The following is a 64,604-nucleotide window of genomic DNA, read 5'->3' on the forward strand; positions in this document are numbered from 1 at the left end:
GAGCAGGCTCCAAGTTCCTTTTGGGGTGGCCAGGGAGGCTCCGAGTGCCTTTCGGGGCAGCCGGGGAGGCTCCGAGTGCCTTTGGGTGCGGCCGGGCCGCCTCCAAGTGCCTTTGTGGGAGGCCGGGGAGGCTCTGAGTGCCTTTCGGGGCTACCGGGGAGGCTCCGAGTGCCTTTCGGTGCGGCCGGGCCGCCTCCGAGTGGCTTTCGGGGCGGCTGGGGAGGCTCCGAGTGCGTTTCGGGGTGGCCGGGGAGGCTCCGAGTGCCTTTTGGGGCAGCCGGGGAGGCTCCGAGTGCCTTTCGGGGCGGCCGGGCCGGCTCCACGTGCCTTTCGGGGCAGCCGGCGAGGCTCTGAGTGCCTTTCGGGGTGGCCGGGGAGCCTCCGAGTGCCTTTCGGGGTGGCCAGGCAGGCTCCCAGTGCCTTTGTGGGTGGCCGGGGATGCTCCGAGTGCCTTTTGGGGCGGCCGGGGAGGCTCCGAGTGCCTTTCGGGGCAGACGGGCCACCTCCGAGTGCCTTTCGGGGTGGCCGGGGAGGCTCCGAGTGCCTTTCAGGGTGGCCGGGGAGGCTCCGAGTGCCTTTCGGGGTGGCCGGGGAGGCTCTGAGTGCCTTTCGGGGCAGCCGGGGAGGCTCCGAGTGCCTTTGGATGCGGCCGGGGAGACTACGAGTGCCTTTCGGGGCGGACGGGGAGGCTCTGAGTGCCTTTCGGGGAGGCTGGGCGGCCTCCAAGTGCCTTTGTGGGCGGTCGCGGAGGCTCCGAGTGCCTTTTGGGGCGGACGGGGAGGCTCTGAGTGCCTTTCGGGGAGGCTTGGTGGCCTCCGAGTGCCTTTGTGGGCGGCCGGGCCGGCTCCGAGTGCCTTTCGAGGTGGCTGGGGAGTCTCCGAGTGCCTTTCGGGGTGGTCGGGGAGGCTCTGAGTGCCTTTCGGTGCGACTGGGAAGTCTCCAAGTGCCTTTTGGGATGGCCGGGCCATCTCCGAGTACCTTTCGGGGAGGCCGAGGAGGCTTCGAGTTCCTTTTGGGGTGGCCGGGGAGGCTCTGAGTGCCTTTCGGGGAGGCCGGGCTGCCTCCGAGTGCCTTTGTGGGTGGCCGGTGAGGCTCCGAGTGCCTTTCGGGGCGGCCGGGCCATCTCCGAGTGCCTTTGGGTGCGGCCGGGGAGGCTCCGAGTGCCTTTGTGGGTGGCTGGGGAGGCTCCGAGTGCCTTTGTGGGCGGTCGCGGAGGCTCTGAGTGCCTTTCGGGGAGGCTGAGCAGGCTCCAAGTTCCTTTTGGGGTGGCCAGGGAGGCTCCGAGTGCCTTTCGGGGCAGCCGGGGAGGCTCCGAGTGCCTTTGGGTGCAGCCGGGCCACCTCCGAGTGCCTTTGTGGGCGGCCGGGGAGGCTCTGAGTGCCTTTCGGGGCGGCCGGGGAGGCTCCAAGTGCCTTTCGGGGCTACCGGGGAGGCTCCGAGTGCCTTTTGGGGTGGCCGGGCCGCCTCCGAGTGGCTTTCGGGGCGGCCGGGGAGGCTCCGAGTGCCTTTGGGGGTGGCCGGGGAGGCTCCGAGTGCCTTTTGGGGCAGCCGGGGAGGCTCCGAGTGCCTTTCGGGGTGGCCAGGGAGGCTCCCAGTGCCTTTGTGGGTGGCCGGGGATGCTCCGAGTGCCTTTTGGGGCGGCCGGGGAGGCTCCGAGTGCCTTTCGGGGCAGCCGGGGAGGCTCTGAGTGCCTTTCAGGGTGGCCGGGGAGGCTCCGAGTGCCTTTCGGGGAGGCCGGTCACGCTCCGAGTGCCTTTCGGGGAGGCCGGTCACGCTCCGAGTGCCCTTTGGGGCAGCCGGGCCACCTCCGAGTGCCTTTCGGGGTGGCCGGGGAGGCTCCGAGTGCCTTTCGGGGAGGCTGGGGAGGCTCCGAGTGCCTTTCGGGGCAGCCGGGCAGCCTCCGAGTGCCATTTGGGGCGGCCGGGCCCACTCCGAGTGCCTTTGTGGGCGGCCGGGGGGACTCCGAGTGCTTTTCAGGGCGGCCGGGCCCACTCCGAGTACCTTTTGGGGAGACCGGGCCGCCTCCGAGTGCCTTTCGGGGCGGCCAGCGAGGCTCCGAGTGCCTTTCGGGGCAGCCGGGCAGCCTCCGAGTGCCATTTGGGGCGGCCGGGCCCACTCCGAGTGCCTTTGTGGGCGGCCGGGGGGACTCCGAGTGCTTTTCAGGGCGGCCGGGCCCACTCCGAGTACCTTTTGGGGAGACCGGGCCGCCTCCGAGTGCCTTTCGGGGCGGCTGTGGAGGCTCCGAGTGCCTTTGTGGGCGGCCGGGGAGGCTCTGAGTGCCTTTCAGGGAGGCCCCGCAAGCTCCAAGTGCCTTTCGGGGAGTCCGGGCCACCTCCGAGTGCCTTTCGGGGCGGCCAGGGAGGCTCCGAGTGCCTCTCGGGGCGGCTGGGCCGCCTCCGAGTGCCTTTGTGAGAGAACGGGAAGGCTCCGAGTGCCTTTCGTGGCGGCCGGGGATGCTCCGAGTGCCTTTCGGGGTGGCCGGGGAGGCTCCGAGTGCCTTTGTGGGCGGCCGGGGAGGCTCCGAGTGCCTTTGGGGGCGGCCGGGGAGGCTCCGAGTGCCTTTTGGGGAGGCCGGGGAGGCTCCGAGTGCCTTTTGGGGTAGCCGGGCTGCCTCCGACTGCCTCTGGGGGCGGCAGGGCCGCCTCCGAGTGCCTTTGTCGGCGGCCGGGCAGGCTCCGAGTGCCTTTGGCGTCGACTGGGCAAGCTCCGAGTGCCTTTGGGTGCGGTCGGGGAGGCTCCGAGTGCCTTTGGGGGCGGCCGGGCCGCCTCCGAGTGCCTTTCGGGGCGGCCGGCGAGGCACCGAGTGCCTTTCGGGGCGTCCGGGTAGGCTCCGAGTGCCTTTGTGGGCAGCCGGGCCGCCTCCGAGTGCCTTTCGGGGCGGCCGGGGAGGCTCCGAGAGCCTTTCAGGGAGGCTGGGGAGGCTTCGAGTGCCTTTCGTGGAGGCCGGGCCGCTTCCGAGTGCCTTTTGGGGCGGCCGTGGAGGCTTCGAGTGCCTTTCGGGGTGGCCGGGCCAGCTCCGAGTGCCTTTCGGGTCGGCCAGCCCGCTTCCGAGGGCCTTTCGGGGTGGCCGGGCCGCCTCCGAGTGCCTTTCGGGGGGGCCGGGCCGCCTCCGAGTGCCTTTCTGGGGGGCCGGCGAGGCTCCGAGTGCCTTTCGGGGGCCCAGGCCGGCTACGAGTGCCTTTGGGGGCGGCCGGACCGCCTCTGAGTGCCTTTCGGGGTGGCCGGGCAGGCTACGAGTGCCTTTTGGGGCGGCCGGGCCGCCTCCGAGTGCCTTTGTGGGTGCCCGGGCCGGCTCTGAGTGCCTTTTGGAGAGGCCGAGGAGGCTCCGAGTGCCTTTTGGGGGGGGCCGGGGAGGCTCCGAGTGCCTTTCGGGGCGGCCGGGCAGGCTCTGAGTGCCTTTCGCGGTGGCCGGTGAGGCTCCGAGTGCCTTTGTGGGCGGTCGGGACGCCTCCGAGTGCCTTTTGGAGCTCCGGTGAGGCTCCGAGTGCCTTGTGGGGCGGCCGGGCCGCCTCCAAGTGCCTTTCGGGGCAGACGGGGAGGCTCCGAGTGCCTTTCGGGGTTGCCGGGGAGGCTCAGAGTGCCTTTCGGGGTGCCCGGGGAGGCTCCGAGTGCCTTTGGGGGCGGCCGGGCAGGCTCCGAGTGCCTTTGTGGGCGGCCGGGGAGGCTCTGATTGCCTTTCGGGGTGCCCGGGGAGGCTCCGAGTGCCTTTGTGGGAGGCTGGGCCGGCTCCGAGTGCCTGTCGGGGCAGTCGGGGAGGTTCCGAGTGCCTTTCGGGGTGGCCGGGAGGCTCTGAGTGCCTTTTGGGGTGCCCGGGGAGGCTCCGAGTGCCTTTCGGGGAGGCCGGGGAGGCTCCGAGTGCCTTTTTTGGGCGGCCGGAGAGGCTCCGAGTGCCTTTTGGGGTGGCCGGGGAGGCTCCGAGTGCCTTTGTGGGCGGCCGGGGGGACTCTGAGTGCCTTTCGGGGGGGCCGGGTCGCCTATGAGTGCCTTTCGGGGCGTCCGATCCGGCTCCGAGTGCCTTTCGGGGAGCCGGGGAGGCTCCAAGTGCCTTTGGGGGCAGCCTGGGAGGCTCCGAGTGCCTTTGTGGGCGGCCGGGGAGGCTCCGAGTGCCTTTTGGGGCAGCCAGGCTAGCTCCGAATGCCTTTCAGGGAGGCCGGGCCGGCTCCGAGTGCCTTTCAGGGTGGCCGGGTCACCTCCGAGTGCCTTTCGGGGTGGCCGGGGAGGCTCTGAGTGCCTTTGTGTGCGGCCGGGGAGGCTCCGAGTGCCTTTGTGGGTGGCCGGGGAGATTCCGAGTGCCTTTCGGGGCGGACGGGGAGGCTCTGAGTGCCTTTCGGGGAGGCTGGGTGGCCTCCGAGTGCCTTTGTGGGCGGCCGGGCCCGCTCCGAGTGCCTTTCGAGGTGGCTGGGGAGTCTCCGAGTGCCTTTCGGGGTGGTCGGGGAGGCTCTGAGTGCCTTTCGGTGCGACTGGGAGGTCTCCAAGTGCCTTTTGGGATGGCCGGTCCGTCTCCGAGTACCTTTCGGGGAGGCCGAGCAGGCTTCGAGTTCCTTTTGGGGTGGCCGGGGAGGCTCCGAGTGCCTTTCGGGGCAGCCGGTGAGGCTCCGAGTGCCTTTCGGGGTGGCCGAGCCGGCTCCGAGTGCCTTTCGGGGCGGCCGGGGAGGCTCCGAGTGCCTTTCGGGGCGGCCGGGCCTCCTCCGAGTGCCTTTCGGGGCGGCCGGGGAGGCTCCGAGTGCCTTTTGGGGCGGCCGGGGAGGCTCCGAGTGCCTTTCGGGGCGGCCGGGGAGCCTCCGAGTGCCTTTGGGGGAGGCCGGGCCGGCTCGAAGTGCCTTTCGGGGCGGCCGGCGAGGCTCTGAGTGCCTTTCGGGGAGGCCGGGGAGGCTCCGAGTGCCTTTCGGGGTGGCCAGGCAGGCTTCGAGTGCCTTTTGGGGAGGCCGGGCCGCGTCCGAGTGCCTTTGTGGGCGGTCGCGGAGTCTCCGAGTGCCTTTTGGGGAGGCTGAGCAGGCTCCAAGTTCCTTTTGGGGTGGCCAGGGAGGCTCCGAGTGCCTTTCGGGGTGGCCGGGGAGGCTCCGAGTGCCTTTCGGGATGGCCAGACTACCTCTGAGTGCCTTTCGGGGCGGCCGGGGAGGCTCCGAGTGCCTTTGGGTGCGGCCGGGCCGCCTCCGAGTGCCTTTGTGGGAGGCCGGGGAGGCTCTGAGTGCCTTTCGGGGTGCCCGGGGAGGCTCCAAGTGCCTTTCGGGGAGGACGGGGAGGCTCCGAGTGCCTTTCGGTGCGGCCGGGCCGCCTCCGAGTGGCTTTCGGGGCGGCTGGGGAGGCTCCGAGTGCGTTTCGGGGTGGCCGGGGAGGCTCCGAGTGCCTTTTGGGGCAGCCGGGGAGGCTCCGAGTGCCTTTCGGGGCGGCCGGGCCGCCTCCGAGTGCCTTTCGGGGCAGCCGGCGAAGCTCTGAGTGCCTTTCGGGGAGGCCGGGGAGGCTCCAAGTGCCTTTCGGGGTGGCCAGGCAGGCTCCGAGTGCCTTTGTGGGTGGCCGGGGATGCTCCGAGTGCCTTTCGGGGCGGCCGGGGAGGCTCCGAGTGCCTTTCGGGGCAGCCGGGGAGGCTCTGAGTGCCTTTCGGGGCGGACGGGGAGGCTCCGAGTGCCTTTCGGGGTGGCCGGGCCACCTCTGAGTGCCTTTCGGGGCGACCGGGGAGGCTCCGAGTGCCTTTCGGGGCGTCTGCGGAGGCTCCGAGTGCCTTTCGGGGAGTCCGGGCCACCTCCAAGTGCCTGTCGGGGCGGCCTGGAAGGCTCCGAGTGCCTTTCGGGGTGGCCGGGGAGGCTCCGAGTGCCTTTCGGGGCGGCCGGGCCGCCTCCGAGTGCCTTTGGGTGCGGCCGGGGAGGCTCCGAGTGCCTTTCGGGGCGGACGGGGAGGCTCTGAGTGCCTTTCGGGGAGGCTGGGCGGCCTCCGAGTGCCTTTGTGGGCGGTCGCGGAGGCTCCGAGTGCCTTTCGGGGCAGACGGGGAGGCTCTGAGTGCCTTTCGGGGAGGCTGGGCGGCCTCCAAGTGCCTTTGTGGGTGGCCGGGGAGACTCCGAGTACCTTTTGGGGCGGACGGGGAGGCTCTGAGTGCCTTTCGGGGAGGCTGGGTGGCCTCCGAGTGCCTTTGTGGGCGGCCGGGCCCGCTCCGAGTGCCTTTCGAGGTGGCTGGGGAGTCTCCGAGTGCCTTTCGGGGTGGTCGGGGAGGCTCTGAGTGCCTTTCGGTGCGACTGGGAAGTCTCCAAGTGCCTTTTGGGATGGCCGGGCCGTCTCCGAGTACCTTTCGGGGAGGCCGAGCAGGCTTCGAGTTCCTTTTGGGGTGGCCGGGGAGGCTCCGAGTGCCTTTCGGGGAGGCCGGGCTGCCTCCGAGTGCCTTTGTGGGTGGCCGGGGAGGCTCCGAGTGCCTTTCGGGGTGGCCGGGCCGTCTCCGAGTGCCTTTGGGTGCGGCCGGGCCGCCTCCGAGTGCCTTTGTGTGCGGCCGGGGAGGCTCCGAGTGCCTTTCGGTGCGGCCGGGCCACCTCCGAGTGCCTTTCGGGGAGGCTGGACAGGTTCCGAGTGCGTTTCGGGGTGGCCGGGGAGGCTCCGAGTGCCTTTCAGGGTGGCCGGGGAGGCTCTGAGTGCCTTTGTGTGCGGCCGGGGAGGCTCCGAGTGCCTTTGTGGGTGGCCGGGCCGTCTCCGAGTGCCTTTGGGTGCGGCTGGGCCGCCTCCGAGTGCCTTTGTGTGCGACCGGGGAGGCTCCGAGTGTCTTTCGGGGAGTCCGGGCTGCCTCTGAGTGCCTTTCGGGGCGGCCGGGGAGCCTCCGAGTGCCTTTCGGGGTGGCCGGGGAGGCTCCGAGTGCCTTTGTGGGCGGCCCGGCCCACTCTGAGTGCCCTTCGGGGCAGACGGGGAGGCTCCGAGTGCCTTTTGGGGCGGCCGTGGAGGCTCCGAGTGCCTTTCGGGGCGGCCCAGTCGCCTCCGAGTGCCTTTCGGGGCGGCCAGGGAGGCTCCGAGTGCCTTTGTGGGCGTCCGGCGAGGCTCCGAGTGCCTTTCGGGGCGGCCAGGGAGGCTCCGAGTGCCTTTCGGGATGGCCGGGCCGCCTCCGAGTGCCTTTGTGGGTGGCTGGGGAGGCTCCGAGTGCCTTTGTGGGCGGTCGCGGAGGCTCTGAGTGCCTTTCGGGGAGGCTGAGCAGGCTCCAAGTTCCTTTTGGGGTGGCCAGGGAGGCTCCGAGTGCCTTTCGGGGCAGCCGGGGAGGCTCCGAGTGCCTTTGGGTGCGGCCGGGCCGCCTCCAAGTGCCTTTGTGGGAGGCCGGGGAGGCTCTGAGTGCCTTTCGGGGCTACCGGGGAGGCTCCGAGTGCCTTTCGGTGCGGCCGGGCCGCCTCCGAGTGGCTTTCGGGGCGGCTGGGGAGGCTCCGAGTGCGTTTCGGGGTGGCCGGGGAGGCTCCGAGTGCCTTTTGGGGCAGCCGGGGAGGCTCCGAGTGCCTTTCGGGGCGGCCGGGCCGGCTCCACGTGCCTTTCGGGGCAGCCGGCGAGGCTCTGAGTGCCTTTCGGGGTGGCCGGGGAGCCTCCGAGTGCCTTTCGGGGTGGCCAGGCAGGCTCCCAGTGCCTTTGTGGGTGGCCGGGGATGCTCCGAGTGCCTTTTGGGGCGGCCGGGGAGGCTCCGAGTGCCTTTTGGGGCAGCCGGGGAGGCTCTGAGTGCCTTTTGGGGCGACCGGGGCACTCCGAGTGCCTTTCGGGGTGGCCGGGCCACCTCTGAGTGCCTTTCGGGGCGACCGGGGAGGCTCCGAGTGCCTTTCGGGGCGTCTGCGGAGGCTCCGAGTGCCTTTCGGGGAGTCCGGGCCACCTCCAAGTGCCTTTCGGGGCGGCCGGGCCGGATCCGAGTGCCTTTCGGGGTGGCCGGGGAGGCTCCGAGTGCCTTTCGGGGTGGCCGGGCCGCCTCCGAGTGCCTTTGTGTGCGGCCGGGGAGGCTCCGAGTGCCTTTCGGTGCGGCCGGGCCACCTCCGAGTGCCTTTCGGGGTGGCCGGGGAGGCTCCGAGTGCCTTTCAGGGTGGCCGGGGAGGCTCCGAGTGCCTTTCGGGGTGGCCGGGGAGGCTCTGAGTGCCTTTCGGGGCAGCCGGGGAGGCTCCGAGTGCCTTTGGATGCGGCCGGGGAGACTACGAGTGCCTTTCGGGGCGGACGGGGAGGCTCTGAGTGCCTTTCGGGGAGGCTGGGCGGCCTCCAAGTGCCTTTGTGGGCGGTCGCGGAGGCTCCGAGTGCCTTTTGGGGCGGACGGGGAGGCTCTGAGTGCCTTTCGGGGAGGCTTGGTGGCCTCCGAGTGCCTTTGTGGGCGGCCGGGCCGGCTCCGAGTGCCTTTCGAGGTGGCTGGGGAGTCTCCGAGTGCCTTTCGGGGTGGTCGGGGAGGCTCTGAGTGCCTTTCGGTGCGACTGGGAAGTCTCCAAGTGCCTTTTGGGATGGCCGGGCCATCTCCGAGTACCTTTCGGGGAGGCCGAGGAGGCTTCGAGTTCCTTTTGGGGTGGCCGGGGAGGCTCTGAGTGCCTTTCGGGGAGGCCGGGCTGCCTCCGAGTGCCTTTGTGGGTGGCCGGTGAGGCTCCGAGTGCCTTTCGGGGCGGCCGGGCCATCTCCGAGTGCCTTTGGGTGCGGCCGGGGAGGCTCCGAGTGCCTTTGTGGGTGGCTGGGGAGGCTCCGAGTGCCTTTGTGGGCGGTCGCGGAGGCTCTGAGTGCCTTTCGGGGAGGCTGAGCAGGCTCCAAGTTCCTTTTGGGGTGGCCAGGGAGGCTCCGAGTGCCTTTCGGGGCAGCCGGGGAGGCTCCGAGTGCCTTTGGGTGCAGCCGGGCCACCTCCGAGTGCCTTTGTGGGCGGCCGGGGAGGCTCTGAGTGCCTTTCGGGGCGGCCGGGGAGGCTCCAAGTGCCTTTCGGGGCTACCGGGGAGGCTCCGAGTGCCTTTTGGGGTGGCCGGGCCGCCTCCGAGTGGCTTTCGGGGCGGCCGGGGAGGCTCCGAGTGCCTTTGGGGGTGGCCGGGGAGGCTCCGAGTGCCTTTTGGGGCAGCCGGGGAGGCTCCGAGTGCCTTTGGGGGCGGCCGGGCCGGCTCCAAGTGGCTTTCGGGGCAGCCGGCGAGGCTCTGAGTGCCTTTCGGGGCGGCCGGGGAGGCTCCAAGTGCCTTTCGGGGTGGCCAGGGAGGCTCCCAGTGCCTTTGTGGGTGGCCGGGGATGCTCCGAGTGCCTTTCGGGGCGGCCGGGGAGGCTCCGAGTGCCTTTCGGGGCAGCCGGGGAGGCTCTGAGTGCCTTTCAGGGTGGCCGGGGAGGCTCCGAGTGCCTTTCGGGGAGGCCGGTCACGCTCCGAGTGCCTTTCGGGGAGGCCGGTCACGCTCCGAGTGCCCTTTGGGGCAGCCGGGCCACCTCCGAGTGCCTTTCGGGGTGGCCGGGGAGGCTCCGAGTGCCTTTCGGTGCGGCTGGGGAGGCTCCGAGTGCCTTTCGGGGCAGCCGGGCAGCCTCCGAGTGCCATTTGGGGCGGCCGGGCCCACTCCGAGTGCCTTTGTGGGCGGCCGGGGGGACTCCGAGTGCTTTTCAGGGCGGCCGGGCCCACTCCGAGTACCTTTTGGGGAGACCGGGCCGCCTCCGAGTGCCTTTCGGGGCGGCCAGCGAGGCTCCGAGTGCCTTTCGGGGCAGCCGGGCAGCCTCCGAGTGCCATTTGGGGCGGCCGGGCCCACTCCGAGTGCCTTTGTGGGCGGCCGGGGGGACTCCGAGTGCTTTTCAGGGCGGCCGGGCCCACTCCGAGTACCTTTTGGGGAGACCGGGCCGCCTCCGAGTGCCTTTCGGGGCGGCTGTGGAGGCTCCGAGTGCCTTTGTGGGCGGCCGGGGAGGCTCTGAGTGCCTTTCAGGGAGGCCCCGCAAGCTCCAAGTGCCTTTCGGGGAGTCCGGGCCACCTCCGAGTGCCTTTCGGGGCGGCCAGGGAGGCTCCGAGTGCCTCTCGGGGCGGCTGGGCCGCCTCCGAGTGCCTTTGTGAGAGAACGGGAAGGCTCCGAGTGCCTTTCGTGGCGGCCGGGGATGCTCCGAGTGCCTTTCGGGGTGGCCGGGGAGGCTCCGAGTGCCTTTGTGGGCGGCCGGGGAGGCTCCGAGTGCCTTTGGGGGCGGCCGGGGAGGCTCCGAGTGCCTTTTGGGGAGGCCGGGGAGGCTCCGAGTGCCTTTTGGGGTAGCCGGGCTGCCTCCGACTGCCTCTGGGGGCGGCAGGGCCGCCTCCGAGTGCCTTTGTCGGCGGCCGGGCAGGCTCCGAGTGCCTTTGGCGTCGACTGGGCAAGCTCCGAGTGCCTTTGGGTGCGGTCGGGGAGGCTCCGAGTGCCTTTGGGGGCGGCCGGGCCGCCTCCGAGTGCCTTTCGGGGCGGCCGGCGAGGCACCGAGTGCCTTTCGGGGCGTCCGGGTAGGCTCCGAGTGCCTTTGTGGGCAGCCGGGCCGCCTCCGAGTGCCTTTCGGGGCGGCCGGGGAGGCTCCGAGAGCCTTTCAGGGAGGCTGGGGAGGCTTCGAGTGCCTTTCGTGGAGGCCGGGCCGCTTCCGAGTGCCTTTTGGGGCGGCCGTGGAGGCTTCGAGTGCCTTTCGGGGTGGCCGGGCCAGCTCCGAGTGCCTTTCGGGTCGGCCAGCCCGCTTCCGAGGGCCTTTCGGGGTGGCCGGGCCGCCTCCGAGTGCCTTTCGGGGGGGCCGGGCCGCCTCCGAGTGCCTTTCTGGGGGGCCGGCGAGGCTCCGAGTGCCTTTCGGGGGCCCAGGCCGGCTACGAGTGCCTTTGGGGGCGGCCGGACCGCCTCTGAGTGCCTTTCGGGGTGGCCGGGCAGGCTACGAGTGCCTTTTGGGGCGGCCGGGCCGCCTCCGAGTGCCTTTGTGGGTGCCCGGGCCGGCTCTGAGTGCCTTTTGGAGAGGCCGAGGAGGCTCCGAGTGCCTTTTGGGGGGGGCCGGGGAGGCTCCGAGTGCCTTTCGGGGCGGCCGGGCAGGCTCTGAGTGCCTTTCGCGGTGGCCGGTGAGGCTCCGAGTGCCTTTGTGGGCGGTCGGGACGCCTCCGAGTGCCTTTTGGAGCTCCGGTGAGGCTCCGAGTGCCTTGTGGGGCGGCCGGGCCGCCTCCAAGTGCCTTTCGGGGCAGACGGGGAGGCTCCGAGTGCCTTTCGGGGTTGCCGGGGAGGCTCAGAGTGCCTTTCGGGGTGCCCGGGGAGGCTCCGAGTGCCTTTGGGGGCGGCCGGGCAGGCTCCGAGTGCCTTTGTGGGCGGCCGGGGAGGCTCTGATTGCCTTTCGGGGTGCCCGGGGAGGCTCCGAGTGCCTTTGTGGGAGGCTGGGCCGGCTCCGAGTGCCTGTCGGGGCAGTCGGGGAGGTTCCGAGTGCCTTTCGGGGTGGCCGGGAGGCTCTGAGTGCCTTTTGGGGTGCCCGGGGAGGCTCCGAGTGCCTTTCGGGGAGGCCGGGGAGGCTCCGAGTGCCTTTTTTGGGCGGCCGGAGAGGCTCCGAGTGCCTTTTGGGGTGGCCGGGGAGGCTCCGAGTGCCTTTGTGGGCGGCCGGGGGGACTCTGAGTGCCTTTCGGGGGGGCCGGGTCGCCTATGAGTGCCTTTCGGGGCGTCCGATCCGGCTCCGAGTGCCTTTCGGGGAGCCGGGGAGGCTCCAAGTGCCTTTGGGGGCAGCCTGGGAGGCTCCGAGTGCCTTTGTGGGCGGCCGGGGAGGCTCCGAGTGCCTTTTGGGGCAGCCAGGCTAGCTCCGAATGCCTTTCAGGGAGGCCGGGCCGGCTCCGAGTGCCTTTCAGGGTGGCCGGGTCACCTCCGAGTGCCTTTCGGGGTGGCCGGGGAGGCTCCGAGTTCCTTTGTCGGTGGCCGGGGAGGCTCCGAGTGCCTTTTGGGGCGGCCAGGGACGCTCCGAGTGGCTTTCGGGGAGGCCGGGCCGCCCCCGAGTGCCTTTCGGGGTGGCCGGGCAGGCTCCGAGTGCCTTTCGGGGCGGCCGGGGAGGCTCCGAGTGCCTTTTGGGGCAGCCGGGCTAGCTCCGAGTGCCTTTTGGAGCGGCCGGGCAGGCTCTGAGTGCCATTCGGGGCGGCCGGGGAGGTTCCGAGTGCCTTTGTGGGCGGTTGGGACGCCTCCGAGTGCCTTTTGGAGCGGCCGCGGAGCGTCCGAGTGCCTTTGTGGGCGGCCGGGAAGGCTCCGAGTGCCTTTGGGGGCGTCCGGACCGCCTCTGAGTGCCTTTTGGGGCAGTCGGTGAGGCTCCGAGTGCCTTTGTGGGCGGCCGGGCCGCGTCCGAGTGCCTTTGTGGGCGGCCGGGGAGGCTCCGAGTGCCTTTCGGGGCGGCCGGGGAGGCTCCGAGTGCCTTTTGGGGTGGCCGGGGAGGCTCCGAATGTCTTTCGGGGTGGCCGGGGAGTTTCCGAGTGTCTTTCGGGGCGGCCAGGGAGGTTCCGAGTGCCTTTCGGGGCGGCCGGGCCCGCTCCGAGTGCCTTTTGGGGTGGCCGGGCCGCCTCCGAGTGCCTTTCGGGGCGGCCAGGGAGGCTCCGAGTGCCTTTCGGGGCGGCTGGGGAGGCTCCGAGTGCCTTTCGGGGTGGCCGGGGATGCTCCGAGTGCCTTTCGGGGCGGCCGGGCCGCCTCCGAGTGCCTTTCGTGGCGGGGACGCTCGGCCGCCTCCGAGTGCCTTTGGGGGCGGCCGGGGAGGCTCCGAGTGCCTTTCGGGGCGGCCGGGGAGGCTCCGAGTGCCTTTCGGGGTGGCCGGGGAGGCTCCGAGTGCCTTTCGTGGCGGGTACGCTCGGCCTCCTCCAAGTGCCTTTCGGGGTGGCCGGGGAGCCTCCGAGTGCCTTTTGGGGTGGCCGGGGAGGCTCCGAGTGCCTTTGTGGGCGGCCGGGGAGGCTCCGAGTGCCTTTCGGGGTGGCCGGGGAGGCTCCGAGTGCCTTTCGGGGAGGCCGGGCAGGCTCCGAGTGCCTTTCGGGGCGGCTGGGCCGCCTCTGAGTGTCTTTCGGGGCAGCCAGGCCGCCTCCGAGTGCCTTTCAGGGTGGCCGGGCCGCCTCTGAGTGCCTTTCGGGGCGGCCGGGGAGGCTCCGAGTGCCTTTCGGGGCATCCGGGGAGGCTCCGAGTGCCTTTGTGGGCGGCCGGGCAGGTTCCGAGTGCCTTTCGGGTTGACTGGTCCGGCTCCGAGTGCCTTTCGGGGCGGCCAGGCCGCCTCCGAGTGCCTTTCGGGGCGGCCGGGGAGGCTCCGAGTGCCTTTGTGGGCGGCTGTCGAGGCTCCGAGTGCCTGTTGGGGCGGCCGGGGAGGCTCCGATTGCCTTTCGGGGTGGCCGGGCCGCCTCCGAGTGCCTTTGTGGGGGGCCGGGCCACCTCCGAGTGCCTTTGTGGGCGGCCGGGGAGGCTCCGAGTGTCTTTCGGGGCGGCTGGGCCGCCTCCGAGTGCCTTTGTGGGCGGCCGGGGAGGCTCCGAGTGCCTTTCGGGGCGGCCGGGGAGGCTCCGAGTGCCTTTCGGCGAGTCCGGGCCACCTCCGAGTGCCTTTCGGGGCGGCCGGGCCACCTCCGAGTGCCTTTCGGGGCATCTGGGGAGGCTCCGAGTGCCTTTGTGGGCGGCCGGGGAGGCTCCAAGTGCCTTTCGGGGAGTCCGGGCCACCTCCGAGTGCTTTTCGGGGCGGCCGGGCCGCCTCCGAGTGCCTTTCGGGGCATCTGGGGAGGCTCCGAGTGCCTTTCGGGGCGTCCGGGGAGGCTCCGAGTGCCTTTCGGAGCGGCCGGGGAGGCTCCGAGTGCTTTCGGGGCGGCCGGGGAGGCTCCGAGTGCCTTTCGGGGCAGCCTGGCCACCTCCGAGTGCCTTTTTGGGCGGCCTGGAAGGCTCCGAGTGCCTTTCGGGGAGGACGGGGAGGCTCCGAGTGCCTTTCGGGGAGTCCGGGCCACCTCCGAGTGCCTTTGGGGGTGGCCGGCGAGGCTCCGAGTGCCTTTCGGGGCGGCCCAGTCGCCTCCGAGTGCCTTTGTGGGCGGCTGGGGAGGCTCCGAGTGCCTTTGTGGGCGGCCAGGGAGGCTCCGAGTGCCTTTCGGGGCGGCCCAGTCGCCTCCGAGTGCCTTTGTGGGCGGCCGGGAAGGCTCCGAGTGCCTTTTGGGGCGGCCAGGCCGGCTCCGAGTGCCTTTCGGGGCGGCCGGGCCGCCTCCGAGTGCCTTTGTGGGCATCCGGGGAGGCTCCGAGTGCCTTTGTGGGCGGCCGGGGATGCTTCGAGTGCCTTTGTGGGCGGCCGGGGATGCTTCGAGTGCCTTTGTGGGCGGCCGTGGAGGCTCCGAGTGCCTTTCGGGGTGGCCGGGGAGGCTCCGAGTGCGTTTTGGGGCGGCCTGGGAGGCTCCGAGTGCCTTTCAGGGAGGCTGGGCAGGCTCCGAGTGCCTTTCGGGGAGTCCGGGCAGGCTCCGAGTGCCTTTCGGGGCGGCCGGGGAGGCTCCGAGTGCCTTTCGGGGCGGCCGGGGAGGCTCCGAGTGCCTTTCAGGGCCACCGGGGAGGCTCCGAGTGCCTTTCGGGGCGGCCGGGGAGGCTCCGAGTGCCTTTCGGGGCAGCCTGGCCACCTCCGAGTGCCTTTGTGGGCGGCCTGGAAGGCTCCGAGTGCCTTTCAGGGCGTCCGGGGAGGCTCCGAGTGCCTTTCGGGGCGGCCGGCGAGGCCCCAAGTGCCTTTCGGGGAGGCCGGGGAGGCTCCGAGTGCCTTTCGGGGTGGCTGGGGAGGCTCCGAGAGCCTTTCGGAGCGGCCGGGCAGGCTTTGAGTGCCTTTCGGGGCGGCCCGGCCACCTCCGAGTGCCTTTCGGGGCGGCCGGGGAGGCTCCGAGTGCCTTTGTGGGTGGCCGGGGAGGCTCCGATTGCCTTTTGGGGCAGCCGGGCCGCCTCTGAGTGTCTTTCGGGGCAGCCAGGCCGGCTCCGAGTGCGTTTGTGGGTGTCCGGTCCGCCTCCGAGTGCCTTTTGGGACGGCCGGGGAGGCTCCGAGTGCCTTTGTGGCGGCCGGGGAGGCTCCGAGTGCCTGTCGGGGCGGCCGGGAAGCTCCGAATGCCTTTCTGGGCGGCCGGGCAGGCTCCGAGTGGCTTTCAGTGCGGCCGGGCTGCCTCCGAGTGCCTTTCGGGGTGGCCGGGCCACCTCCGAGTGCCTTTCGGGGAGGACGGGCCGCCTCCGAGTGCCTTTCAGGGCGGCCGGGGAGGCTCCGAGTGCCTTTCGGGACGGCCGGGGAGGCTCCGAGTGCCTTTCGGGGCGGCCGTGCCGCCTCCGAGTGCCTTTCGGGGTGGCCGGGGAGGCTCCGAGTGCCTTTTGGGGCGGCTGGGGATGCTCCGAGTGCCTTTTGGGGCGGTCGGCGAGGCTCCGAGTGCCTTTGTGGGCGGCTGGCGAGGCTCTGCCTGCCTTTCGCGGTGGCCGGGGAGGCTCCGAGTGACTTTGTGGGCGGCCGGCGAGGCTCCGAGTGCCTTTTTGGGCGGCCAGGGAGGCTCCGAGTGCCTTTCGGGGCGGACGGGGAGGCTCCGAGTGCCTTTCGGGGCGGCCGGGCCACCTCCGAGTGCATTTCGCGGTGGCCGGGCAGGCTCCGAGTGCCTTTCGGGTTGGCTGGTCCGGCTCCGAGTGCCTTTTGGGGAGTCGGGGCCGCCTCCGAGTGCCTTTCGGGGCGGCCGGGCCAGCTCCGAGTGCCTTTCGGGGCGGCCGTTCTCCCTCCAAGTGCCTTTCGGGGCTGCCGGGGAGGCTCCGAGTGCCTTTCGGTGTGGCTGGGCTGCCTCCGAGTGCCTTTCGGGGCGGCCGGGGAGGCTCCGAGTGCCTTTCTGGGTGGCCAGGCCGGCTCCGAGTGCCTTTCGGGGTGTCCGGGGAGGCTCCGAGTGCCTTTCGGGGTGGCCGGGCCGCCTCCGAGTGCCTTTCGGGGCGGCCGGGGAGGCTCCGAGTTCCTTTGTGGGTGGCCGGCGAGGCTCTGAGTGCCTTTTGGGGAGGCCAGGGAGGCTCCGAGTGCCTTTCGGGGCGGCCGGGCCGCCTCCGAGTGCCTTTGTGGGCGGCGGTGGAGGCTCCAAGTGCCTTTTAGGGCGGCCGGCCCGCTCCGAGTGCCTTTCGGGGTGGCCGGGGAGGCTCCAAGTGCCTTTCGGGGCAGCCGGGGAGGCTCCGAGTGCCTTTCGGGGCGGCCGGGGAGGCTCCGAGTGCCTTTCGGGGCTGCCGGGCCGCCTCCGAGTGCCTTTGGGGGCGGCCAGGGAGGCTCCGAGTGCCTTTGTGGCGGCCGGGGAGGCTCCGAGTGCCTTTCGGAGCGGCCGGGGAGGCTCTGAGTGCCTTTCGGGGAGTCCGGGCCACCTCCGAGTGCCTTTCGGGGCGGCCGGGCAGGCCTCCGAGTGCCTTTCGGGGTGGCCGGGGAGGCTCCGAGTGCCTTTCAGGGTGGCCGGGGAGGCTCCGAGTGCCTTTCGGGGAGGCTGGGCCACCTCCGAGTGCCTTTCGGGGTGGCCGGGGAGGCTCCGAGTGCCTTTCGGGGCGGCCGGGGAGGCTCCGAGTGCCTTTCGGGGCGGCCGGGCAGGCTCTGATTGCCTTTCGGGGTGGCCGGGGAGGCTCCGAGTGCCTTTCGTTGTGGCCGGGCCACCTCCGAGTGCATTTCGGGGCGGCCGGGGAGGCTCCGAGTGCCTTTCGGGGCTACCGGGGAGGCTCCGAGTGCCTTTCGGGGCGGCCGGGGAGGCTCCGAGTGCCTTTGTGGGCGGCCGGCGAGGCTCCGAGTGCCTTTCGGGGTGGCCGGGGAGGCTCCGAGTGCCTTTTGGGGTAGCCGGGGAGCCTCCGAGTGCCTTTCGGGCAGGACGGGCCGCCTCCGAGTGCCTTTCGGGGCGGCCGGGGAGGCTCCGAGTGCCTTTCGGGTTGACTGGTCCGCCTCCGAGTGCCTTTCGGGGCGGCCAGGCCGCCTCCGAGTGCCTTTCGGGGCGGCCAGGCCGGCTCCGAGTGCCTTTGTGGGCGGCTGGCGAGGCTCCGAGTGCCTGTTGGGGCGGCCGGGGAGGCTCCGATTGCCTTTCGGGGTGGCCGGGCCGCCTCCGAGTGCCTTTGTGGGCGGCCGGGGAGGCTCTGAGTGCCTTTCGGGGCAGCCGGGGAGGCTCCGAGTGCCTTTGGATGCGGCCGGGGAGACTACGAGTGCCTTTCGGGGCGGACGGGGAGGCTCTGAGTGCCTTTCGGGGAGGCTGGGCGGCCTCCAAGTGCCTTTGTGGGCGGTCGCGGAGGCTCCGAGTGCCTTTTGGGGCGGACGGGGAGGCTCTGAGTGCCTTTCGGGGAGGCTTGGTGGCCTCCGAGTGCCTTTGTGGGCGGCCGGGCCGGCTCCGAGTGCCTTTCGAGGTGGCTGGGGAGGCTCCGAGTGCCTTTCGGGGTGGCCGGGGATGCTCCGAGTGCCTTTCGGGGTGGCCGGGGAGGCTCCGAGTGCCTTTGTGGGCGGCCGGGGAGGCTCCGAGTGCCTTTGGGGGCGGCCGGGGAGGCTCCGAGTGCCTTTTGGGGAGGCCGGGGAGGCTCCGAGTGCCTTTTGGGGTAGCCGGGCTGCCTCCGACTGCCTCTGGGGGCGGCAGGGCCGCCTCCGAGTGCCTTTGTCGGCGGCCGGGCAGGCTCCGAGTGCCTTTGGCGTCGACTGGGCAAGCTCCGAGTGCCTTTGGGGGCGGTCGGGGAGGCTCCGAGTGCCTTTGGGGGCGGCCGGGCCGCCTCCGAGTGCCTTTCGGGGCGGCCGGCGAGGCACCGAGTGCCTTTCGGGGCGTCCGGGTAGGCTCCGAGTGCCTTTGTGGGCAGCCGGGCCGCCTCCGAGTGCCTTTCGGGGCGGCCGGGGAGGCTCCGAGAGCCTTTCAGGGAGGCTGGGGAGGCTTCGAGTGCCTTTCGTGGAGGCCGGGCCGCTTCCGAGTGCCTTTTGGGGCGGCCGTGGAGGCTTCGAGTGCCTTTCGGGGTGGCCGGGCCAGCTCCGAGTGCCTTTCGGGTCGGCCAGCCCGCTTCCGAGGGCCTTTCGGGGTGGCCGGGCCGCCTCCGAGTGCCTTTCGGGGGGGCCGGGCCGCCTCCGAGTGCCTTTCTGGGGGGCCGGCGAGGCTCCGAGTGCCTTTCGGGGGCCCAGGCCGGCTACGAGTGCCTTTGGGGGCGGCCGGACCGCCTCTGAGTGCCTTTCGGGGTGGCCGGGCAGGCTACGAGTGCCTTTTGGGGCGGCCGGGCCGCCTCCGAGTGCCTTTGTGGGTGCCCGGGCCGGCTCTGAGTGCCTTTTGGAGAGGCCGAGGAGGCTCCGAGTGCCTTTTGGGGGGGGCCGGGGAGGCTCCGAGTGCCTTTCGGGGCGGCCGGGCAGGCTCTGAGTGCCTTTCGCGGTGGCCGGTGAGGCTCCGAGTGCCTTTGTGGGCGGTCGGGACGCCTCCGAGTGCCTTTTGGAGCTCCGGTGAGGCTCCGAGTGCCTTGTGGGGCGGCCGGGCCGCCTCCAAGTGCCTTTCGGGGCAGACGGGGAGGCTCCGAGTGCCTTTCGGGGTTGCCGGGGAGGCTCAGAGTGCCTTTCGGGGTGCCCGGGGAGGCTCCGAGTGCCTTTGGGGGCGGCCGGGCAGGCTCCGAGTGCCTTTGTGGGCGGCCGGGGAGGCTCTGATTGCCTTTCGGGGTGCCCGGGGAGGCTCCGAGTGCCTTTGTGGGAGGCTGGGCCGGCTCCGAGTGCCTGTCGGGGCAGTCGGGGAGGTTCCGAGTGCCTTTCGGGGTGGCCGGGAGGCTCTGAGTGCCTTTTGGGGTGCCCGGGGAGGCTCCGAGTGCCTTTCGGGGAGGCCGGGGAGGCTCCGAGTGCCTTTTTTGGGCGGCCGGAGAGGCTCCGAGTGCCTTTTGGGGTGGCCGGGGAGGCTCCGAGTGCCTTTGTGGGCGGCCGGGGGGACTCTGAGTGCCTTTCGGGGGGGCCGGGTCGCCTATGAGTGCCTTTCGGGGCGTCCGAGCCGGCTCCGAGTGCCTTTCGGGGAGCCGGGGAGGCTCCAAGTGCCTTTGGGGGCAGCCTGGGAGGCTCCGAGTGCCTTTGTGGGCGGCCGGGGAGGCTCCGAGTGCCTTTTGGGGCAGCCAGGCTAGCTCCGAATGCCTTTCAGGGAGGCCGGGCCGGCTCCGAGTGCCTTTCAGGGTGGCCGGGTCACCTCCGAGTGCCTTTCGGGGTGGCCGGGGAGGCTCCGAGTTCCTTTGTCGGTGGCCGGGGAGGCTCCGAGTGCCTTTTGGGGCGGCCAGGGACGCTCCGAGTGGCTTTCGGGGAGGCCGGGCCGCCCCCGAGTGCCTTTCGGGGTGGCCGGGCAGGCTCCGAGTGCCTTTCGGGGCGGCCGGGGAGGCTCCGAGTGCCTTTTGGGGCAGCCGGGCTAGCTCCGAGTGCCTTTTGGAGCGGCCGGGCAGGCTCTGAGTGCCATTCGGGGCGGCCGGGGAGGTTCCGAGTGCCTTTGTGGGCGGTTGGGACGCCTCCGAGTGCCTTTTGGAGCGGCCGCGGAGCGTCCGAGTGCCTTTGTGGGCGGCCGGGAAGGCTCCGAGTGCCTTTGGGGGCGTCCGGACCGCCTCTGAGTGCCTTTTGGGGCAGTCGGTGAGGCTCCGAGTGCCTTTGTGGGCGGCCGGGCCGCGTCCGAGTGCCTTTGTGGGCGGCCGGGGAGGCTCCGAGTGCCTTTCGGGGCGGCCGGGGAGGCTCCGAGTGCCTTTTGGGGTGGCCGGGGAGGCTCCGAATGTCTTTCGGGGTGGCCGGGGAGTTTCCGAGTGTCTTTCGGGGCGGCCAGGGAGGTTCCGAGTGCCTTTCGGGGCGGCCGGGCCCGCTCCGAGTGCCTTTTGGGGTGGCCGGGCCGGCTCCGCGTGCCTTTTTGGGCGGCCAGGCAGGCTCCGAGTGCCTTTCGGGGCGGCTGGGGAGGCTCCGAGTGCCTTTCGGGGTGGCCGGGGATGCTCCGAGTGCCTTTCGGGGCGGCCGGGCCGCCTCCGAGTGCCTTTCGTGGCGGGGACGCTCGGCCGCCTCCGAGTGCCTTTGGGGGCGGCCGGGGAGGCTCCGAGTGCCTTTCGGGGCGGCCGGGGAGGCTCCGAGTGCCTTTCGGGGTGGCCGGGGAGGCTCCGAGTGCCTTTCGTGGCGGGTACGCTCGGCCTCCTCCAAGTGCCTTTCGGGGTGGCCGGGGAGCCTCCGAGTGCCTTTTGGGGTGGCCGGGGAGGCTCCGAGTGCCTTTGTGGGCGGCCGGGGAGGCTCCGAGTGCCTTTCGGGGTGGCCGGGGAGGCTCCGAGTGCCTTTCGGGGAGGCCGGGCAGGCTCCGAGTGCCTTTCGGGGCGGCTGGGCCGCCTCTGAGTGTCTTTCGGGGCAGCCAGGCCGCCTCCGAGTGCCTTTCAGGGTGGCCGGGCCGCCTCTGAGTGCCTTTCGGGGCGGCCGGGGAGGCTCCGAGTGCCTTTCGGGGCATCCGGGGAGGCTCCGAGTGCCTTTGTGGGCGGCCGGGCAGGTTCCGAGTGCCTTTCGGGTTGACTGGTCCGGCTCCGAGTGCCTTTCGGGGCGGCCAGGCCGCCTCCGAGTGCCTTTCGGGGCGGCCGGGGAGGCTCCGAGTGCCTTTGTGGGCGGCTGTCGAGGCTCCGAGTGCCTGTTGGGGCGGCCGGGGAGGCTCCGATTGCCTTTCGGGGTGGCCGGGCCGCCTCCGAGTGCCTTTGTGGGGGGCCGGGCCACCTCCGAGTGCCTTTGTGGGCGGCCGGGGAGGCTCCGAGTGTCTTTCGGGGCGGCTGGGCCGCCTCCGAGTGCCTTTGTGGGCGGCCGGGGAGGCTCCGAGTGCCTTTCGGGGCGGCCGGGCCGCCTCCGAGTGCCTTTGTGGGCGGCCGGGGAGGCTCCGAGTGCCTTTCGGGGCGGCCGGGGAGGCTCCGAGTGCCTTTCGGCGAGTCCGGGCCACCTCCGAGTGCCTTTCGGGGCGGCCGGGCCACCTCCGAGTGCCTTTCGGGGCATCTGGGGAGGCTCCGAGTGCCTTTGGGGGCGGCCGGGGAGGCTCCAAGTGCCTTTCGGGGAGTCCGGGCCACCTCCGAGTGCTTTTCGGGGCGGCCGGGCCGCCTCCGAGTGCCTTTCGGGGCATCTGGGGAGGCTCCGAGTGCCTTTCGGGGCGTCCGGGGAGGCTCCGAGTGCCTTTCGGAGCGGCCGGGGAGGCTCCGAGTGCTTTCGGGGCGGCCGGGGAGGCTCCGAGTGCCTTTCGGGGCAGCCTGGCCACCTCCGAGTGCCTTTTTGGGCGGCCTGGAAGGCTCCGAGTGCCTTTCGGGGAGGACGGGGAGGCTCCGAGTGCCTTTCGGGGAGTCCGGGCCACCTCCGAGTGCCTTTGGGGGTGGCCGGCGAGGCTCCGAGTGCCTTTCGGGGCGGCCCAGTCGCCTCCGAGTGCCTTTGTGGGCGGCTGGGGAGGCTCCGAGTGCCTTTGTGGGCGGCCAGGGAGGCTCCGAGTGCCTTTCGGGGCGGCCCAGTCGCCTCCGAGTGCCTTTGTGGGCGGCCGGGAAGGCTCCGAGTGCCTTTTGGGGCGGCCAGGCCGGCTCCGAGTGCCTTTCGGGGCGGCCGGGCCGCCTCCGAGTGCCTTTGTGGGCATCCGGGGAGGCTCCGAGTGCCTTTGTGGGCGGCCGGGGATGCTTCGAGTGCCTTTGTGGGCGGCCGGGGATGCTTCGAGTGCCTTTGTGGGCGGCCGTGGAGGCTCCGAGTGCCTTTCGGGGTGGCCAGGGAGGCTCCGAGTGCGTTTTGGGGCGGCCTGGGAGGCTCCGAGTGCCTTTCAGGGAGGCTGGGCAGGCTCCGAGTGCCTTTCGGGGAGTCCGGGCAGGCTCCGAGTGCCTTTCGGGGCGGCCGGGGAGGCTCCGAGTGCCTTTCGGGGCGGCCGGGGAGGCTCCGAGTGCCTTTCAGGGCCACCGGGGAGGCTCCGAGTGCCTTTCGGGGCGGCCGGGGAGGCTCCGAGTGCCTTTCGGGGCAGCCTGGCCACCTCCGAGTGCCTTTGTGGGCGGCCTGGAAGGCTCCGAGTGCCTTTCAGGGCGTCCGGGGAGGCTCCGAGTGCCTTTCGGGGCGGCCGGCGAGGCCCCAAGTGCCTTTCGGGGAGGCCGGGGAGGCTCCGAGTGCCTTTCGGGGTGGCTGGGGAGGCTCCGAGAGCCTTTCGGAGCGGCCGGGCAGGCTTTGAGTGCCTTTCGGGGCGGCCCGGCCACCTCCGAGTGCCTTTCGGGGCGGCCGGGGAGGCTCCGAGTGCCTTTGTGGGTGGCCGGGGAGGCTCCGATTGCCTTTTGGGGCAGCCGGGCCGCCTCTGAGTGTCTTTCGGGGCAGCCAGGCCGGCTCCGAGTGCGTTTGTGGGTGTCCGGTCCGCCTCCGAGTGCCTTTTGGGACGGCCGGGGAGGCTCCGAGTGCCTTTGTGGCGGCCGGGGAGGCTCCGAGTGCCTGTCGGGGCGGCCGGGAAGCTCCGAATGCCTTTCTGGGCGGCCGGGCAGGCTCCGAGTGGCTTTCAGTGCGGCCGGGCTGCCTCCGAGTGCCTTTCGGGGTGGCCGGGCCACCTCCGAGTGCCTTTCGGGGAGGACGGGCCGCCTCCGAGTGCCTTTCAGGGCGGCCGGGGAGGCTCCGAGTGCCTTTCGGGACGGCCGGGGAGGCTCCGAGTGCCTTTCGGGGCGGCCGTGCCGCCTCCGAGTGCCTTTCGGGGTGGCCGGGGAGGCTCCGAGTGCCTTTTGGGGCGGCTGGGGATGCTCCGAGTGCCTTTTGGGGCGGTCGGCGAGGCTCCGAGTGCCTTTGTGGGCGGCTGGCGAGGCTCTGCCTGCCTTTCGCGGTGGCCGGGGAGGCTCCGAGTGACTTTGTGGGCGGCCGGCGAGGCTCCGAGTGCCTTTTTGGGCGGCCAGGGAGGCTCCGAGTGCCTTTCGGGGCGGACGGGGAGGCTCCGAGTGCCTTTCGGGGCGGCCGGTGAGGCTCCGAGTGCCTTTCGGGGCGGCCGGGCCACCTCCGAGTGCATTTCGCGGTGGCCGGGCAGGCTCCGAGTGCCTTTCGGGTTGGCTGGTCCGGCTCCGAGTGCCTTTTGGGGAGGCCGGGCCGCCTCCGAGTGCCTTTCGGGGCGGCCGGGCCAGCTCCGAGTGCCTTTCGGGGCGGCCGTTCTCCCTCCAAGTGCCTTTCGGGGCTGCCGGGGAGGCTCCGAGTGCCTTTCGGTGTGGCTGGGCTGCCTCCGAGTGCCTTTCGGGGCGGCCGGGGAGGCTCCGAGTGCCTTTCTGGGTGGCCAGGCCGGCTCCGAGTGCCTTTCGGGGCGGCCGGGGAGGCTCCGAGTGCCTTTCGGGGTGGCCGGGCCGCCTCCGAGTGCCTTTCGGGGCGGCCGGGGAGGCTCCGAGTTCCTTTGTGGGTGGCCGGCGAGGCTCTGAGTGCCTTTTGGGGAGGCCAGGGAGGCTCCGAGTGCCTTTCGGGGCGGCCGGGCCGCCTCCGAGTGCCTTTGTGGGCGGCGGTGGAGGCTCCAAGTGCCTTTTAGGGCGGCCGGCCCGCTCCGAGTGCCTTTCGGGGTGGCCGGGGAGGCTCCAAGTGCCTTTCGGGGCAGCCGGGGAGGCTCCGAGTGCCTTTCGGGGCGGCCGGGGAGGCTCCGAGTGCCTTTCGGGGCTGCCGGGCCGCCTCCGAGTGCCTTTGGGGGCGGCCGGGGAGGCTCCGAGTGCCTTTGTGGCGGCCGGGGAGGCTCCGAGTGCCTTTGTGGGCGGCCGGGGAGGCTCTGAGTGCCTTTCGGGGAGTCCGGGCCACCTCCGAGTGCCTTTCGGGGCGGCCGGGCAGGCCTCCGAGTGCCTTTCGGGGTGGCCGGGGAGGCTCCGAGTGCCTTTCAGGGTGGCCGGGGAGGCTCCGAGTGCCTTTCGGGGAGGCTGGGCCACCTCCGAGTGCCTTTCGGGGTGGCCGGGGAGGCTCCGAGTGCCTTTCGGGGCGGCCGGGGAGGCTCCGAGTGCCTTTCGGGGCGGCCGGGCAGGCTCTGATTGCCTTTCGGGGTGGCCGGGGAGGCTCCGAGTGCCTTTCGTTGTGGCCGGGCCACCTCCGAGTGCATTTCGGGGCGGCCGGGGAGGCTCCGAGTGCCTTTCGGGGCTACCGGGGAGGCTCCGAGTGCCTTTCGGGGCGGCCGGGGAGGCTCCGAGTGCCTTTGTGGGCGGCCGGCGAGGCTCCGAGTGCCTTTCGGGGTGGCCGGGGAGGCTCCGAGTGCCTTTTGGGGTAGCCGGGGAGCCTCCGAGTGCCTTTCGGGCAGGACGGGCCGCCTCCGAGTGCCTTTCGGGGCGGCCGGGGAGGCTCCGAGTGCCTTTCGGGTTGACTGGTCCGCCTCCGAGTGCCTTTCGGGGCGGCCAGGCCGCCTCCGAGTGCCTTTCGGGGCGGCCAGGCCGGCTCCGAGTGCCTTTGTGGGCGGCTGGCGAGGCTCCGAGTGCCTGTTGGGGCGGCCGGGGAGGCTCCGATTGCCTTTCGGGGTGGCCGGGCCGCCTCCGAGTGCCTTTGTGGGCGGCCGGGGAGGCTCCGAGTGTCTTTCGGGGCGGCCGGGCCGCCTCCGAGTGCCTTTGTGGGCGGCCGGGGAGGCTCCGAGTGCCTTTCGGGGCGGCCGGGGAGGCTCCGAGTGCCTTTCGGTGTGGCTGGGCTGCCTCCGAGTGCCTTTCGGGGCGGCCGGGGAGGCTCCGAGTGCCTTTCTGGGTGGCCAGGCCGGCTCCGAGTGCCTTTCGGGGTGTCCGGGGAGGCTCCGAGTGCCTTTCGGGGTGGCCGGGCCGCCTCCGAGTGCCTTTCGGGGCGGCCGGGGAGGCTCCGAGTTCCTTTGTGGGTGGCCGGCGAGGCTCTGAGTGCCTTTTGGGGAGGCCAGGGAGGCTCCGAGTGCCTTTCGGGGCGGCCGGGCCGCCTCCGAGTGCCTTTGTGGGCGGCGGGGGAGGCTCCAAGTGCCTTTTAGGGCGGCCGGCCCGCTCCGAGTGCCTTTCGGGGTGGCCGGGGAGCCTCCGAGTGCCTTTCGGGGCGGCCGGGGAGGCTCCGAGTGCCTTTCGGGGCGGCCGGGGAGGCTCCGAGTGCCTTTCGGGGCGGCCGGGCAGGCTCCGAGTGCCTTTCGGGGCGGCCGGGGAGGCTCCGAGTGCCTTTCGTTGTGGCCGGGCCGCCTCCGAGTGCCTTTCGTTGTGGCCGGGCCACCTCCGAGTGCCTTTCGGGGAGGCCGGGCCGCCTCCGAGTGCCTTTCGGGGCGGCCGGGCCGGCTCCGAGTGCCTTTTTGAGCGGCCGGGGAGGCTCCGAGTGCCTTTCGGGGCGGCCGGGGATTCTCCGAGTGCCTTTTGGGGCAGCCGGGCAGGCTCTGAGTGCCTTTCGGAGCGGCCGGGGAGGCTCTGAGTGTCTTTGGGGGAGGCCGGGTCTCCTCCGAGTGCCTTTCGGGTCTGCCGGGCCGCCTCCGAGTGCCTTTGGGGGCGGCCGGGGAGGCTCCGAGTGCCTTTGTGGCGGCCGGGGAGGCTCCGAGTGCCTTTGTGGGCGGCCGGGGAGGCTCTGAGTGCCTTTCGGGGAGTCCAGGCCACCTCCGAGTGCCTTTCGGGGCGGCCGGGCAGGCCTCCGAGTGCCTTTCGGGGTGGCCGGGGAGGCTCCGAGTGCCTTTCAGGGTGGTCGGGGAGGCTCCGAGTGCCTTTCGGGGAGGCTGGGCCACCTCCGAGTGCCTTTCGGGGCGGTCGGGGAGGCTCCGAGTGCCTTTCGGGGCGGCCGGGGAGGCTCCGAGTGCCTTTCGGGGCGGCCGGGCAGGCTCTGATTGCCTTTCGGGGTGGCCGGGGAGGCTCCGAGTGCCTTTCGTTGTGGCCGGGCCACCTCCGAGTGCATTTCGGGGCGGCCGGGGAGGCTCCGAGTGCCTTTCGGGGCTACCGGGGAGGCTCCGAGTGCCTTTCGGGGCGGCCGGGGAGGCTCCGAGTGCCTTTGTGGGCGGCCGGCGAGGCTCCGAGTGCCTTTCGGGGTGGCCGGGGAGGCTCCGAGTGCCTTTTGGGGTAGCCGGGGAGCCTCCGAGTGCCTTTCGGGGAGGACGGGCCGCCTCCGAGTGCCTTTCGGGGCGGCCGGGGAGGCTCCGAGTGCCTTTCGGGTTGACTGGTCCGGCTCCGAGTGCCTTTCGGGGCGGCCAGGCCGCCTCCGAGTGCCTTTCGGGGCGGCCAGGCCGGCTCCGAGTGCCTTTGTGGGCGGCTGGCGAGGCTCCGAGTGCCTGTTGGGGCGGCCGGGGAGGCTCCGATTGCCTTTCGGGGTGGCCGGGCCGCCTCCGAGTGCCTTTGTGGGCGGCCGGGGAGGCTCCGAGTGTCTTTCGGGGTGGCCGGGCCGCCTCCGAGTGCCTTTGTGGGCGGCCGGGGAGGCTCCGAGTGCCTTTCGGGGCATCTGGGGAGGCTCCGAGTGCCTTTCGGGGCGTCCGGGGAGGCTCCGAGTGCCTTTGTGGGCGGCCGGGGAGGCTCCGAGTGCTTTCGGGGCCTCCGGGGAGGCTCCGAGTGCCTTTCGGGGCAGCCTGGCCACCTCCGAGTGCCTTTCGGGGAGGACGGGGAGGCTCCGAGTGCCTTTCGGGGAGTCCGGGCCACCTCCGAGTGCCTTTGGGGGTGGCCGGCGAGGCTCCGAGTGCCTTTCGGGGCGGCCCAGTCGCCTCCGAGTGCCTTTGTGGGCGGCTGGGGAGGCTCCGAGTGCCTTTGTGGGCGGCCAGGGAGGCTCCGAGTGCCTTTCGGGGCGGCCCAGTCGCCTCCGAGTGCCTTTGTGGGCGGCCGGGAAGGCTCCGAGTGCCTTTTGGGGCGGCCAGGCTGGCTCCGAGTGCCTTTCGGGGCGGCCGGGCCGCCTCCGAGTGCCTTTGTGGGCATCCGGGGAGGCTCCAAGTGCCTTTGTGGGCGGCCGGGGATGCTTCGAGTGCCTTTCGGGGCGGCCGGGGATGCTTCGAGTGCCTTTGTGGGCGGCCGTGGAGGCTCCGAGTGCCTTTCGGGGTGGCCGGGGAGGCTCCGAGTGCCTTTCGGGGAGTCCGGGCAGGCTCCGAGTGCCTTTCGGGGCGGCCGGGGAGGCTCCGAGTGCCTTTCCGGGCGGCCGGGGAGGCTCCGAGTGCCTTTCAGGGCCACCGGGGAGGCTCCGAGTGCCTTTCGGGGCGGCCGGGGAGGCTCCGAGTGCCTTTCAGGGCCACCGGGCAGGCTCTGATTGCCTTTCGGGGTGGCCGGGGAGGCTCCGAGTGCCTTTCGTTGTGGCCGGGCCACCTCCGAGTGCATTTCGGGGCGGCCGGGGAGGCTCCGAGTGCCTTTCGGGGCTACCGGGGAGGCTCCGAGTGCCTTTCGGGGCGGCCGGGGAGGCTCCGAGTGCCTTTGTGGGCGGCCGGCGAGGCTCCGAGTGCCTTTCGGGGTGGCCGGGGAGGCTCCGAGTGCCTTTTGGGGTAGCCGGGGAGCCTCCGAGTGCCTTTCGGGGAGGACGGGCCGCCTCCGAGTGCCTTTCGGGGCGGCCGGGCAGGCTCCGAGTGCCTTTCGGGTTGACTGGTCCGGCTCCGAGTGCCTTTCGGGGCGGCCAGGCCGCCTCCGAGTGCCTTTCGGGGCGGCCGGGGAGGCTCCGAGTGCCTTTGTGGGCGGCTGGCGAGGCTCCGAGTGCGTGTTGGGGCGGCCGGGGAGGCTCCGATTGCCTTTCGGGGTGGCCGGGCCGCCTCCGAGTGCCTTTCGGGGCGGCCGGGCCACCTCCGAGTGCCTTTGTGGGCGGCCGGGGAGGCTCCGAGTGTCTTTCGGGGCGGCCGGGCCGCCTCCGAGTGCCTTTGTGGGCGGCCGGGGAGGCTCCGAGTGCCTTTCGGGGCGGCCGGGGAGGCTCCGAGTGCCTTTCGGGGAGTCCGGGCCACCTCCGAGTGCCTTTCGGGGCGGCCGGGCCGCCTCCGAGTGCCTTTCGGGGCATCTGGGGAGGCTCCGAGTGCCTTTCGGGGCGTCCGGGGAGGCTCCGAGTGCCTTTCGGAGCGGCCGGGGAGGCTCCGAGTGCTTTCGGGGCCTCCGGGGAGGCTCCGAGTGCCTTTCGGGGCAGCCTGGCCACCTCCGAGTGCCTTTTTGGGCGGCCTGGAAGGCTCCGAGTGCCTTTCGGGGCGGCCGGGGAGGCTCCGAGTGCCTTTCGGGGCGGCCGGGCCGCCTCCGAGTGCCTTTCGGGGAGTCCGGGCCACCTCCGAGTGCCTTTGTGGGCGGCCGGGCAGGCTCCGAGTGCCTTTCGGGGAGGCCGGGCAGGCTCCGAGTGCCTTTCGGGGCGGCCGGGCCGCCTCTGAGTGTCTTTCAGGGCAGCCAGGCCGCCTCCGAGTGCCTTTCAGGGTGGCCGGGCCGCCTCCGAGTGCCTTTCGGGACGGCTGGGGAGGCTCCGAGTGCCTTTGTGGCGGCCAGGGAAGCTCCGAGTTGCCTGTCGGGGCGGCCGGGAAGCTCCGAATGCCTTTCAGGGTGGCCGGGCAGGCTCCGAGTGCCTTTGTGGGCGTCCGGTGGGCCTCCGAGTGCCTTTCGGGGAGGACGGGCCGCCTCCGAGTGCCTTTCAGGGCGGCCGGGGAGGCTCCGAGTGCCTTTGTGGGTGGCCGGGGATGCTTCGAGTGCCTTTCGGGGCGGCCGGGGATGCTTCGAGTGCCTTTGTGGGCGGCCGTGGAGGCTCCGAGTGCCTTTCGGGGTGGCCGGGGAGGCTCCGAGTGCGTTTTGGGGCGGCCCGGGAGGCTCCGAGTGCCTTTCAGGGAGGCTGGGCAGGCTCCGAGTGCCTTTCGGGGAGTCCGGGCAGGCTCCGAGTGCCTTTCGGGGCGGCCGGGGAGGCTCCGAGTGCCTTTCGGGGCGGCCGGGGAGGCTCCGAGTGCCTTTCAGGGCCACCGGGGAGGCTCCGAGTGCCTTTCGGGGCGGCCGGGGAGGCTCCGAGTGCCTTTCGGGGCAGCCTGGCCACCTCCGAGTGCCTTTGTGGGCGGCCTGGAAGGCTCCGAGTGCCTTTGTGGGCGTCCGGGGAGGCTCCGAGTGCCTTTCGGGGCGGCCGGCGAGGCCCCAAGTGCCTTTCGGGGAGGCCGGGGAGGCTCCGAGTGCCTTTCGGGGTGGCTGGGGAGGCTCCGAGAGCCTTTCGGAGCGGCCGGGCAGGCTTCGAGTGCCTTTCGGGGCGGCCCGGCCACCCCCGAGTGCCTTTCGGGGCGGCCGGGGAGGCTCCGAGTGCCTTTGTGGGTGGCCGGGGAGGCTCCGATTGCCTTTTGGGGCAGCCGGGCCGCCTCTGAGTGTCTTTCGGGGCAGCCAGGCCGGCTCCGAGTGCGTTTGTGGGTGTCCGGTCCGCCTCCGAGTGCCTTTTGGGACGGCCGGGGAGACTCCGAGTGCCTTTGTGGCGTCCGGGGTGGCTCCGAGTGCCTGTCGGGGCGGCCGGGAAGCTCCGAATGCCTTTCGGGGCGGCCGGGCAGGCTCCGAGTGGCTTTCAGTGCGGCCGGGCTGCCTCCGAGTGCCTTTCGGGGCGGCCGGGCCACCTCCGAGTGCCTTTCGGGGAGGACGGGCCGCCTCCGAGTGCCTTTCAGGGCGGCCGGGGAGGCTCCGAGTGCCTTTCGGGTTGACTGGTCCGGCTCCGAGTGCCTTTCGGGGCGGCCGTGCCGCCTCCGAGTGCCTTTCGGGGTGGCCGGGGAGGCTCCGAGTGCCTTTGGGGGCGGCTGGGGATGCTCCGAGTGCCTTTTGGGGCGGTCGGCGAGGCTCCGAGTGCCTTTGTGGGCGGCTGGCGAGGCTCTGCCTGCCTTTCGCGGTGGCCGGGGAGGCTCCGAGTGACTTTGTGGGCGGCCGGCGAGGCTCCGAGTGCCTTTGTGGGCGGCCAGGGAGGCTCCGAGTGCCTTTCGGGGCGGACGGGGAGGCTCCGAGTGCCTTTCGGGGCTGCCGGGGAGGCTCCGAGTGCCTTTCGGTGTGGCTGGGCTGCCTCCGAGTGCCTTTCGGGGTGGCCGGGGAGGCTCCAAGTGCCTTTCGGGGCGGCCGGGCTGCCTCCGAGTGCCTTTCGGGGCGGCCGGGGAGGGTCCGAGTGCCTTTCGGGGAGGCCGGGGAGGCTCCGAGTGCCTTTCGTTGTGGCCGGGCCGCCTCCGAGTGCCTTTCGTTGTGGCCGGGCCGCCTCCGAGTGCCTTTCGTTGTGGCCGGGCCACCTCCGAGTGCCTTTCGGGGAGGCCGGGCCGGCTCCAAGTGCCTTTCGGGGCGGCCGGGCCGGCTCCGAGTGCCTTTTTGAGCGGCCGGGGAGGCTCCGAGTGCCTTTCGGGGCGGCCGGGGATTCTCCGAGTGCCTTTTGGGGCAGCCGGGCAGGCTCTGAGTGCCTTTCGGAGCGGCCGGGGAGGCTCTGAGTGTCTTTCGGGGAGGCCGGGTCTCCTCCGAGTGCCTTTCGGGGCTGCCGGGCCGCCTCCGAGTGCCTTTGGGGGCGGCCGGGGAGGCTCCGAGTGCCTTTGTGGGCGGCCGGGGAGGCTCCGAGTGCCTTTGTGGGCGGCCGGGGAGGCTCTGAGTGCCTTTCGGGGAGTCCGGGCCACCTCCGAGTGCCTTTCGGGGCGGCCGGGCAGGCCTCCGAGTGCCTTTCGGGGTGGCCGGGGAGGCTCCGAGTGCCTTTCAGGGTGGCCGGGGAGGCTCCGAGTGCCTTTCGGGGAGGCTGGGCCACCTCCGAGTGCCTTTCGGGGTGGCCGGGGAGGCTCCGAGTGCCTTTCGGGGCGGCCGGGGAGGCTCCGAGTGCCTTTCGGGGCGGCCGGGGAGGCTCTGATTGCCTTTCGGGGTGGCCGGGGAGGCTCCGAGTGCCTTTCGTTGTGGCCGGGCCACCTCCGAGTGCATTTCGGGGCGGCCGGGGAGGCTCCGAGTGCCTTTCGGGGCTACCGGGGAGGCTCCGAGTGCCTTTCGGGGCGGCCGGGGAGGCTCCGAGTGCCTTTGTGGGCGGCCGGCGAGGCTCCGAGTGCCTTTCGGGGTGGCCGGGGAGGCTCCGAGTGCCTTTTGGGGTAGCCGGGGAGCCTCCGAGTGCCTTTCGGGGAGGACGGGCCGCCTCCGAGTGCCTTTCGGGGCGGCCGGGCAGGCTCCGAGTGCCTTTCGGGTTGACTGGTCCGGCTCCGAGTGCCTTTCGGGGCGGCAAGGCCGCCTCCGAGTGCCTTTCGGGGCGGCCAGGCCGGCTCCGAGTGCCTTTGTGGGCGGCCGGGGAGGCTCCGAGTGCCTGTTGGGGCGGCCGGGGAGGCTCCGAGTGCCTTTCGGGGTGGCCGGGCCGCCTCCGAGTGTCTTTCGGGGCGGCCGGGCCGCCTCCGACTGCCTTTCGGGGCGGCCGGGGAGGCTCCGAGTGCCTTTCGGGGCGGCCGGGGAGGCTCCGAGTGCCTTTCGGGGAGTCCAGGCCACCTCCGAGTGCCTTTCGGGGCGGCCGGGCCGCCTCCGAGTGCCTTTCGGGGCATCTGGGGAGGCTCCGAGTGCCTTTGGGGGCGGCCGGGGAGGCTCCGAGTGCCTTTCGGGGAGTCCGGGCCACCTCCGAGTGCTTTTCGGGGCGGCCGGGCCGCCTCCGAGTGCCTTTCGGGGCATCTGGGGAGGCTCCGAGTGCCTTTCGGGGCGTCCGGGGAGGCTCCGAGTGCCTTTCGGAGCGGCCGGGGAGGCTCCGAGTGCTTTCGGGGCCTCCGGGGAGGCTCCGAGTGCCTTTCGGGGCAGCCTGGCCACCTCCGAGTGCCTTTTTGGGCGGCCTGGAAGGCTCCGAGTGCCTTTCGGGGAGTCCGGGCCACCTCCGAGTGCCTTTCGGGGAGGCCGGGCCGCCTCCGAGTGCCTTTCGGGGAGGCCGGGCAGGCTCCGAGTGCCTTTCGGGGCGGCCGGGCCGCCTCTGAGTGTCTTTCAGGGCAGCCAGGCCGCCTCCGAGTGCCTTTCAGGGTGGCCGGGCCGCCTCCGAGTGCCTTTCGGGGCATCTGGGGAGGCTCCGAGTGCCTTTTGGGGTGTCCGGGGAGGATCCGAATGCCTTTCAGGGCGGCCGGGGAGGCTCCGAGTGCCTTTGTGGCGGCCGGACCGCCTCTGAGTGCCTTTCGGGGCGGCAGGGGATGCTTCGAGTGCCTTTCGGGGCGGCCGGTGAGCCTCTGAGTGCCTTTGGGGGTGGCCGGCGAGGCTCCGAGTGCCTTTCGGGGCGGCCCAGTCGCCTCCGAGTGCCTTTGTGGGCAGCTGGGGAGGCTCCGAGTGCCTTTGTGGGCGGCCAGGGAGGCTCCGAGTGCCTTTCGGGGCGGCCCAGTCGCCTCCGAGTGCCTTTGTGGGCGGCTGGGGAGGCTCCGAGTGCCTTTGTGGGCGGCCGGGAAGGCTCCGAGTGCCTTTGTGGGCGGCCAGGGAGGCTCCGAGTGCCTTTCGGGGCGGCTGGGCAGGCTCCGAGTGCCTTTCGGGGCGGCCAGGGATGCTTCGAGTGCCTTTCGGGGCATCCGGGGAGGCTCCGAGTGCCTTTGTGGGCGGCCGGGGATGCTTCGAGTGCCTTTCGGGGCAGCCGGGGATGCTTCGAGTGCCTTTGTGGGCGGCCGGGGAGGCTCCGAGTGCCTTTTGGGGCGGCCCGGGAGGCTCCGAGTGCCTTTCAGGGAGGCTGGGCAGGCTCCGAGTGCCTTTCGGGGAGTCCGGGCAGGCTCCGAGTGCCTTTCGGGGCATCTGGGGAGGCTCCGAGTGCCTTTGTGGGCGGCCGGGGAGGCTCCGAGTGCCTTTGTGGGCGGCTGGCGAGGCTCCGAGTGCCTGTTGGGGCGGTCGGGGAGGCTCCGATTGCCTTTCGGGGTGGCCGGGCCGCCTCCGAGTGCCTTTCGGGGCGGCCGGGCCACCTCCGAGTGCCTTTGTGGGCGACCGGGGAGGCTCCGAGTGTCTTTCGGGGCGGCCGGGCCGCCTCCGAGTGCCTTTGTGGGCGGCCGGGGAGGCTCCGAGTGCCTTTCGGGGCGGCCGGGGAGGCTCCGAGTGCCTTTCGGGGAGTCCGGGCCACCTCCGAGTGCCTTTCGGGGCGGCCGGGCCGCCTCCGAGTGCCTTTCGGGGCATCTGGGGAGGCTCCGAGTGCCTTTGTGGGCGGCCGGGGAGGCTCCGAGTGCCTTTCGGGGAGTCCGGGCCACCTCCGAGTGCTTTTCAGGGCGGCCGGGCCGCCTCCGAGTGCCTTTCGGGGCATCTGGGGAGGCTCCGAGTGCCTTTTGGGGCGTCCGGGGAGGCTCCGAGTGCCTTTCGGAGCGGCCGGGGAGGCTCCGAGTGCTTTCGGGGCCTCCGGGGAGGCTCCGAGTGCCTTTCGGGGCAGCCTGGCCACCTCCGAGTGCCTTTTTGGCGGCCTGGAAGGCTCCGAGTGCCTTTCAGGGAGGCCGGGGAGGCTCCGAGTGCCTTTCGGGGCGGCCGGGGAGGCTCCGAGTGCCTTTCGGGGAGTCCGGGCCACCTCCGAGTGCCTTTCGGGGAGGCCGGGCAGGCTCCGAGTGCCTTTCGGGGAGGCCGGGCAGGCTCCGAGTGCCTTTCGGGGTGGCCGGGCCGCCTCTGAGTGTCTTTCAGGGCAGCCAGGCCGCCTCCGAGTGCCTTTCAGGGTGGCCGGGCCGCCTCCGAGTGCCTTTCGGGACGGCTGGGGAGGCTCCGAGTGCCTTTGTGGCGGCCGGGGAGGCTCCGAGTTGCCTGTTGGGGCGACCGGGAAGCTCCGAATGCCTTTCAGGGTGGCCGGGCAGGCTCCGAGATCCTTTGTGGGCGTCCGGTGGGCCTCCGAGTGCCTTTCGGGGAGGACGGGCCGCCTCCGAGTGCCTTTCAGGGCGGCCGGGGAGGCTCCGAGTGCCTTTGTGGCGGCCGGACCGCCTCTGAGTGCCTTTCAGGGTGGCAGGGGATGCTTCGAGTGCCTTTCGGGGCGGCCGGTGAGCCTCCGAGTGCCTTTGGGGGTGGCCGGCGAGGCTCCGAGTGCCTTTCGGGGCGGCCCAGTCGCCTCCGAGTGCCTTTGTGGGCGGCTGGGGAGGCTCCGAGTGCCTTTGTGGGCGGCCAGGGAGGCTCCGAGTGCCTTTCGGGGCGGCCCAGTCGCCTCCGAGTGCCTTTGTGGGCGGCCGGGAAGGCTCCGAGTGCCTTTGTGGGCGGCCAGGGAGTCTCCGAGTGCCTTTCGGGGCGGCTGGGCAGGCTCCGAGTGCCTTTCGGGGCGGCCGGGCCGCCTCCGAGTGCCTTTGTGGGCATCCGGGGAGGCTCCGAGTGCCTTTGTGGGCGGCCGGGGATGCTTCGAGTGCCTTTCGGGGCGGCCGGGGATGCTTCGAGTGCCTTTGTGGGCGGCCGTGGAGGCTCCGAGTGCCTTTCGGGGTGGCCGGGGAGGCTCCGAGTGCCTTTTGGGGTGGCCCGGGAGGCTCCGAGTGCCTTTCGGGGAGTCCGGGCAGGCTCCGAGTGCCTTTCGGGGTGGCCGGGGAGGCTCCGAGTGCCTTTCGGGGCGGCCGGGGAGGCTCCGAGTGCCTTTCAGGGCCACCGGGGAGGCTCCGAGTGGCTTTCGGGGCGGCCGGGGAGGCTCCGAGTGCCTTTCGGGGCAGCCTGGCCACCTCCGAGTGCCTTTGTGGGCGGCCTGGAAGGCTCCGAGTGCCTTTCAGGGCGTCCGGGGAGGCTCCGAGTGCCTTTCGGGGCGGCCGGCGAGGCCCCAAGTGCCTTTCGGGGAGGCCGGGGAGGCTCCGAGTGCCTTTCGGGGTGGCTGGGGAGGCTCCGAGAGCCTTTCGGAGCGGCCGGGCAGGCTTCGAGTGCCTTTCGGGGCGGCCCGGCCACCTCCGAGTGCCTTTCGGGGCGGCCGGGGAGGCTCCGAGTGCCTTTGTGGGCGGCCGGGCAGGCTCCGATTGCCTTTTGGGGCAGCCGGGCCGCCTCTGAGTGTCTTTCGGGGCAGCCAGGCCGGCTCCGAGTGCGTTTGTGGGTGTCCGGTCCGCCTCCGAGTGCCTTTTGGGACGGCCGGGGAGACTCCGAGTGCCTTTGTGGCGGCCGGGGAGGCTCCGAGTGCCTGTCGGGGCGGCCGGGAAGCTCCGAATGCCTTTCGGGGCGGCCGGGCAGGCTCCGAGTGGCTTTCAGTGCGGCCGGGCTGCCTCCGAGTGCCTTTCGGGGCGGCCGGGCCACCTCCGAGTGCCTTTCGGGCAGGACGGGCCGCCTCCGAGTGCCTTTCAGGGCGGCCGGGGAGGCTCCGAGTGCCTTTCGGGTTGACTGGTCCGGCTCCGAGTGCCTTTCGGGGCGGCCGTGCCGCCTCCGAGTGCCTTTCGGGGTGGCCGGGGAGGCTCCGAGTGCCTTTTGGGGCGGCCCAGTCGCCTCCGAGTGCCTTTTGGGGCGGTCGGCGAGGCTCCGAGTGCCTTTGTGGGCGGCTGGCGAGGCTCTGCCTGCCTTTCGCGGTGGCCGGGGAGGCTCCGAGTGACTTTGTGGGCGGCTGGGGAGGCTCCGAGTGCCTTTGTGGGCGGCCGGGAAGGCTCCGAGTGCCTTTGTGGGCGGCCAGGGAGGCTCCGAGTGCCTTTCGGGGCGGCTGGGCAGGCTCCGAGTGCCTTTCGGGGCGGCCGGGCCGCCTCCGAGTGCCTTTCGGGGCATCCGGGGAGGCTCCGAGTGCCTTTGTGGGCGGCCGGGGATGCTTCGAGTGCCTTTTGGGGCGGCCGGGGATGCTCCGAGTGCCTTTTTGGGCGGCCGTGGAGGCTCCGAGTGCCTTTCGGGGCGGCCGGCGAGGCCCCAAGTGCCTTTCGGGGAGGCCGGGGAGGCTCCGAATGCCTTTCGGGGTGGCTGGGGAGGCTCCGAGAGCCTTTCGGAGCGGCCGGGCAGGCTTTGAGTGCCTTTCGGGGCGGCCCGGCCACCTCCGAGTGCCTTTCGGGGCGGCCGGGGAGGCTCCGAGTGCCTTTGTGGGTGGCCGGGGAGGCTCCGATTGCCTTTTGGGGCAGCCGGGCCGCCTCTGAGTGTCTTTCGGGGCAGCCAGGCCGGCTCCGAGTGCGTTTGTGGGTGTCCGGTCCGCCTCCGAGTGCCTTTTGGGACGGCCGGGGAGGCTCCGAGTGCCTTTGTGGCGGCCGGGGAGGCTCCGAGTGCCTGTCGGGGCGGCCGGGAAGCTCCGAATGCCTTTCTGGGCGGCCGGGCAGGCTCCGAGTGGCTTTCAGTGCGGCCGGGCTGCCTCCGAGTGCCTTTCGGGGTGGCCGGGCCACCTCCGAGTGCCTTTCGGGGAGGACGGGCCGCCTCCGAGTGCCTTTCAGGGCGGCCGGGGAGGCTCCGAGTGCCTTTCGGGACGGCCGGGGAGGCTCCGAGTGCCTTTCGGGGCGGCCGTGCCGCCTCCGAGTGCCTTTCGGGGTGGCCGGGGAGGCTCCGAGTGCCTTTTGGGGCGGCTGGGGATGCTCCGAGTGCCTTTTTGGGCGGCCAGGGAGGCTCCGAGTGCCTTTGTGGGCGGCTGGCGAGGCTCTGCCTGCCTTTCGCGGTGGCCGGGGAGGCTCCGAGTGACTTTGTGGGCGGCCGGCGAGGCTCCGAGTGCCTTTTTGGGCGGCCAGGGAGGCTCCGAGTGCCTTTCGGGGCGGACGGGGAGGCTCCGAGTGCCTTTCGGGGCGGCCGGTGAGGCTCCGAGTGCCTTTCGGGGCGGCCGGGCCACCTCCGAGTGCATTTCGCGGTGGCCGGGCAGGCTCCGAGTGCCTTTCGGGTTGGCTGGTCCGGCTCCGAGTGCCTTTTGGGGAGGCCGGGCCGCCTCCGAGTGCCTTTCGGGGCGGCCGGGCCAGCTCCGAGTGCCTTTCGGGGCGGCCGTTCTCCCTCCAAGTGCCTTTCGGGGCTGCCGGGCAGGCTCCGAGTGCCTTTCGGTGTGGCTGGGCTGCCTCCGAGTGCCTTTCGGGGCGGCCGGGGAGGCTCCGAGTGCCTTTCTGGGTGGCCAGGCCGGCTCCGAGTGCCTTTCGGGCTGTCCGGGGAGGCTCCGAGTGCCTTTCGGGGTGGCCGGGCCGCCTCCGAGTGCCTTTCGGGGCGGCCGGGGAGGCTCCGAGTTCCTTTGTGGGTGGCCGGCGAGGCTCTGAGTGCCTTTTGGGGAGGCCAGGGAGGCTCCGAGTGCCTTTCGGGGCGGCCGGGCCGCCTCCGAGTGCCTTTGTGGGCGGCGGTGGAGGCTCCAAGTGCCTTTTAGGGCGGCCGGCCCGCTCCGAGTGCCTTTCGGGGTGGCCGGGGAGGCTCCAAGTGCCTTTCGGGGCGGCCGGGGAGGCTCCGAGTGCCTTTCGGGGCGGCCGGGGAGGCTCCGAGTGCCTTTCGGGGCGGCCGGGCAGGCTCCGAGTGCCTTTCGGGGCGGCCGGGGAGGCTCCGAGTGCCTTTCGTTGTGGCCGGGACGCCTCCGAGTGCCTTTCGTTGTGGCCGGGCCACCTCCGAGTGCCTTTCGGGGAGGCCGGGCCGCCTCCGAGTGCCTTTCGGGGCTGCCGGGCCGCCTCCGAGTGCCTTTGGGGGCGGCCGGGGAGGCTCCGAGTGCCTTTGTGGCGGCCGGGGAGGCTCCGAGTGCCTTTGTGGGCGGCCGGGGAGGCTCTGAGTGCCTTTCGGGGAGTCCGGGCCACCTCCGAGTGCCTTTCGGGGCGGCCGGGCAGGCCTCCGAGTGCCTTTCGGGGTGGCCGGGGAGGCTCCGAGTGCCTTTCAGGGTGGCCGGGGAGGCTCCGAGTGCCTTTCGGGGAGGCTGGGCCACCTCCGAGTGCCTTTCGGGGTGGCCGGGGAGGCTCCGAGTGCCTTTCGGGGCGGCCGGGGAGGCTCCGAGTGCCTTTCGGGGCGGCCGGGCAGGCTCTGATTGCCTTTCGGGGTGGCCGGGGAGGCTCCGAGTGCCTTTCGTTGTGGCCGGGCCACCTCCGAGTGCATTTCGGGGCGGCCGGGGAGGCTCCGAGTGCCTTTCGGGGCTACCGGGGAGGCTCCGAGTGCCTTTCGGGGCGGCCGGGGAGGCTCCGAGTGCCTTTGTGGGCGGCCGGCGAGGCTCCGAGTGCCTTTCGGGGTGGCCGGGGAGGCTCCGAGTGCCTTTTGGGGTAGCCGGGGAGCCTCCGAGTGCCTTTCGGGCAGGACGGGCCGCCTCCGAGTGCCTTTCGGGGCGGCCGGGGAGGCTCCGAGTGCCTTTCGGGTTGACTGGTCCGCCTCCGAGTGCCTTTCGGGGCGGCCAGGCCGCCTCCGAGTGCCTTTCGGGGCGGCCAGGCCGGCTCCGAGTGCCTTTGTGGGCGGCTGGCGAGGCTCCGAGTGCCTGTTGGGGCGGCCGGGGAGGCTCCGATTGCCTTTCGGGGTGGCCGGGCCGCCTCCGAGTGCCTTTGTGGGCGGCCGGGGAGGCTCCGAGTGTCTTTCGGGGCGGCCGGGCCGCCTCCGAGTGCCTTTGTGGGCGGCCGGGGAGGCTCCGAGTGCCTTTCGGGGCGGCCGGGGAGGCTCCGAGTGCCTTTCGGTGTGGCTGGGCTGCCTCCGAGTGCCTTTCGGGGCGGCCGGGGAGGCTCCGAGTGCCTTTCTGGGTGGCCAGGCCGGCTCCGAGTGCCTTTCGGGGTGTCCGGGGAGGCTCCGAGTGCCTTTCGGGGTGGCCGGGCCGCCTCCGAGTGCCTTTCGGGGCGGCCGGGGAGGCTCCGAGTTCCTTTGTGGGTGGCCGGCGAGGCTCTGAGTGCCTTTTGGGGAGGCCAGGGAGGCTCCGAGTGCCTTTCGGGGCGGCCGGGCCGCCTCCGAGTGCCTTTGTGGGCGGCGGGGGAGGCTCCAAGTGCCTTTTAGGGCGGCCGGCCCGCTCCGAGTGCCTTTCGGGGTGGCCGGGGAGCCTCCGAGTGCCTTTCGGGGCGGCCGGGGAGGCTCCGAGTGCCTTTCGGGGCGGCCGGGGAGGCTCCGAGTGCCTTTCGGGGCGGCCGGGCAGGCTCCGAGTGCCTTTCGGGGCGGCCGGGGAGGCTCCGAGTGCCTTTCGTTGTGGCCGGGCCGCCTCCGAGTGCCTTTCGTTGTGGCCGGGCCACCTCCGAGTGCCTTTCGGGGAGGCCGGGCCGCCTCCGAGTGCCTTTCGGGGCGGCCGGGCCGGCTCCGAGTGCCTTTTTGAGCGGCCGGGGAGGCTCCGAGTGCCTTTCGGGGCGGCCGGGGATTCTCCGAGTGCCTTTTGGGGCAGCCGGGCAGGCTCTGAGTGCCTTTCGGAGCGGCCGGGGAGGCTCTGAGTGTCTTTCGGGGAGGCCGGGTCTCCTCCGAGTGCCTTTCGGGGCTGCCGGGCCGCCTCCGAGTGCCTTTGGGGGCGGCCGGGGAGGCTCCGAGTGCCTTTGTGGCGGCCAGGGAGGCTCCGAGTGCCTTTGTGGGCGGCCGGGGAGGCTCTGAGTGCCTTTCGGGGAGTCCGGGCCACCTCCGAGTGCCTTTCGGGGCGGCCGGGCAGGCCTCCGAGTGCCTTTCGGGGTGGCCGGGGAGGCTCCGAGTGCCTTTCAGGGTGGCCGGGGAGGCTCCGAGTGCCTTTCGGGGAGGCTGGGCCACCTCCGAGTGCCTTTCGGGGTGGCCGGGGAGGCTCCGAGTGCCTTTCGGGGCGGCCGGGGAGGCTCCGAGTGCCTTTCGGGGCGGCCGGGCAGGCTCTGATTGCCTTTCGGGGTGGCCGGGGAGGCTCCGAGTGCCTTTCGTTGTGGCCGGGCCACCTCCGAGTGCATTTCGGGGCGGCCGGGGAGGCTCCGAGTGCCTTTCGGGGCTACCGGGGAGGCTCCGAGTGCCTTTCGGGGCGGCCGGGGAGGCTCCGAGTGCCTTTGTGGGCGGCCGGCGAGGCTCCGAGTGCCTTTCGGGGTGGCCGGGGAGGCTCCGAGTGCCTTTTGGGGTAGCCGGGGAGCCTCCGAGTGCCTTTCGGGGAGGACGGGCCGCCTCCGAGTGCCTTTCGGGGCGGCCGGGGAGGCTCCGAGTGCCTTTCGGGTTGACTGGTCCGGCTCCGAGTGCCTTTCGGGGCGGCCAGGCCGCCTCCGAGTGCCTTTCGGGGCGGCCAGGCCGGCTCCGAGTGCCTTTGTGGGCGGCTGGCGAGGCTCCGAGTGCCTGTTGGGGCGGCCGGGGAGGCTCCGATTGCCTTTCGGGGTGGCCGGGCCGCCTCCGAGTGCCTTTGTGGGCGGCCGGGGAGGCTCCGAGTGTCTTTCGGGGCGGCCGGGCCGCCTCCGAGTGCCTTTGTGGGCGGCCGGGGAGGCTCCGAGTGCCTTTCGGGGCGGCCGGGGAGGCTCCGAGTGCCTTTCGGCGAGTCCGGGCCACCTCCGAGTGCCTTTCGGGGCGGCCGGGCCGCCTCCGAGTGCCTTTCGGGGCATCTGGGGAGGCTCCGAGTGCCTTTCGGGGAGGACGGGCCACCTCCGAGTGCTTTTCGGGGCGGCCGGGCCGCCTCCGAGTGCCTTTCGGGGCATCTGGGGAGGCTCCGAGTGCCTTTCGGGGCGTCCGGGGAGGCTCCGAGTGCCTTTCGGAGCGGCCGGGGAGGCTCCGAGTGCTTTCGGGGCCTCCGGGGAGGCTCCGAGTGCCTTTCGGGGCAGCCTGGCCACCTCCGAGTGCCTTTTTGGGCGGCCTGGAAGGCTCTGAGTGCCTTTCGGGGCGGCCGGGGAGGCTCCGAGTGCCTTTCGGGGCGGCCGGGGAGGCTCCGAGTGCCTTTCGGGGAGTCCGGGCCACCTCCGAGTGCCTTTGTGGGCGGCCGGGCAGGCTCCGAGTGCCTTTCGGGGAGGCCGGGCAGGCTCCGAGTGCCTTTCGGGGCGGCCGGGCCGCCTCTGAGTGTCTTTCAGGGCAGCCAGGCCGCCTCCGAGTGCCTTTCAGGGTGGCCAGGCCGCCTCCGAGTGCCTTTCGGGACGGCTGGGGAGGCTCCGAGTGCCTTTGTGGCGGCCAGGGAGGCTCCGAGTTGCCTGTCGGGGCGGCCGGGCCACCTCCGAGTGCCTTTCGGGGCGGCCGGGGAGGCTCCGAGTGCCTTTCGGGGCGGCCGGGGAGGCTCCGAGTGCCTTTCGGGGTGGCTGGGAAGGCTCCGAGTGCCTTTTGGGGCGTCCGGACCGCCTCTGAGTGCCTTTGTGGGCGGCCGGGGAGGCTCCGAGTGCCTTTCAGGGCGGCCGGCGAGGCTCCGAGTGCCTTTGTGGGCGACCGGGCAGGCTCCGAGTGCCTTTGGGGGTGGCCGGGGAGGCTCCGAGTGCCTAATGGGGCGGCCAGGGAGGCTCCGAGTGCCTTTGTGGGCGGCTGGGGAGGCTCCGAGTGCCTTTCGGGGCATCTGGGGAGGCTCCGACTGTCTTTCGGGGAGGCCGGGCCGCCTCTGAGTGTCTTTCGGGGCAGCCAGGCCGGCTCCGAGTGCTTTTCGGTGTGTCCGGGCCGCCTCCGAGTGCCTTTGGGGGCGGCCGGGGAGGCTCCGAATGCCTTTGTGGCGGCCGGGGAGGCTCCGAGTTGCCTGTTGGGGCGGCCGGGAAGCTCCGAATGCCTTTCAGGGTGGCCGGGCAGGCTCCGAGTGCCTTTGTGGGCGGCCGGTGAACCTCCGAGTGCCTTTCGGGGAGGACGGGCCGCCTCCGAGTGCCTTTCGGGGTGGCCGGGGAGGCTCCAAGTGCCTTTCGGGGCGTCCGGACCGCCTCTGAGTGCCTTTGTGGGCAGCCGGGGAGGCTCCAAGTGCCTTTTGGGGTGGCCGGGGATGCTTCCGAGTGCCTTTCGGGGCGGCCGGCGAGGCTCCGAGTGCCTTTTTGGGCGGCCGGGCAGGCTCCGAGTGCCTTTCGGGGCGGCCGGCGAGGCTCCGAGTGCCTTTTGGGGCGGCCGGCGAGGCTCCGAGTGCCTTTGGGGGCGGCCGGGGAGGCTCCGAGTGCCTTTGTGGGCGGCCAGGGACGCTCCGAGTGCCTTTCGGGGCGGCCGGGCCACCTCTGAGTGTCTTTCGGGGCGGCTGGGCAGGCTCCGAGTGCCTTTCGGGGATGCCGGGCCGCCTCTGAGTGTCTTTCGGGGCAGCCAGCCCGGCTCCGAGTGCCTTTGGGGGAGGCTGGGACGCCTTCGAGTGCCTTTCGGGGTGGCCGGGGAGGCTCCGAGTGCCTTTGTGGGCGGCCGGGGAGGCTCCAAGTGCCTTTCGGGGAGGCGGGGGAGGCTCCGAGTGCCTTTTGGGGCGGCCGTTCTCCCTCCAAGTGCCTTTCGCGGTGGCGGGGCAGGCTCCTAGTGTCTTTCAGGGCGGCCGGGCTGCCTCCGAGTGCCTTTCGGGGTAGCCGGGGAGGGTCCGAGTGCCTTTCGGGGCGGCCGGGGAGGCTCCGAGTGCCTTTGTGGGCGGCCGGGCAGGCTCCGAGTGCCTTTCGGGTTGACTGGTCCAGCTCCGAGTGCCTTTCGGGGCGGCCAGGCCGCCTCCGAGTGCCTTTCGGGGCGGCCAGGCCGGCTCCGAGTGCCTTTGTGGGCGGCTGGCGAGGCTCCGAGTGCTTTTTGGGGTGGCCGGGGAGGCTCCGAGTGCCTTTCGGGGCGGCCGGTGAGGCTCCGAGTGCCTTTCGGGGCTGCCTGGCCACCTCTGAGTGCCTTTCTGGGCGGCCTGGAAGGCTCCGAGTGCCTTTCGGGGCGGCCGGGCCGCCTCCGAGTGCCTTTCGGGGTGGCTGGGGAGGCTCCGAGTGCCTTTGTGGGCGGCCGGTGAGCCTCCGAGTGCCTTTCGGGGAGGACGGGCCGCCTCCGAGTGCCTTTCAGGGCGGCCGGGGAGGCTCCGAGTGCCTTTCGGGTTGACTTGTCCGGCTCCGAGTGCCTGTCGGGGCGGCCGGGCCGCCTCCTAGTGCCTTTCGGGGCGGCCGGGGAGGCTCCGAGTGGCTTTCGGGGTGGCTGGGAAGGCTCCGAGTGCCTTTCGGGGCGGCCTGGAAGGCTCCGAGTGCCTTTCGGGGTGGCCGGGCCGCCTCCGAGTGCCTTTCGGGGTGGCCGGGGAGGCTCCGAGTGCCTTTCGGGGAGTCCGGGCCACCTCCGAGTGACTTTCGGGGCGGCCGGGCCGCCTCCGAGTGCCTTTCGGGGCATCTGGGGAGGCTCCGAGTGCCTTTGTGGGCGGCCGGGGAGGCTCCGAGTGCCTTTCGGGGAGTCCGGGCCACCTCCGAGTGCTTTTCGGGGCGGCCGGGCCGCCTCCGAGTGCCTTTCGGGGCATCTGGGGAGGCTCCGAGTGCCTTTCGGGGCGTCCGGGGAGGCTCCGAGTGCCTTTGTGGGCGGCCGGGGAGGCTCCGAGTGCTTTCGGGGCCTCCGGGGAGGCTCCGAGTGCCTTTCGGGGCAGCCTGGCCACCTCCGAGTGCCTTTTTGGGCGGCCTGGAAGGCTCCGAGTGCCTTTCGGGGAGGACGGGGAGGCTCCGAGTGCCTTTCGGGGAGTCCGGGCCACCTCCGAGTGCCTTTGGGGGTGGCCGGCGAGGCTCCGAGTGCCTTTCGGGGCGGCCCAGTCGCCTCCGAGTGCCTTTGTGGGCGGCTGGGGAGGCTCCGAGTGCCTTTGTGGGCGGCCAGGGAGGCTCCGAGTGCCTTTCGGGGCGGCCCAGTCGCCTCCGAGTGCCTTTGTGGGCGGCCGGGAAGGCTCCGAGTGCCTTTTGGGGCGGCCAGGCCGGCTCCGAGTGCCTTTCGGGGCGGCCGGGCCGCCTCCGAGTGCCTTTGTGGGCATCCGGGGAGGCTCCGAGTGCCTTTGTGGGCGGCCGGGGATGCTTCGAGTGCCTTTCGGGGCGGCCGGGGATGCTTCGAGTGCCTTTGTGGGCGGCCGTGGAGGCTCCGAGTGCCTTTCGGGGTGGCCGGGGAGGCTCCGAGTGCCTTTCGGGGAGTCCGGGCAGGCTCCGAGTGCCTTTCGGGGCGGCCGGGGAGGCTCCGAGTGCCTTTCGGGGCGGCCGGGGAGGCTCCGAGTGCCTTTCAGGGCCACCGGGGAGGCTCCGAGTGCCTTTCAGGGCCACCGGGCAGGCTCTGATTGCCTTTCGGGGTGGCCGGGGAGGCTCCGAGTGCCTTTCGTTGTGGCCGGGCCACCTCCGAGTGCATTTCGGGGCGGCCGGGGAGGCTCCGAGTGCCTTTCGGGGCTACCGGGGAGGCTCCGAGTGCCTTTCGGGGCGGCCGGGGAGGCTCCGAGTGCCTTTGTGGGCGGCCGGCGAGGCTCCGAGTGCCTTTCGGGGTGGCCGGGGAGGCTCCGAGTGCCTTTTGGGGTAGCCGGGGAGCCTCCGAGTGCCTTTCGGGGAGGACGGGCCGCCTCCGAGTGCCTTTCGGGGCGGCCGGGCAGGCTCCGAGTGCCTTTCGGGTTGACTGGTCCGGCTCCGAGTGCCTTTCGGGGCGGCCAGGCCGCCTCCGAGTGCCTTTCGGGGCGGCCAGGCCGCCTCCGAGTGCCTTTGTGGGCGGCTGGCGAGGCTCCGAGTGCCTGTTGGGGCGGCCGGGGAGGCTCCGATTGCCTTTCGGGGTGGCCGGGCCGCCTCCGAGTGCCTTTCGGGGCGGCCGGGCCACCTCCGAGTGCCTTTGTGGGCGGCCGGGGAGGCTCCGAGTGTCTTTCGGGGCGGCCGGGCCGCCTCCGAGTGCCTTTGTGGGCGGCCGGGGAGGCTCCGAGTGCCTTTCGGGGCGGCCGGGGAGGCTCCGAGTGCCTTTCGGGGAGTCCGGGCCACCTCCGAGTGCCTTTCGGGGCGGCCGGGCCGCCTCCGAGTGCCTTTCGGGGCATCTGGGGAGGCTCCGAGTGCCTTTTGGGGCGTCCGGGGAGGCTCCGAGTGCCTTTCGGAGCGGCCGGGGAGGCTCCGAGTGCTTTCGGGGCCTCCGGGGAGGCTCCGAGTGCCTTTCGGGGCAGCCTGGCCACCTCCGAGTGCCTTTTTGGGCGGCCTGGAAGGCTCCGAGTGCCTTTCGGGGCGGCCGGGGAGGCTCCGAGTGCCTTTCGGGGCGGCCGGGCCGCCTCCGAGTGCCTTTCGGGGAGTCCGGGCCACCTCCGAGTGCCTTTGTGGGCGGCCGGGCAGGCTCCGAGTGCCTTTCGGGGAGGCCGGGCAGGCTCCGAGTGCCTTTCGGGGCGGCCGGGCCGCCTCTGAGTGTCTTTCAGGGCAGCCAGGCCGCCTCCGAGTGCCTTTCAGGGTGGCTGGGCCGCCTCCGAGTGCCTTTCGGGACGGCTGGGGAGGCTCCGAGTGCCTTTGTGGCGGCCAGGGAGGCTCCGAGTTGCCTGTCGGGGCGGCCGGGAAGCTCCGAATGCCTTTCAGGGTGGCCGGGCAGGCTCCGAGTGCCTTTGTGGGCGTCCGGTGGGCCTCCGAGTGCCTTTCGGGGAGGACGGGCCGCCTCCGAGTGCCTTTCAGGGCGGCCGGGGAGGCTCCGAGTGCCTTTGTGGGTGGCCGGGGATGCTTCGAGTGCCTTTCGGGGCGGCCGGGGATGCTTCGAGTGCCTTTGTGGGCGGCCGTGGAGGCTCCGAGTGCCTTTCGGGGTGGCCGGGGAGGCTCCGAGTGCGTTTTGGGGCGGCCCGGGAGGCTCCGAGTGCCTTTCAGGGAGGCTGGGCAGGCTCCGAGTGCCTTTCGGGGAGTCCGGGCAGGCTCCGAGTGCCTTTCGGGGCGGCCGGGGAGGCTCCGAGTGCCTTTCGGGGCGGCCGGGGAGGCTCCGAGTGCCTTTCAGGGCCACCGGGGAGGCTCCGAGTGCCTTTCGGGGCGGCCGGGGAGGCTCCGAGTGCCTTTCGGGGCAGCCTGGCCACCTCCGAGTGCCTTTGTGGGCGGCCTGGAAGGCTCCGAGTGCCTTTGTGGGCGTCCGGGGAGGCTCCGAGTGCCTTTCGGGGCGGCCGGCGAGGCCCCAAGTGCCTTTCGGGGAGGCCGGGGAGGCTCCGAGTGCCTTTCGGGGTGGCTGGGGAGGCTCCGAGAGCCTTTCGGAGCGGCCGGGCAGGCTTCGAGTGCCTTTCGGGGCGGCCCGGCCACCCCCGAGTGCCTTTCGGGGCGGCCGGGGAGGCTCCGAGTGCCTTTGTGGGTGGCCGGGGAGGCTCCGATTGCCTTTTGGGGCAGCCGGGCCGCCTCTGAGTGTCTTTCGGGGCAGCCAGGCCGGCTCCGAGTGCGTTTGTGGGTGTCCGGTCCGCCTCCGAGTGCCTTTTGGGACGGCCGGGGAGACTCCGAGTGCCTTTGTGGCGTCCGGGGAGGCTCCGAGTGCCTGTCGGGGCGGCCGGGAAGCTCCGAATGCCTTTCGGGGCGGCCGGGCAGGCTCCGAGTGGCTTTCAGTGCGGCCGGGCTGCCTCCGAGTGCCTTTCGGGGCGGCCGGGCCACCTCCGAGTGCCTTTCGGGGAGGACGGGCCGCCTCCGAGTGCCTTTCAGGGCGGCCGGGGAGGCTCCGAGTGCCTTTCGGGTTGACTGGTCCGGCTCCGAGTGCCTTTCGGGGCGGCCGTGCCGCCTCCGAGTGCCTTTCGGGGTGGCCGGGGAGGCTCCGAGTGCCTTTGGGGGCGGCTGGGGATGCTCCGAGTGCCTTTTGGGGCGGTCGGCGAGGCTCCGAGTGCCTTTGTGGGCGGCTGGCGAGGCTCTGCCTGCCTTTCGCGGTGGCCGGGGAGGCTCCGAGTGACTTTGTGGGCGGCCGGCGAGGCTCCGAGTGCCTTTCGGGGCGGCCAGGGAGGCTCCGAGTGCCTTTCGGGGCGGACGGGGAGGCTCCGAGTGCCTTTCGGGGCTGCCGGGGAGGCTCCGAGTGCCTTTCGGTGTGGCTGGGCTGCCTCCGAGTGCCTTTCGGGGTGGCCGGGGAGGCTCCAAGTGCCTTTCGGGGCGGCCGGGCTGCCTCCGAGTGCCTTTCGGGGCGGCCGGGGAGGGTCCGAGTGCCTTTCGGGGCGGCCGGGCAGGCTCTGAGTGCCTTTCGGGGAGGCCGGGGAGGCTCCGAGTGCCTTTCGTTGTGGCCGGGCCGCCTCCGAGTGCCTTTCGTTGTGGCCGGGCCACCTCCGAGTGCCTTTCGGGGAGGCCGGGCCGGCTCCAAGTGCCTTTCGGGGCGGCCGGGCCGGCTCCGAGTGCCTTTTTGAGCGGCCGGGGAGGCTCCGAGTGCCTTTCGGGGCGGCCGGGGATTCTCCGAGTGCCTTTTGGGGCAGCCGGGCAGGCTCTGAGTGCCTTTCGGAGCGGCCGGGGAGGCTCTGAGTGTCTTTCGGGGAGGCCGGGTCTCCTCCGAGTGCCTTTCGGGGCTGCCGGGCCGCCTCCGAGTGCCTTTGGGGGTGGCCGGGGAGGCTCCGAGTGCCTTTGTGGGCGGCCGGGGAGGCTCCGAGTGCCTTTGTGGGCGGCCGGGGAGGCTCTGAGTGCCTTTCGGGGAGTCCGGGCCACCTCCGAGTGCCTTTCGGGGCGGCCGGGCAGGCCTCCGAGTGCCTTTCGGGGTGGCCGGGGAGGCTCCGAGTGCCTTTCAGGGTGGTCGGGGAGGCTCCGAGTGCCTTTCGGGGAGGCTGGGCCACCTCCGAGTGCCTTTCGGGGTGGCCGGGGAGGCTCCGAGTGCCTTTCGGGGCGGCCGGGGAGGCTCCGAGTGCCTTTCGGGGCGGCCGGGCAGGCTCTGATTGCCTTTCGGGGTGGCCGGGGAGGCTCCGAGTGCCTTTCGTTGTGGCCGGGCCACCTCCGAGTGCATTTCGGGGCGGCCGGGGAGGCTCCGAGTGCCTTTCGGGGCTACCGGGGAGGCTCCGAGTGCCTTTCGGGGCGGCCGGGGAGGCTCCGAGTGCCTTTGTGGGCGGCCGGCGAGGCTCCGAGTGCCTTTCGGGGTGGCCGGGGAGGCTCCGAGTGCCTTTTGGGGTAGCCGGGGAGCCTCCGAGTGCCTTTCGGGGAGGACGGGCCGCCTCCGAGTGCCTTTCGGGGCGGCCGGACAGGCTCCGAGTGCCTTTCGGGTTGACTGGTCCGGCTCCGAGTGCCTTTCGGGGCGGCAAGGCCGCCTCCGAGTGCCTTTCGGGGCGGCCAGGCCGGCTCCGAGTGCCTTTGTGGGCGGCCGGGGAGGCTCCGAGTGCCTGTTGGGGCGGCCGGGGAGGCTCCGAGTGCCTTTCGGGGTGGCCGGGCCGCCTCCGAGTGTCTTTCGGGGCGGCCGGGCCGCCTCCGACTGCCTTTCGGGGCGGCCGGGGAGGCTCCGAGTGCCTTTCGGGGCGGCCGGGGAGGCTCCGAGTGCCTTTCGGGGAGTCCGGGCCACCTCCGAGTGCCTTTCGGGGCGGCCGGGCCGCCTCCGAGTGCCTTTCGGGGCATCTGGGGAGGCTCCGAGTGCCTTTCGGGGCGTCCGGGGAGGCTCCGAGTGCCTTTCGGAGCGGCCGGGGAGGCTCCGAGTGCTTTCGGGGCCTCCGGGGAGGCTCCGAGTGCCTTTCGGGGCAGCCTGGCCACCTCCGAGTGCCTTTTTGGGCGGCCTGGAAGGCTCCGAGTGCCTTTCGGGGAGTCCGGGCCACCTCCGAGTGCCTTTCGGGGAGGCCGGGCCGCCTCCGAGTGCCTTTCGGGGAGGCCGGGCAGGCTCCGAGTGCCTTTCGGGGCGGCCGGGCCGCCTCTGAGTGTCTTTCAGGGCAGCCAGGCCGCCTCCGAGTGCCTTTCAGGGTGGCCGGGCCGCCTCCGAGTGCCTTTCGGGGCATCTGGGGAGGCTCCGAGTGCCTTTTGGGGTGTCCGGGGAGGATCCGAATGCCTTTCAGGGCGGCCGGGGAGGCTCCGAGTGCCTTTGTGGCGGCCGGACCGCCTCTGAGTGCCTTTCGGGGCGGCAGGGGATGCTTCGAGTGCCTTTCGGGGCGGCCGGTGAGCCTCTGAGTGCCTTTGGGGGTGGCCGGCGAGGCTCCGAGTGCCTTTCGGGGCGGCCCAGTCGCCTCCGAGTGCCTTTGTGGGCAGCTGGGGAGGCTCCGAGTGCCTTTGTGGGCGGCCAGGGAGGCTCCGAGTGCCTTTCGGGGCGGCCCAGTCGCCTCCGAGTGCCTTTGTGGGCGGCTGGGGAGGCTCCGAGTGCCTTTGTGGGCGGCCGGGAAGGCTCCGAGTGCCTTTGTGGGCGGCCAGGGAGGCTCCGAGTGCCTTTCGGGGCGGCTGGGGAGGCTCCGAGTGCCTTTCGGGGCGGCCGGGCCGCCTCCGAGTGCCTTTCGGGGCATCCGGGGAGGCTCCGAGTGCCTTTGTGGGCGGCCGGGGATGCTTCGAGTGCCTTTCGGGGCAGCCGGGGATGCTTCGAGTGCCTTTGTGGGCGGCCGGGGAGGCTCCGAGTGCCTTTTGGGGCGGCCGGGGAGGCTCCGAGTGCCTTTCGGGGAGTCCGGGCCACCTCCGAGTGCCTTTCGGGGCGGCCGGGCCGCCTCCGAGTGCCTTTCGGGGCATCTGGGGAGGCTCCGAGTGCCTTTGTGGGCGGCCGGGGAGGCTCCGAGTGCCTTTCGGGGAGTCCGGGCCACCTCCGAGTGCTTTTCGGGGCGGCCGGGCCGCCTCCGAGTGCCTTTCGGGGCATCTGGGGAGGCTCCGAGTGCCTTTTGGGGCGTCCGGGGAGGCTCCGAGTGCCTTTCGGAGCGGCCGGGGAGGCTCCGAGTGCTTTCGGGGCCTCCGGGGAGGCTCCGAGTGCCTTTCGGGGCAGCCTGGCCACCTCCGAGTGCCTTTTTGGCGGCCTGGAAGGCTCCGAGTGCCTTTCAGGGAGGCCGGGGAGGCTCCGAGTGCCTTTCGGGGCGGCTGGGGAGGCTCCGAGTGCCTTTCGGGGAGTCCGGGCCACCTCCGAGTGCCTTTCGGGGAGGCCGGGCAGGCTCCGAGTGCCTTTCGGGGAGGCCGGGCAGGCTCCGAGTGCCTTTCGGGGTGGCCGGGCCGCCTCTGAGTGTCTTTCAGGGCAGCCAGGCCGCCTCCGAGTGCCTTTCAGGGTGGCCGGGCCGCCTCCGAGTGCCTTTCGGGACGGCTGGGGAGGCTCCGAGTGCCTTTGTGGCGGCCGGGGAGGCTCCGAGTTGCCTGTTGGGGCGACCGGGAAGCTCCGAATGCCTTTCAGGGTGGCCGGGCAGGCTCCGAGATCCTTTGTGGGCGTCCGGTGGGCCTCCGAGTGCCTTTCGGGGAGGACGGGCCGCCTCCGAGTGCCTTTCAGGGCGGCCGGGGAGGCTCCGAGTGCCTTTGTGGCGGCCGGACCGCCTCTGAGTGCCTTTCAGGGTGGCAGGGGATGCTTCGAGTGCCTTTCGGGGCGACCGGTGAGCCTCCGAGTGCCTTTGGGGGTGGCCGGCGAGGCTCCGAGTGCCTTTCGGGGCGGCCCAGTCGCCTCCGAGTGCCTTTGTGGGCGGCTGGGGAGGCTCCGAGTGCCTTTGTGGGCGGCCAGGGAGGCTCCGAGTGCCTTTCGGGGCGGCCCAGTCGCCTCCGAGTGCCTTTGTGGGCGGCCGGGAAGGCTCCGAGTGCCTTTGTGGGCGGCCAGGGAGGCTCCGAGTGCCTTTCGGGGCGGCTGGGCAGGCTCCGAGTGCCTTTCGGGGCGGCCGGGCCACCTCCGAGTGCCTTTGTGGGCATCCGGGGAGGCTCCGAGTGCCTTTGTGGGCGGCCGGGGATGCTTCGAGTGCCTTTCGGGGCGGCCGGGGATGCTTCGAGTGCCTTTGTGGGCGGCCGTGGAGGCTCCGAGTGCCTTTCGGGGTGGCCGGGGAGGCTCCGAGTGCCTTTTGGGGTGGCCCGGGAGGCTCCGAGTGCCTTTCGGGGAGTCCGGGCAGGCTCCGAGTGCCTTTCGGGGCGGCCGGGGAGGCTCCGAGTGCCTTTCGGGGCGGCCGGGGAGGCTCCGAGTGCCTTTCAGGGCCACCGGGGAGGCTCCGAGTGGCTTTCGGGGCGGCCGGGGAGGCTCCGAGTGCCTTTCGGGGCAGCCTGGCCACCTCCGAGTGCCTTTGTGGGCGGCCTGGAAGGCTCCGAGTGCCTTTCAGGGCGTCCGGGGAGGCTCCGAGTGCCTTTCGGGGCGGCTGGCGAGGCCCCAAGTGCCTTTCGGGGAGGCCGGGGAGGCTCCGAGTGCCTTTCGGGGCGGCCGGGGAGGCTCCGAGTGCCTTTGTGGGCGGCCGGGCAGGCTCCGATTGCCTTTTGGGGCAGCCGGGCCGCCTCTGAGTGTCTTTCGGGGCAGCCAGGCCGGCTCCGAGTGCGTTTGTGGGTGTCCGGTCCGCCTCCGAGTGCCTTTTGGGACGGCCGGGGAGACTCCGAGTGCCTTTGTGGCGGCCGGGGAGGCTCCAAGTGCCTGTCGGGTCGGCCGGGAAGCTCCGAATGCCTTTCGGGGCGGCCGGGCAGGCTCCGAGTGGCTTTCAGTGCGGCCGGGCTGCCTCCGAGTGCCTTTCGGGGCGGCCGGGCCACCTCCGAGTGCCTTTCGGGGAGGACGGGCCGCCTCCGAGTGCCTTTCAGGGCGGCCGGGGAGGCTCCGAGTGCCTTTCGGGTTGACTGGTCCGGCTCCGAGTGCCTTTCGGGGCGGCCGTGCCGCCTCCGAGTGCCTTTCGGGGTGGCCGGGGAGGCTCCGAGTGCCTTTTGGGGCGGCCCAGTCGCCTCCGAGTGCCTTTTTGGGCGGCCAGGGAGGCTCCGAGTGCCTTTGTGGGCGGCTGGCGAGGCTCTGCCTGCCTTTCGCGGTGGCCGGGGAGGCTCCGAGTGACTTTGTGGGCGGCTGGGGAGGCTCCGAGTGCCTTTGTGGGCGGCCGGGAAGGCTCCGAGTGCCTTTGTGGGCGGCCAGGGAGGCTCCGAGTGCCTTTCGGGGCGGCTGGGCAGGCTCCGAGTGCCTTTCGGGGCGGCCGGGCCGCCTCCGAGTGCCTTTCGGGGCATCCGGGGAGGCTCCGAGTGCCTTTGTGGGCGGCCGGGGATGCTTCGAGTGCCTTTTGGGGCGGCCGGGGATGCTTCGAGTGCCTTTGTGGGCGGCCGTGGAGGCTCCGAGTGCCTTTCGGGGTGGCCGGGGAGGCTCCGAGTGCCTTTTGGGGCGGCCCGGGAGGCTCCGAGTGCCTTTCAGGGAGGCTGGGCAGGCTCCGAGTGCCTTTCGGGGAGTCCGGGCAGGCTCCGAGTGCCTTTCGGGGAGTCTGGGCAGGCTTCGAGTGCCTTTCGGGGCGGCCGGGGAGGCTCCGAGTGCCTTTGTGGGCGGCTGGCGAGGCTCCGAGTGCGTGTTGGGGCGGCCGGGGAGGCTCCGATTGCCTTTCGGGGTGGCCGGGCCGCCTCCGAGTGCCTTTCGGGGCGGCCGGGCCACCTCCGAGTGCCTTTGTGGGCGGCCGGGGAGGCTCCGAGTGTCTTTCGGGGCGGCCGGGCCGCCTCCGAGTGCCTTTGTGGGCGGCCGGGGAGGCTCCGAGTGCCTTTCGGGGCGGCCGGGGAGGCTCCGAGTGCCTTTCGGGGAGTCCGGGCCACCTCCGAGTGCCTTTCGGGGCGGCCGGGCCGCCTCCGAGTGCCTTTCGGGGCATCTGGGGAGGCTCCGAGTGCCTTTGGGGGCGGCCGGGGAGCCTCCGAGTGCCTTTTGGGGAGTCCGGGCCACCTCCGAGTGCTTTTCGGGGCGGCCGGGCCGCCTCCGAGTGCCTTTCGGGGCATCTGGGGAGGCTCCGAGTGCCTTTCGGGGCGTCCGGGGAGGCTCCGAGTGCCTTTCGGAGCGGCCGGGGAGGCTCCGAGTGCTTTCGGGGCCTCCGGGGAGGCTCCGAGTGCCTTTCGGGGCAGCCTGGCCACCTCCGAGTGCCTTTTTGGGCGGCCTGGAAGGCTCCGAGTGCCTTTCGGGGAGGCCGGGGAGGCTCCGAGTGCCTTTGGGGGTGGCCGGCGAGGCTCCGAGTGCCTTTCGGGGCGGCCCAGTCGCCTCCGAGTGCCTTTGTGGGCGGCTGGGGAGGCTCCGAGTGCCTTTGTGGCGGCCGGGGAGGCTCCGAGTTGCCTGTTGGGGCGACCGGGAAGCTCCGAATGCCTTTCAGGGTGGCCGGGCAGGCTCCGAGTGCCTTTGTGGGCGTCCGGTGGGCCTCCGAGTGCCTTTCGGGGAGGACGGGCCGCCTCCGAGTGCCTTTCAGGGCGGCCGGGGAGGCTCCGAGTGCCTTTGTGGCGGCCGGACCGCCTCTGAGTGCCTTTCAGGGCGGCAGGGGATGCTTCGAGTGCCTTTCGGGGCGGCCGGTGAGCCTCCGAGTGCCTTTGGGGGTGGCCGGCGAGGCTCCGAGTGCCTTTCGGGGCGGCCCAGTCGCCTCCGAGTGCCTTTGTGGGCGGCTGGGGAGGCTCCGAGTGCCTTTGTGGGCGGCCAGGGAGGCTCCGAGTGCCTTTCGGGGCGGCCCAGTCGCCTCCGAGTGCCTTTGTGGGCGGCCGGGAAGGCTCCGAGTGCCTTTGTGGGCGGCCAGGGAGGCTCCGAGTGCCTTTTGGGGCGGCTGGGCAGGCTCCGAGTGCCTTTCGGGGCGGCCGGGCCGCCTCCGAGTGCCTTTGTGGGCATCCGGGGAGGCTCCGAGTGCCTTTGTGGGCGGCCGGGGATGCTTCGAGTGCCTTTCGGGGCGGCCGGGGATGCTTCGAGTGCCTTTGTGGGCGTCCGGGGAGGCTCCGAGTGCCTTTCGGAGCGGCCGTGGAGGCTCCGAGTGCTTTCGGGGCCTCCGGGGAGGCTCCGAGTGCCTTTCGGGGCAGCCTGGCCACCTCCGAGTGCCTTTTTGGGCGGCCTGGAAGGCTCCGAGTGCCTTTCGGGGAGTCCGGGCCACCTCCGAGTGCCTTTCGGGGAGGCCGGGCCGCCTCCGAGTGCCTTTCGGGGAGGCCGGGCAGGCTCCGAGTGCCTTTCGGGGCGGCCGGGCCGCCTCTGAGTGTCTTTCAGGGCAGCCAGGCCGCCTCCGAGTGCCTTTCAGGGTGGCCGGGCCGCCTCCGAGTGCCTTTCGGGACGGCTGGGGAGGCTCCGAGTGCCTTTTGGGGTGTCCGGGGAGGATCCGAATGCCTTTCAGGGCGGCCGGGGAGGCTCCGAGTGCCTTTGTGGCGGCCGGACCGCCTCTGAGTGCCTTTCGGGGCGGCAGGGGATGCTTTGAGTGCCTTTCGGGGCGGCCGGTGAGCCTCTGAGTGCCTTTGGGGGTGGCCGGCGAGGCTCCGAGTGCCTTTCGGGGCGGCCCAGTCGCCTCCGAGTGCCTTTGTGGGCAGCTGGGGAGGCTCCGAGTGCCTTTGTGGGCGGCCAGGGAGGCTCCGAGTGCCTTTCGGGGCGGCCCAGTCGCCTCCGAGTGCCTTTGTGGGCGGCTGGGGAGGCTCCGAGTGCCTTTGTGGGCGGCCGGGAAGGCTCCGAGTGCCTTTGTGGGCGGCCAGGGAGGCTCCGAGTGCCTTTCGGGGCGGCTGGGGAGGCTCCGAGTGCCTTTCGGGGCGGCCGGGCCGCCTCCGAGTGCCTTTCGGGGCATCCGGGGAGGCTCCGAGTGCCTTTGTGGGCGGCCGGGGATGCTTCGAGTGCCTTTCGGGGCAGCCGGGGATGCTTCGAGTGCCTTTGTGGGCGGCCGGGGAGGCTCCGAGTGCCTTTTGGGGCGGCCCGGGAGGCTCCGAGTGCCTTTCAGGGAGGCTGGGCAGGCTCCGAGTGCCTTTCGGGGAGTCCGGGCAGGCTCCGAGTGCCTTTCGGGGCATCTGGGGAGGCTCCGAGTGCCTTTGTGGGCGGCCGGGGAGGCTCCGAGTGCCTTTGTGGGCGGCTGGCGAGGCTCCGAGTGCGTGTTGGGGCGGTCGGGGAGGCTCCGATTGCCTTTCGGGGTGGCCGGGCCGCCTCCGAGTGCCTTTCGGGGCGGCCGGGCCACCTCCGAGTGCCTTTGTGGGCGACCGGGGAGGCTCCGAGTGTCTTTCGGGGCGGCCGGGCCGCCTCCGAGTGCCTTTGTGGGCGGCCGGGGAGGCTCCGAGTGCCTTTCGGGGCGGCCGGGGAGGCTCCGAGTGCCTTTCGGGGAGTCCGGGCCACCTCCGAGTGCCTTTCGGGGCGGCCGGGGAGGCTCCGAGTGCCTTTCGGGGCGGCCGGGGAGGCTCCGAGTGCCTTTGTGGGCGGCCGGGGAGGCTCCGAGTGCCTTTCGGGGAGTCCGGGCCACCTCCGAGTGCTTTTCGGGGCGGCCGGGCCGCCTCCGAGTGCCTTTCGGGGCATCTGGGGAGGCTCCGAGTGCCTTTTGGGGCGTCCGGGGAGGCTCCGAGTGCCTTTCGGAGCGGCCGGGGAGGCTCCGAGTGCTTTCGGGGCCTCCGGGGAGGCTCCGAGTGCCTTTCGGGGCAGCCTGGCCACCTCCGAGTGCCTTTTTGGCGGCCTGGAAGGCTCCGAGTGCCTTTCAGGGAGGCCGGGGAGGCTCCGAGTGCCTTTCGGGGCGGCCGGGGAGGCTCCGAGTGCCTTTCGGGGAGTCTGGGCCACCTCCGAGTGCCTTTCGGGGAGGCCGGGCAGGCTCCGAGTGCCTTTCGGGGAGGCCGGGCAGGCTCCGAGTGCCTTTCGGGGTGGCCGGGCCGCCTCTGAGTGTCTTTCAGGGCAGCCAGGCCGCCTCCGAGTGCCTTTCAGGGTGGCCGGGCCGCCTCCGAGTGCCTTTCGGGACGGCTGGGGAGGCTCCGAGTGCCTTTGTGGCGGCCGGGGAGGCTCCGAGTTGCCTGTTGGGGCGACCGGGAAGCTCCGAATGCCTTTCAGGGTGGCCGGGCAGGCTCCGAGATCCTTTGTGGGCGTCCGGTGGGCCTCCGAGTGCCTTTCGGGGAGGACGGGCCGCCTCCGAGTGCCTTTCAGGGCGGCCGGGGAGGCTCCGAGTGCCTTTGTGGCGGCCGGACCGCCTCTGAGTGCCTTTCAGGGTGGCAGGGGATGCTTCGAGTGCCTTTCGGGGCGGCCGGTGAGCCTCCGAGTGCCTTTGGGGGTGGCCGGCGAGGCTCCGAGTGCCTTTCGGGGCGGCCCAGTCGCCTCCGAGTGCCTTTGTGGGCGGCTGGGGAGGCTCCGAGTGCCTTTGTGGGCGGCCAGGGAGGCTCCGAGTGCCTTTCGGGGCGGCCCAGTCGCCTCCGAGTGCCTTTGTGGGCGGCCGGGAAGGCTCCGAGTGCCTTTGTGGGCGGCCAGGGAGGCTCCGAGTGCCTTTCGGGGCGGCTGGGCAGGCTCCGAGTGCCTTTCGGGGCGGCCGGGCCGCCTCCGAGTGCCTTTGTGGGCATCCGGGGAGGCTCCGAGTGCCTTTGTGGGCGGCCGGGGATGCTTCGAGTGCCTTTCGGGGCGGCCGGGGATGCTTCGAGTGCCTTTGTGGGCGGCCGTGGAGGCTCCGAGTGCCTTTCGGGGTGGCCGGGGAGGCTCCGAGTGCCTTTTGGGGTGGCCCGGGAGGCTCCGAGTGCCTTTCGGGGAGTCCGGGCAGGCTCCGAGTGCCTTTCGGGGCGGCCGGGGAGGCTCCGAGTGCCTTTCGGGGCGGCCGGGGAGGCTCCGAGTGCCTTTCAGGGCCACCGGGGAGGCTCCGAGTGGCTTTCGGGGCGGCCGGGGAGGCTCCGAGTGCCTTTCGGGGCAGCCTGGCCACCTCCGAGTGCCTTTGTGGGCGGCCTGGAAGGCTCCGAGTGCCTTTCAGGGCGTCCGGGGAGGCTCCGAGTGCCTTTCGGGGCGGCCGGCGAGGCCCCAAGTGCCTTTCGGGGAGGCCGGGGAGGCTCCGAGTGCCTTTCGGGGTGGCTGGGGAGGCTCCGAGAGCCTTTCGGAGCGGCCGGGCAGGCTTCGAGTGCCTTTCGGGGCGGCCCGGCCTCCTCCGAGTGCCTTTCGGGGCGGCCGGGGAGGCTCCGAGTGCCTTTGTGGGCGGCCGGGCAGGCTCCGATTGCCTTTTGGGGCAGCCGGGCCGCCTCTGAGTGTCTTTCGGGGCAGCCAGGCCGGCTCCGAGTGCGTTTGTGGGTGTCCGGTCCGCCTCCGAGTGCCTTTTGGGACGGCCGGGGAGACTCCGAGTGCCTTTGTGGCGGCCGGGGAGGCTCCGAGTGCCTGTCGGGTCGGCCGGGAAGCTCCGAATGCCTTTCGGGGCGGCCGGGCAGGCTCCGAGTGGCTTTCAGTGCGGCCGGGCTGCCTCCGAGTGCCTTTCGGGGCGGCCGGGCCACCTCCGAGTGCCTTTCGGGGAGGACGGGCCGCCTCCGAGTGCCTTTCAGGGCGGCCGGGGAGGCTCCGAGTGCCTTTCGGGTTGACTGGTCCAGCTCCGAGTGCCTTTCGGGGCGGCCGTGCCGCCTCCGAGTGCCTTTCGGGGTGGCCGGGGAGGCTCCGAGTGCCTTTTGGGGCGGCCCAGTCGCCTCCGAGTGCCTTTTTGGGCGGCCAGGGAGGCTCCGAGTGCCTTTGTGGGCGGCTGGCGAGGCTCTGCCTGCCTTTCGCGGTGGCCGGGGAGGCTCCGAGTGACTTTGTGGGCGGCTGGGGAGGCTCCGAGTGCCTTTGTGGGCGGCCGGGAAGGCTCCGAGTGCCTTTGTGGGCGGCCAGGGAGGCTCCGAGTGCCTTTCGGGGCGGCTGGGCAGGCTCCGAGTGCCTTTCGGGGCGGCCGGGCCGCCTCTGAGTGCCTTTCGGGGCATCCGGGGAGGCTCCGAGTGCCTTTGTGGGCGGCCGGGGATGCTTCGAGTGCCTTTTGGGGCGGCCGGGGATGCTTCGAGTGCCTTTGTGGGCGGCCGTGGAGGCTCCGAGTGCCTTTCGGGGTGGCCGGGGAGGCTCCGAGTGCCTTTTGGGGCGGCCCGGGAGGCTCCGAGTGCCTTTCAGGGAGGCTGGGCAGGCTCCGAGTGCCTTTCGGGGAGTCCGGGCAGGCTCCGAGTGCCTTTCGGGGAGTCTGGGCAGGCTTCGAGTGCCTTTCGGGGCGGCCGGGGAGGCTCCGAGTGCCTTTGTGGGCGGCTGGCGAGGCTCCGAGTGCGTGTTGGGGCGGCCGGGGAGGCTCCGATTGCCTTTCGGGGTGGCCGGGCCGCCTCCGAGTGCCTTTCGGGGCGGCCGGGCCACCTCCGAGTGCCTTTGTGGGTGGCCGGGGAGGCTCCGAGTGTCTTTCGGGGCGGCCGGGCCGCCTCCGAGTGCCTTTGTGGGCGGCCGGGGAGGCTCCGAGTGCCTTTCGGGGCGGCCGGGGAGGCTCCGAGTGCCTTTCGGGGAGTCCGGGCCACCTCCGAGTGCCTTTCGGGGCGGCCGGGCCGCCTCCGAGTGCCTTTCGGGGCATCTGGGGAGGCTCCGAGTGCCTTTGGGGGCGGCCGGGGAGCCTCCGAGTGCCTTTTGGGGAGTCCGGGCCACCTCCGAGTGCTTTTCGGGGCGGCCGGGCCGCCTCCGAGTGCCTTTCGGGGCATCTGGGGAGGCTCCGAGTGCCTTTCGGGGCGTCCGGGGAGGCTCCGAGTGCCTTTCGGAGCGGCCGGGGAGGCTCCGAGTGCTTTCGGGGCCTCCGGGGAGGCTCCGAGTGCCTTTCGGGGCAGCCTGGCCACCTCCGAGTGCCTTTTTGGGCGGCCTGGAAGGCTCCGAGTGCCTTTCGGGGAGGCCGGGGAGGCTCCGAGTGCCTTTCGGGGCGGCCGGGGAGGCTCCGAGTGCCTTTCGGGGAGTCCGGGCCACCTCCGAGTGCCTTTCGGGGAGGCCGGGCAGGCTCCGAGTGCCTTTCGGGGAGGCCGGGCAGGCTCCGAGTGCCTTTCGGGGTGGCCGGGCCGCCTCTGAGTGTCTTTCAGGGCAGCCAGGCCGCCTCCGAGTGCCTTTCAGGGTGGCCGGGCCGCCTCCGAGTGCCTTTCGGGACGGCCGGGGAGGCTCCGAGTGCCTTTGTGGCGGCCGGGGAGGCTCCGAGTTGCCTGTTGGGGCGACCGGGAAGCTCCGAATGCCTTTCAGGGTGGCCGGGCAGGCTCCGAGTGCCTTTGTGGGCGTCCGGTGGGCCTCCGAGTGCCTTTCGGGGAGGACGGGCCGCCTCCGAGTGCCTTTCAGGGCGGCCGGGGAGGCTCCGAGTGCCTTTGTGGCGGCCGGACCGCCTCTGAGTGCCTTTCAGGGCGGCAGGGGATGCTTCGAGTGCCTTTCGGGGCGGCCGGTGAGCCTCCGAGTGCCTTTGGGGGTGGCCGGCGAGGCTCCGAGTGCCTTTCGGGGCGGCCCAGTCGCCTCCGAGTGCCTTTGTGGGCGGCTGGGGAGGCTCCGAGTGCCTTTGTGGGCGGCCAGGGAGGCTCCGAGTGCCTTTCGGGGCGGCCCAGTCGCCTCCGAGTGCCTTTGTGGGCGGCCGGGAAGGCTCCGAGTGCCTTTGTGGGCGGCCAGGGAGGCTCCGAGTGCCTTTCGGGGCGGCTGGGCAGGCTCCGAGTGCCTTTCGGGGCGGCCGGGCCGCCTCCGAGTGCCTTTGTGGGCATCCGGGGAGGCTCCGAGTGCCTTTGTGGGCGGCCGGGGATGCTTCGAGTGCCTTTCGGGGCGGCCGGGGATGCTTCGAGTGCCTTTGTGGGCGTCCGGGGAGGCTCCGAGTGCCTTTCGGAGCGGCCGTGGAGGCTCCGAGTGCTTTCGGGGCCTCCGGGGAGGCTCCGAGTGCCTTTCGGGGCAGCCTGGCCACCTCCGAGTGCCTTTTTGGGCGGCCTGGAAGGCTCCGAGTGCCTTTCGGGGAGTCCGGGCCACCTCCGAGTGCCTTTCGGGGAGGCCGGGCCGCCTCCGAGTGCCTTTCGGGGAGGCCGGGCAGGCTCCGAGTGCCTTTCGGGGTGGCCGGGCCGCCTCTGAGTGTCTTTCAGGGCAGCCAGGCCGCCTCCGAGTGCCTTTCAGGGTGGCCGGGCCGCCTCCGAGTGCCTTTCGGGACGGCCGGGGAGGCTCCGAGTGCCTTTGTGGCGGCCGGGGAGGCTCCGAGTTGCCTGTTGGGGCGACCGGGAAGCTCCGAATGCCTTTCAGGGTGGCCGGGCAGGCTCCGAGTGCCTTTGTGGGCGTCCGGTGGGCCTCCGAGTGCCTTTCGGGGAGGACGGGCCGCCTCCGAGTGCCTTTCAGGGCGGCCGGGGAGGCTCCGAGTGCCTTTGTGGCGGCCGGACCGCCTCTGAGTGCCTTTCAGGGCGGCAGGGGATGCTTCGAGTGCCTTTCGGGGCGGCCGGTGAGCCTCCGAGTGCCTTTGGGGGTGGCCGGCGAGGCTCCGAGTGCCTTTCGGGGCGGCCCAGTCGCCTCCGAGTGCCTTTGTGGGCGGCTGGGGAGGCTCCGAGTGCCTTTGTGGGCGGCCAGGGAGGCTCCGAGTGCCTTTCGGGGCGGCCCAGTCGCCTCCGAGTGCCTTTGTGGGCGGCCGGGAAGGCTCCGAGTGCCTTTGTGGGCGGCCAGGGAGGCTCCGAGTGCCTTTCGGGGCGGCTGGGCAGGCTCCGAGTGCCTTTCGGGGCGGCCGGGCCGCCTCCGAGTGCCTTTGTGGGCATCCGGGGAGGCTCCGAGTGCCTTTGTGGGCGGCCGGGGATGCTTCGAGTGCCTTTCGGGGCGGCCGGGGATGCTTCGAGTGCCTTTGTGGGCGTCCGGGGAGGCTCCGAGTGCCTTTCGGAGCGGCCGTGGAGGCTCCGAGTGCTTTCGGGGCCTCCGGGGAGGCTCCGAGTGCCTTTCGGGGCAGCCTGGCCACCTCCGAGTGCCTTTTTGGGCGGCCTGGAAGGCTCCGAGTGCCTTTCGGGGAGTCCGGGCCACCTCCGAGTGCCTTTCGGGGAGGCCGGGCCGCCTCCGAGTGCCTTTCGGGGAGGCCGGGCAGGCTCCGAGTGCCTTTCGGGGCGGCCGGGCCGCCTCTGAGTGTCTTTCAGGGCAGCCAGGCCGCCTCCGAGTGCCTTTCAGGGTGGCCGGGCCGCCTCCGAGTGCCTTTCGGGGCATCTGGGGAGGCTCCGAGTGCCTTTTGGGGTGTCCGGGGAGGATCCGAATGCCTTTCAGGGCGGCTGGGGAGGCTCCGAGTGCCTTTGTGGCGGCCGGACCGCCTCTGAGTGCCTTTCGGGGCGGCAGGGGATGCTTTGAGTGCCTTTCGGGGCGGCCGGTGAGCCTCTGAGTGCCTTTGGGGGTGGCCGGCGAGGCTCCGAGTGCCTTTCGGGGCGGCCCAGTCGCCTCCGAGTGCCTTTGTGGGCAGCTGGGGAGGCTCCGAGTGCCTTTTGGGGCGGCCAGGGAGGCTCCGAGTGCCTTTCGGGGCGGCCCAGTCGCCTCCGAGTGCCTTTGTGGGCGGCTGGGGAGGCTCCGAGTGCCTTTGTGGGCGGCCGGGAAGGCTCCGAGTGCCTTTGTGGGCGTCCGGGGAGGCTCCGAGTGCCTTTCGGGGCGGCTGGGGAGGCTCCGAGTGCCTTTCGGGGCGGCCGGGCCGCCTCCGAGTGCCTTTGTGGGCATCCGGGGAGGCTCCGAGTGCCTTTGTGGGCGGCCGGGGATGCTTCGAGTGCCTTTCGGGGCGGCCGGGGATGCTTCGAGTGCCTTTGGGGGCGGCCGGGGAGGCTCCGAGTGCCTTTTGGGGCGGCCCGGGAGGCTCCGAGTGCCTTTCAGGGAGGCTGGGCAGGCTCCGAGTGCCTTTCGGGGAGTCCGGGCAGGCTCCGAGTGCCTTTCGGGGCATCTGGGGAGGCTCCGAGTGCCTTTGTGGGCGGCCGGGGAGGCTCCGAGTGCCTTTGTGGGCGGCTGGCGAGGCTCCGAGTGCCTGTTGGGGCGGTCGGGGAGGCTCCGATTGCCTTTCGGGGTGGCCGGGCCGCCTCCGAGTGCCTTTCGGGGCGGCCGGGCCACCTCCGAGTGCCTTTGTGGGCGACCGGGGAGGCTCCGAGTGTCTTTCGGGGCGGCCTGGAAGGCTCCGAGTGCCTTTGTGGGCGGCCGGGGAGGCTCCGAGTGCCTTTCGGGGCGGCCGGGGAGGCTCCGAGTGCCTTTCGGCGAGTCCGGGCCACCTCCGAGTGCCTTTCGGGGCGGCCGGGCCGCCTCCGAGTGCCTTTCGGGGCATCTGGGGAGGCTCCGAGTGCCTTTGGGGGCGGCCGGGGAGCCTCCGAGTGCCTTTCGGGGAGTCCGGGCCACCTCCGAGTGCTTTTCGGGGCGGCCGGGCCGCCTCCGAGTGCCTTTCGGGGCATCTGGGGAGGCTCCGAGTGCCTTTTGGGGCGTCCGGGGAGGCTCCGAGTGCCTTTCGGAGCGGCCGGGGAGGCTCCGAGTGCTTTCGGGGCCTCCGGGGAGGCTCCGAGTGCCTTTCGGGGCAGCCTGGCCACCTCCGAGTGCCTTTTTGGCGGCCTGGAAGGCTCCGAGTGCCTTTCAGGGAGGCCGGGGAGGCTCCGAGTGCCTTTCGGGGCGGCCGGGGAGGCTCCGAGTGCCTTTCGGGGAGTCCGGGCCACCTCCGAGTGCCTTTCGGGGAGGCCGGGCAGGCTCCGAGTGCCTTTCGGGGAGGCCGGGCAGGCTCCGAGTGCCTTTCGGGGTGGCCGGGCCGCCTCTGAGTGTCTTTCAGGGCAGCCAGGCCGCCTCCGAGTGCCTTTCAGGGTGGCCGGGCCGCCTCCGAGTGCCTTTCGGGACGGCTGGGGAGGCTCCGAGTGCCTTTGTGGCGGCCGGGGAGGCTCCGAGTTGCCTGTTGGGGCGACCGGGAAGCTCCGAATGCCTTTCAGGGTGGCCGGGCAGGCTCCGAGATCCTTTGTGGGCGTCCGGTGGGCCTCCGAGTGCCTTTCGGGGAGGACGGGCCGCCTCCGAGTGCCTTTCAGGGCGGCCGGGGAGGCTCCGAGTGCCTTTGTGGCGGCCGGACCGCCTCTGAGTGCCTTTCAGGGTGGCAGGGGATGCTTCGAGTGCCTTTCGGGGCGGCCGGTGAGCCTCCGAGTGCCTTTGGGGGTGGCCGGCGAGGCTCCGAGTGCCTTTCGGGGCGGCCCAGTCGCCTCCGAGTGCCTTTGTTGGCGGCTGGGTAGGCTCCGAGTGCCTTTGTGGGCGGCCAGGGAGGCTCCGAGTGCCTTTCGGGGCGGCCCAGTCGCCTCCGAGTGCCTTTGTGGGCGGCCGGGAAGGCTCCGAGTGCCTTTGTGGGCGGCCAGGGAGGCTCCGAGTGCCTTTCGGGGCGGCTGGGCAGGCTCCGAGTGCCTTTCGGGGCGGCCGGGCCGCCTCCGAGTGCCTTTGTGGGCATCCGGGGAGGCTCCGAGTGCCTTTGTGGGCGGCCGGGGATGCTCCGAGTGCCTTTGTGGGCGGCCGGGGATGCTTCGAGTGCCTTTCGGGGCGGCCGGGGATGCTTCGAGTGCCTTTCGGGACGGCTGGGGAGGCTCCGAGTGCCTTTGTGGCGGCCGGGGAGGCTCCGAGTTGCCTGTTGGGGCGACCGGGAAGCTCCGAATGCCTTTCAGGGTGGCCGGGCAGGCTCCGAGATCCTTTGTGGGCGTCCGGTGGGCCTCCGAGTGCCTTTCGGGGAGGACGGGCCGCCTCCGAGTGCCTTTCAGGGCGGCCGGGGAGGCTCCGAGTGCCTTTGTGGCGGCCGGACCGCCTCTGAGTGCCTTTCAGGGTGGCAGGGGATGCTTCGAGTGCCTTTCGGGGCGGCCGGTGAGCCTCCGAGTGCCTTTGGGGGTGGCCGGCGAGGCTCCGAGTGCCTTTCGGGGCGGCCCAGTCGCCTCCGAGTGCCTTTGTGGGCGGCTGGGGAGGCTCCGAGTGCCTTTGTGGGCGGCCAGGGAGGCTCCGAGTGCCTTTCGGGGCGGCCCAGTCGCCTCCGAGTGCCTTTGTGGGCGGCCGGGAAGGCTCCGAGTGCCTTTGTGGGCGGCCAGGGAGGCTCCGAGTGCCTTTCGGGGCGGCTGGGGAGGCTCCGAGTGCCTTTCGGGGCGGCCGGGCAGGCTCCGAGTGCCTTTGTGGGCATCCGGGGAGGCTCCGAGTGCCTTTGTGGGCGGCCGGGGATGCTTCGAGTGCCTTTCGGGGCGGCCGGGGATGCTTCGAGTGCCTTTGTGGGCGGCCGTGGAGGCTCCGAGTGCCTTTCGGGGTGGCCGGGGAGGCTCCGAGTGCCTTTTGGGGCGGCCCGGGAGGCTCCGAGTGCCTTTCAGGGAGGCTGGGCAGGCTCCGAGTGCCTTTCGGGGAGTCCGGGCAGGCTCCGAGTGCCTTTCGGGGCGGCCGGGGAGGCTCCGAGTGCCTTTCGGGGCGGCCGGGGAGGCTCCGAGTGCCTTTCAGGGCCACCGGGGAGGCTCCGAGTGCCTTTCGGGGCGGCCGGGGAGGCTCCGAGTGCCTTTCGGGGCAGCCTGGCCACCTCCGAGTGCCTTTGTGGGCGGCCTGGAAGGCTCCGAGTGCCTTTCAGGGCGTCCGGGGAGGCTCCGAGTGCCTTTCGGGGCGGCCGGCGAGGCCCCAAGTGCCTTTCGGGGAGGCCGGGGAGGCTCCGAGTGCCTTTCGGGGTGGCTGGGGAGGCTCCGAGAGCCTTTCGGAGCGGCCGGGCAGGCTTCGAGTGCCTTTCGGGGCGGCCCGGCCACCTCCGAGTGCCTTTCGGGGCGGCCGGGGAGGCTCCGAGTGCCTTTGTGGGCGGCCGGGCAGGCTCCGATTGCCTTTTGGGGCAGCCGGGCCGCCTCTGAGTGTCTTTCGGGGCAGCCAGGCCGGCTCCGAGTGCGTTTGTGGGTGTCCGGTCCGCCTCCGAGTGCCTTTTGGGACGGCCGGGGAGGCTCCGAGTGCCTTTGTGGCGGCCGGGGAGGCTCCGAGTGCCTGTCGGGGCGGCCGGGAAGCTCCGAATGCCTTTCGGGGCGGCCGGGCAGGCTCCGAGTGGCTTTCAGTGCGGCCGGGCTGCCTCCGAGTGCCTTTCGGGGCGGCCGGGCCACCTCCGAGTGCCTTTCGGGGAGGACGGGCCGCCTCCGAGTGCCTTTCAGGGCGGCCGGGGAGGCTCCGAGTGCCTTTCGGGTTGACTGGTCCGGCTCCGAGTGCCTTTCGGGGCGGCCGTGCCGCCTCCGAGTGCCTTTCGGGGTGGCCGGGGAGGCTCCGAGTGCCTTTTGGGGCGGCCCAGTCGCCTCCGAGTGCCTTTTGGGGCGGTCGGCGAGGCTCCGAGTGCCTTTGTGGGCGGCTGGCGAGGCTCTGCCTGCCTTTCGCGGTGGCCGGGGAGGCTCCGAGTGACTTTGTGGGCGGCTGGGGAGGCTCCGAGTGCCTTTCGGGGCGGCCGGGAAGGCTCCGAGTGCCTTTGTGGGCGGCCAGGGAGGCTCCGAGTGCCTTTCGGGGCGGCTGGGCAGGCTCCGAGTGCCTTTCGGGGCGGCCGGGCCGCCTCCGAGTGCCTTTCGGGGCATCCGGGGAGGCTCCGAGTGCCTTTGTGGGCGGCCGGGGATGCTTCGAGTGCCTTTTGGGGCGGCCGGGGATGCTCCGAGTGCCTTTTTGGGCGGCCGTGGAGGCTCCGAGTGCCTTTCGGGGTGGCCGGGGAGGCTCCGAGTGCCTTTCGGGGCGGCCCGGGAGGCTCCGAGTGCCTTTCAGGGAGGCTGGGCAGGCTCCGAGTGCCTTTCGGGGAGTCCGGACAGGCTCCGAGTGCCTTTCGGGGAGTCCGGGCAGGCTCCGAGTGCCTTT

The sequence above is a fragment of the Struthio camelus genome, chromosome 9 (genome assembly GCF_040807025.1).
Source record: "Struthio camelus isolate bStrCam1 chromosome 9, bStrCam1.hap1, whole genome shotgun sequence".
Lineage (NCBI taxonomy): Eukaryota > Metazoa > Chordata > Aves > Struthioniformes > Struthionidae > Struthio > Struthio camelus.